Source organism: Corapipo altera, unplaced genomic scaffold, assembly GCF_003945725.1.
Source record: "Corapipo altera isolate COAL_440 unplaced genomic scaffold, ASM394572v1 1, whole genome shotgun sequence".
In the NCBI taxonomy this organism is placed as follows: Eukaryota; Metazoa; Chordata; class Aves; order Passeriformes; family Pipridae; genus Corapipo; species Corapipo altera.
Genome location: NW_020884873.1, coordinates 3,118,471 through 3,180,823, shown reverse-complemented (window position 1 = coordinate 3,180,823; position 62,353 = coordinate 3,118,471). Strand labels below are relative to the sequence as shown.

The following is a 62,353-nucleotide window of genomic DNA, read 5'->3' as shown; positions in this document are numbered from 1 at the left end:
CCCTAAGATTAAATTCATGAATCATTTACAGACGGAGAAACTCTTCTGCAATGTTTTGTTCATTAGCCCCTTTTGATGATTCATTTTAGAACAGATGCTGTGTTTTAACTCTGCTGGTGCATCAGAGGTTCAACCTGATCACAAGTTTTTGGAACATGTGTTTTTTAGTAATAGCAGAAAGCTATCAGGATCAGTTTCTCCTTTGTCATATTATTTCTCTGAAAAGGTCAACATGACCCTATCTTCTGGGCAGAATACACAAAATTATAAATAAGTTGGTCTAGGTTTTAAATCAAAACCTCCTTTGACAGAAAAAGCATGACCTTAACAATCACCTTGTTGGGATCTGAAAATGTGGCCTTATGTAAGTATGAATAATATGGACATTTCCTTTGAAAAATCCACATTTGGAAAACCTCTTTCAAGTTACAGATAATTTTTGCATTTGTTTTTATCAGTTTTGGAAAATATTCTTTAGTAAATACAGAATCCCTGTGAATTTGCTGGTGACAAAAACAAGAACTGAGCCAGGAATGTAAGTCAGCACAGTTCTTCTGGCTGCAAGCCACCTTAGTTTACAAAGTCAAGGAGCAAATTTCTTGTTTAAAATGATCTGCAATTTTTCTTTTTAAAGTACCTGACATAAAAGAAAAGTGTAAGAATGCTAAGTAGCACATCTTTTGCAGTCTGATTCTGACTGTTTACCTTGTTTAGTTAATGCCAGGTACCATAAAAAAAAGCAGTGAGAAATGGGAAAATGTCCCTTGGTCTTTCCTTATCCATAAACAAACCTTTCTCCTTAAAAGTATTTTTACAAATAAATATGCTATTTCATTTCTCCAGTATTTCCTGTTGGACATTTGCTATGTTGTCGCAGCAAACAGTGTCCTTTTCAGTGTAGAGAATAATAAGAGAACTGTGTGCTTTAGAGCAAGAGCAAGACACTTGTTGACTTTGTTGGACACCCTAAGGCCCTTGTTTAATAAACACATTTTTCTGAGAAAGAAGTATTGACATTTTGTAAAAGTTACCTCACATTATACTAATATGCTAAATCTAGGCCAGTTTAGAAATGTGACTTAGCACAGCATACGTTCATAGAAGTACTTTTAAAAGTGGTTTGTCTTAGGAAAAAAACCATATAGCCAGACAACATTACTCATAAATGAAATATATTGATATTATTTCTGAACATCTAAAAAGTGTTATCAAAATCATATAAATCCAATGATTATTTACTGCTGCCTGTATGGACTGGAGGGTTACAATTCCCTGCAGTGAAAAAAAGACTACTCAAAGATAACAGAAGATCAAACATCATAATAAATTACATTATCATGATAATAATACATTCAGCGATGAGAATTTATTTCTTACTGTCCTGCAGCCTGTTTGGCTGCATGAGTCCTGCTCCAAATCTCAGGCAAGAAAGAGTATTTCCAGCTGTAAGTGACAGTAGACTGTCAGAAAAACACTTTGAAGGAGCGCTGATGCATCATGTAGGTTTTTTTTCAGTTTTTTCAGGAGAAAAAGAGAAGGAACGCCTGCTAAAGTAGGAATGAGTCCAGAGGAGGCTACCAAGTTGGTCAGAGGGATGGAGTACCTCTCCTGTGAGGAAAGGCTGAGAGAACTGGGATTGTTCAGCCTGGAGAAGAGAAGGCTTTGGGCAGACCTAATTGTGGCCTTCCAGTACCTGAAAGGAACCTACAGGAAAGATGGAGAGAGACTATTTACAAGGAGTGACAGGACAAGGGGGAATGGCTTCAAACTGACAGAGAGTAGGTTTAGACTAGATACAGGAAAAAATTCTTTACTGTGAGTGTGGTGAGGCACTGACTCAGGTTGCCCAGAGAAGTCGTGGATGTCCCACCACTGGAAATGTTTAAGGCCAAGTTGGATGGGACCCTGAGCAACTCAGTTTATTAAAAAGCTAACTCTGCCTGCATCAGGGGGGTTGGAACTAGATGACCTCTGAGATCCCTTCCAATCCAAGGCATACTATGATTATATAAAGCAGAATTTACTGGGATTGGAAGGAAATGTTCAAGCAAAATATCCTTTATTTTCTTCATGATCTATTCTTGTGGACCAAAATAGTCCTCAGCCCTAATTTTTAAAGAAGTTCTATAAAGTTCATACTAACAACAATCACGTAGAGAGAAATCCATAGCAGGGATGTAGCTGGATCTGCTGATGTTTAAGTGAGGGCTTAATAAGAGGTCAGATACGTATTTGTGTTAATTGCTTAACTTATAACTGGAGAAAATTGATAAAATCTGAGTATAAACCTGACTACTGAAAGAATTCCTCAGGAATAATAGAGGGATAGAATCATTTAGGTTGGAAAAGACCTTTAAGAACATTGAGTCCAGCTGTTAACCTAGCACTGGAAAATCTACCAGTAAACCATGCCTTTAAGTGCCACATCTTTTAGTTACCTCCAGGATGATGACTCAACCACTTTCCTGGGCAGCCTGTTCCAATGCTTGATAACCCTTTCAGTGAAGAAAATTTTCCCAATATACAATCTAAACCTCTCCTGGTGCAACTTGCTGCCATTTCCTCTTGTCCTATCACTTGTTACTTTGGAGAACTGGTTTTAGGGCCAGCTAGTGCTGATGGTAATATTGCTAAATTTGTTTGGAGGTTGTATTAACTGTCACTGTATTGCTGTTCAGTTCTAGAATTTTGTTCTGTCTAGCATTTTCTTGTCTTTCCCAGCAAATTCAATCAGTTAAAGAGCCATAGAAATAGCTTTAGAAGTGTTCTCAATACTTACATGTCTATGTGTCCATATGCACGTGTGAGTATGGAGAAAGCAAGCATATTTAGACATGTGTTGCTTGAATGGAAGGTATTTTGTGTTAAAAACAAAGAGAAGAAAAGTCATTGATGTATAATCAAAACTACACTACTAGGTATCATGTGTCTCACCCCACATACAGGTGTTTCAAGCATTTGGTGCAATTTCTGGTCTCAGTAGCACTTAAGGAGATTCTTGATGGAATGAGTAGTTGTGTTCTCTTTTCTACCAGGTGACACAAAAGTTCGTTCAAGTTTGGAGTCATCCTGGGAGCAGGAGGGAAATTCCTGCCTTGTAATGAATTCTAGACTGGTTTAAAGAAAACCCTTCAGTAGTTTTAAACTGCCCCACTCTTTTCCATCCTGGAGTAGAGAGGAGCCTAGAGGATTTCAACATGATGCTGAAGGATTGTGCCATTATTCCAACCTCCCCCGGAAAGGCTGCAGTCTAGAAAGGGTATGGAAGATAAAAATTAACAGTTATTCTGAGCACTTTGTCTCTTACCTGGCTAAAAAGGAAAAGGTGGAATCACATGCAGAATTCAACAAGTGTGGGAGACGTTTGCAACGTGGAGGTGAGGAAGGACAGGGAGCATCACTGAGAACAGGGTTGTAGCTGAGCTGAACTGAATGCAAAGTGGAGAAATACAGACTTCTCATCAGCAAAGTGTGTATGAACAGGTTGATTTGGGTGCTTGGGTAATTGCATTTTGTTCAGCAGAGTTCTCGACAATTGCTTTGAATTCAATGATGATTAAAACATTTTATTTTTGGCAGTGCTTTTAAAGATGAACTAGTTCTTGTGTCCTGCTGAAGGGGAGTGGATTCAGGTTTTCTAATGTGATGTGCAGACTTTGAGAAATGATCCATTTTCAAGAGGCACTAAGAATTCACAGCTCCTGTGAATATCAGCTCTGACTTGCACAATTTTTCAGTTCAGTCTGTCTTTCTAGCAGGAAGCAAAGCCAATTAGTCTTTGCTGTTGTTCACTTTTTCATTGAGTGCTTCAAAAAGCTGTCAGGGATAGTAAATATTGCTGCCAAGTAATTAACCATAAAGTCTCAGTGTTCATATTTTGTGATAGGGGAAACTTAATTTAAAATTATTGGTCACAGTGACCATGGTCTGTTATTGTGTTTCATGGCAGGATCTAGAATATTTTCCATTTAGACAGAATATAACAGAAGTTCAGCTTGCACTATGAATGTGTGAAATTCATGTGCAACTGGAAAGCCAAAGATGCATTAAGCATTGAAGTAATCAGCTTTGAGAAAGTTTATTAATTGGCCACAGTTTAAATTATCTCCAAAATTAATTCCCAAATTATGCATCTAGTGCAATTAGTTGTAATTTCAAAGAGACCTTTACTTTTTGAAAGAGCTAGGAGTAGTAATACTAATAAATAGCAATTGTTCAGAGTGAAGTAAAAAGAGAATTGTATTACAAAGTCTTAAAATCAGTAGCTATTAGCATATACAACTTACTTTTACTAGCAATGAAAATTATCACTCAACATTGCTTCCATCTGCGACCTAAGAACACAGCATTATTGTGGAAGTGGCATTTCCATGCTACAGAGATGTAATGACAGCAGCTTACTCACCTATATTCTTGAATTTTACTGTTAAGATTGTAAGTCACCTCATTGCCAAGTAAGTGCTTTTAAAGAAAATTCATGGCATTAATTACAGATACACAAACAGGAATAAAATGGGCAGAATTTTCCCCTAAAGGACTTGCTGACCTAACTGAAATTCTGCAAAAGACCTCAGAGTGCAACAGATGCTATTTTTTAATCTGAGCAGAAGTACTAGGTGTTGGGAGGAAACCCTGAAGATTTTATCACTTTGTAAATGCCTCAGTTTGAAAAAGAGACTTTATCTCCCAAGACAATGAATTTAACAGATTCCATTATGGAAATGGAATATGTTAAATTCCATTTTTCCTTTTTCTACTGGGAAAAAGACTGCATAGTTTCAATTTTGTATTTCTTCTGGAAGTTAGTGTTACTCATTAAATTTCCATAGTGAACCAAATCAGTCCCTGAAACAACAACAACAAAAGGATGAAGCTATTTCTATCAAGCATAATTGACTAAATTTTCACTTAAATGGCCTGAGTCATAAGATAAAACTCTGCTGGTATTCTTGTAATGTAAATCTCCTTGAGCACAAATATATATCTCAACATGTGGGATTTTAGATGTAAGGAACAGCTTCATTCCCTTCCAGTTGCCTTGGGCACTTTAGTGGAGGAGAATTTGCCTTTTCTTAGGCTATTGGCTGGTTTCTTCTGTCACTTTTGCCAATACAAGAGATGTCATATTCAGAACTGTATTCCTGTTAACATAGAGCTCTTTAGTTCTTGTCATTACTATTTATATTTGCAGAGAAATATGTACACTGGGGCATGGTAAAAAATATTGCAGAACCCTGTCTGGATGGAGTGTTACTTGTCCCTTTTTTTTTTTTTTTTTTTGGTTTCCAGAGTTTAGTGTGAGTGGATTTTTTTTCTCTCTTAATTAATTGCTCGTTAGCTATCTGATTAACACTTTCTATATCCTTTGAAAGTCTCTTCCAGTTTAACTTTTCTTGTCTTTCCTGTGGGTATTTAGGATATAAACAGCCTCTGAGGTATCTTTCTGTTCTCCGCACCGTGTGTTGAAAAATTGTATTACTACTCTCAATTTCAACTTATTTTCCTTTTTTTCCCTCCCCCCACCTTAATTTCTCCTCTATCTAGCTCACCGACTTTTCATATGATTGTTTTCTTTTTATTAAGAGCTGTATGTGATTTCAATTAACATTTCACTGCCTAGTGCTTTTTTATTTCTCTTCAGCCCTTCCTACTGTTCAATTCCATTCACTGAGGCTTTTGTTTCTGTTTTGGTAGTGTTTTGCTACTTTTTAAATGTATTTTACAAAAAAAATAAAGGAGTGTCACTGAAGTGATTAGGTTACTCGATGGCTAAAGGCACTTTACAGCAGGAGCAATATTATTTCCTACATCCTCTCCCCCAACTCAGCCTTTCCACTTCCTGTGCTCATTCAAGTTCCTCTGAAACCTGTAGCCATCAGATATGAACATCTGTTGAGTTATTGTTTGCCCTCTGTTTAATACACCTTGGCCCTTTTTAATCAGTTATGTTGATTTTCATTGCTGATTTTTCATCTAAGGAGTCAGTTTGTTAATCTGTAGCAAATCTGTTATTAACCAGTTTCTTAGTTTTGTAATAAAACCTAACTTGATGATTCAGTCTGATTTAACAAAAATGGAGGGCTTGGGAGAGTATCTTCCAAACTGCTCTCCTGGCAGAAGGAAGGAAGCAAGGGAATGTGGGGAGCTTTGTACCCCGGCAAATGAACCACATTCATGCTTAGAATTAAAGCATGCTTTACTCTCTGCTTTATCACCTACCTGGAAGTTTTTTTCTGGCCAAAGTGTGAAGGTGTCCCTGTCTTTCACTCCCTTTATAGCCTACTATAATGCCATCAACTGAAATTTTCAAGGGAAGCAGTGGCTAATCAGGCTTCTCTGACTCCATTTTTCACACTTTGGGACTGACCTCAGGAAGAAAACATTTTTCCTGCTCTCCAAGTGTTTAGTCCCAGTACTTTCCATTTTCCAAAGGTTTAATTCTGTGGAAATGCCCTTCTGCTGACTTGCAGGAGTCACCCGTGGGCGTTATTGCAAATGCACACATATATGTGTGATTTAAGTTTCTGTTTCTCAAACTTACTTATTTTAAGCATTTTAAGCCTTTAGTTGTTGTAAGTCTGTTGCTTATAGAAGTTGCCACTATATTCTGAGGACATTTCTGGCACTAAGTAAAGGAACCATTTGACCCTTTTACACATTATGTTAGTGAGAGGGAACCTCAACCCATCAGTAAGGTGTTTCCTCCTTGGCAGTGTGTGTGCCCTTATGTTAAGGTTTCCTTTATTTGTGTATAAAGCACAAAAGAAATTTACCTGAGGACTGTGAAGGCGGTGTCTTGCTGCCCAACTTGTGGAGTTTTTGGCTTGTGCCTGGAGAAGATACTAGGGTGAATACATTTCCTTAGGAGTTCTCTGCTCATTTTGTCTTTCACTCTGTGTGACCACCTCCTTTCAAGGGCAAACAAACTTGGCTGTCTTCCTGACTCACAGCTGCTTTTATTCCTAAGTTTTCTTTGAGAGAGAGAGGAGCGGTTGGAACACTGGACTTGGATGTTGCTGCTCTGCTGGAGAGAGTGGACTCGGGTGTGGGAGGAGTGGAGAACTCTCTGGGCAGTGTGGGGCTGCAGCTCTTATTTGCTCAGCTCCAGCCCCTCTGTCAGGTGCAGCCCGGAGCAAGGGTGAGTGTGGGTGGCAATCAATACCCCATGGCTTGGCAGTGAGGAACTGGCTGTGTGCTGGTGATGTGGAGGTAGAAGGGAGGAAGGGGTTGGTTTTGGTAATGGGGATGTGATGAGGGCACTGAGATCCTTCTGCCTTGCCATCAGAAGTGACTTTCACGTTCTTGTCATACCGTGGGTTCAGAGTTACCATTACCAGTCCAGTTACGACAAAGTGTCATTTGTGGAAACTGATGCTGTTCTGTGCTTCACTAGAAAACTGGTATTTTTAGTTTCCTTTGGGGTATAACAGTTGTATTTTTGTATGGCTTCAGCTGTGTAATTGTATTCAAGCGCTCAGCCAGTCTGGCCATTTCTGTTTTCCCTTGATTCCTTGGGCAGCAGCAGCAGAATCCTATTCCAGGCAGCTCTGATTTATGTATTTCAAGTAACATATAGCAGGATAGCTGACATGAGTCTCTGGAGCAGCGTAGGGGCCAAGAGACTGGAGGGACAGGAGAGCAGGGGCCAAACCAGTACTGGGGAACCAAAGGGTTGGATGGATGTGGTGCCATGGAGATCTAGGCAGGCTGAGCAATGGCATCCATAAGAGACAGGAGGTGACAGGGGCTCAGGGCATGGGGAAGGGGTCTTTGTAGTAGACTTGAAGGAGGAATCTTGTAGCTGAAGATGTGGCCCCGAGACCAGGTTGGATTTCATTTGCTGTCTTTTCTATGAAGAGAGAGGAGTGAAAGCGCTGGTTAAAAGCAATTGAGCAGGGGAAACCAGGTTGCTGCAAACTCAGGATGTGGTGATCAAATCTCCTGAAAAGCAATGTTTAGGGGAAAAGCTGCGTGCAGCTGGGCAGGGGAATGCTGTCTTATTGCTGTTCATTGCATATTGGGGCAATATAAGTGCAAGGGGAGGGTTTTGTGGCTGCAACAAAAAATAACCTTTAGTGCATTGAAAAGTAAGAACATTGCATAGAAAATGGGGGAAAAGGACACAGGTTAAAAGAGTGCATATATGTGACTAACACTACTAGACGCAATAAGAGGTTAAACAGAGAATGGTAACGGGTGGTACTGAGTGATATATCCTTAGGAAAAATATTCATACTTTATCTTCTGCTTGTTCACTTGGGCTTCATTGGGACTTGCTTTGTATCTAAACATCACCTGATGTGTGACTTTGTTAATCAGTTTTGCTTTGAAAAGTTGATCTGACCAAATGGCATCTCTGAAGACTCACATGGATTTGGGTATCAAAGTTGCTGTTTTGCAGAGGAGAATTCCACAGTGCTCTGACAATCCAACCTGCTTGTGTTAGTAAAATGTGTCGCCCAAAGGAAATGTCTTTATCAACAGATTTTTTTTTTTCAAACAGGTATTTCAAAGAGAGATTGTGAGGCATAGGGTGACACCCAACATGTAGAATAGCAAGTTCACAGTCTGTGGCAACTTGTTTGATGGATATTTTGATTCCAGTTATAAGACACTATGCAAACTTTGAGTTGGAAAAAGAAATTCTATAGGATATGGAAAACACAATAAAAGCCAATGTAACAGTGATTTGTGCTAGTTCTCTAGTTATTTAATTATGCAGTAATACAACCCAACAAACTCAAAAATCTTGGTTTTGTCAGTGAATATGCATTGGATGCAGATGTCTGGATTATAAAAAAAGTTCAGATTGGTTTTGATTATAACTGCACTCATATTATTTGAATGTGATGGATGTGTTTGGACGAGGAGGAAGTTCACAATTGTGTTTAGTTTTCTTCTCTAGGCAATTTGTGACCTTAGCATTAGTCACCTACCCAATCTCCAGTCCCTTGCAGGATATATAAATAAATGTAGTGTAATACGTGAGCAGTGAAATTTATGACCATTGACTGATGTCACTCAAGTCTCTTGCTTGTGATTCTGAATAGAGAGTAAAGAAGAGAATTTCTTAAAACATGCTCAGTCTTGATTCTTTCTGTAGACATGTAGTGTCAATAAGCTAAATCCTGCAGTCTTTACTCAAACTTGTTAATTAATATGATTAAATGAAGAAACTGAGATTTTCACCTCTGGAATGAAACTAACTCCTGTGTAGAAGACCTTTCCAAGCTTGTGATCTTCTTTGAGTCCTGAGAGTCAGGCAAGGGTGTCAGTTTTTGTGCTAGTGTGAATCCTTGGGGCGCACTTTGGTCTCAAAAGATGCAAAAATTAGCTCTACCACCTATAGAGTTCCCTTTTCCTTAGCTTTTATTTCTTTTCACTTATGTCTCTCAGATTTTTTTCCAGGTTGCTGATTAGGTGCCTCCTGAGTTGCATCATGCATTTTTTCCTACTTTACCTGCAAGGCCAATGATCACAATATTAATAAATTATGCTTCTTAGCTCATTCTTCCCCATCTCCCAGACCAGGTAATAACATGTGTCCTGATTTAAAACTCTTTTGATATTCTTATCTTTTTGGCACCCATCAAAAAGAATTATGACAAAAAGCATTTGTCAGAAAGATACAAATTAATGCTGATATTAGTTCTGGCAATAGTATTGCAAACAATAAAAAGTTGGATTAATCAGTTTAAGCTCACCAGAAACTGGGCACTCCAGTGTGTTATCCCACAAATGAAAATCAAAGAGGAAGTTCCTGTTTAGTTAAAGCTGCAGAATTTTGTCCTGTGCTGTGTTTACACCTGTGCATGCACACACACATAGACAGAGTGTGAATGGAATGGTCTGAATGCCAATGCTCTTTGCTGCTGCCTCACTTCAGAACCCCCACAAAATGTCAACTTTGCTCTTGTTAGTGATGTAAGTGATGTGAAATGCCACTGTTTTGGGGTTTTGAAGTTTACTCAGAATTTATTTCCTAGTTTACTAATGTTATTTATTCTAGCCAGTTTTTGTAGAAAGAAGAGTTTGGACAAGGCTCTCAGGCCTATGGTGTGATTCTGGGGACTGCCCTTTGCAGGGCCAGGAGTTGGGCTTTGATGATCCTTGTGGATCCCTTCCAACTCAGGATATTCTATAATTCTGTGATTTGTCCTGCATGACTTGACAGTGGTCTTAACATAAATGTTACTTTTCTGAAAAATCACATCAGAAATTATAGGTGCCCTCTATATTTTTAAATGTATTGTGAAATAACTACCTGAATATGTGGTGCAATGTGTTTGAAGGAGAGTACAGATTTGTTAAGGTTGAACACTTTGATACAGATGTCTGAAAGTAGCTGTGACATTTTGGGGAAAAAAATAGCAACAAAAATGCATTCACCATTTTGTTGCAAAGTTTTCATTTCTGCATAGCTGCCTGAGTTGTACACCCAAGTCAGACTCTCCTTGTGACTGAGAGTCTGTTGTTTGTTTGAAGCTCTATCTGTCTACAGGTTTGGAAAACATTCCATTATCTTTTCCCTTGGCTCCTTGTGCTGACTATGTTGCACTGTTTTCAGAGCAATGGGTATTTATTCGTTGATATTTTTTCCCCCTTCAAACTTTCCCAAAACAAGAAGGAAAAAAAAAAAAAAGGAGCAAAAGCCAGGCTGGAGAGTAACAGTGCCTAAAAAAGGAGGGGGTTTGCCTGTTATAGGACTGCCAGTCTGAGTAGCACTTCCTTAAGAGTCTCAGCCTGTAACCTCCAGTTGTTAGGGGGAAGGCATTTGTAGTCCAGTTTCTCTTGTGCTGTGCTCTTGAGTGAGAGGGGAAACATCCCTCCTGGTGGCAGTGATCTTGCTGGACAAACTGTTGTGAAGTTCTGCAGCACAAACCCTAGTTATGATGATCTATCTTACGAGGCATATCTTTGCTGAGGATTCTGGGGGGCAAAATGGTGATGAAATTAAGGAATTGCAAGAAGATGAGAGCTGGTGTTCTGCACTTAGTTCAGCATCCCATAAGGGACAGGAAAAATATAGAATGAGACCTGAATTCATGTAGACCCTACTAGGGACAGAGTGATTTCTTTTTTGATTTTATGGAATTAGTTTTACAGCATACTGTTCTGGAAAAAACACTGTCTTAACTATCCTCCAGAGCATAGCTTCCTTTCAGACACTCAGGCTGATCCAGTTTAAAGTTATATGTCTGAAGCTGTGTAAGGAGAGGTTTAGGTTGGATATTGGGAAAAGGTTTTTCCCCCAGAAGGTGATTGAGCACTGAAACAGGTTCCTCAGGGAATTGGTCACAGCACCAAGCCTGACAGAGTTTGAGAAGCATTTGAACAACTCTCTTGGGCACATGGTGTGACTCTTGGGGATAGTCCTGTGCAGGGCCAGGAGTCAGACTCGATGATCCTTGTGAGTCCCTTCCAACTCAGGACATTCTATGATTCTTTGATACATAGAGCGAAGCTGATGGAAATCGTTCTGCAGAGTCATTTGTCCTTCTCCAGTGCCAGTTTAATGTAGAAAGTGTGGAAGGAATTGGGATTTGAATTACTTTCATTCACAGCTGTGAGTGGTGATTCACAGAAGTTATGTTTGCTAAGGTGTGGAATGAAGAGGGAGAATATTAGGATGAAGCAGATTTCTCCTGCAATTTTTCAATTCCAGATATCATGGTTTAGTAGTTCTGTGCTACATTAGGCTCAGTCAGTGTCTTTGTGTTTACAGAACTGGTACTGATGCCATCAAGGCTGTCCTTCGTTTGCCTGGATTTGAGCTGGGAAAACACCAGATGAGCAAAGAGAAAAACAACCTTTTTTTCTTCCAGATATAAATTGTATCACTAAGATAGGTTTCTTTACTGTTTACATTCTCTGGGTTCATCTAACAACACTTTGATTAGGTCTTTTCCAAACACGCTGACATCTGGTCTAGTTCTGTTCCCATTGTGTAAGCTGCATGTTAGCAGGTGGAGTGCATCCCACAGGCCCTGGGAAAGTCGTACTGTAACACTAGGGAAAAAATTGTAGGAAAAATTAGTGACAACATTTGCTCTTCAATTTGGGGAAAGGTCTCCTATTAAAAAAAAAAGTTAGTTGCAGCAAGTGACTATGGACTCAAGAATAATGTTTTTAGAAAATCCTCGCTCAGTAAGTCTCCCTCAAGAAGGAAGGAGACGCTGGGTTAACCTCAGAAAACCAAAGGAGAAGCTGGAAAAGTAAGGATGACTTGCACTGTGGCTTCCCCAGCATCTTGCAGTTGTGAACAGCATTCCTGCCTCCTCCTGGAAATTTGTAGTATGTCCATTTAACACAGACTGAGGGAAGTGCTGCACACAGACACTTGAAACATCAAATTCTGGGGGACCAGCCTGGTTTTTGAGATTGGTTGAGGGGTCATCAGCTCCCAAGAAGTACAGGAGACGGCCACTTACTCCAGCAGCATCTTTCAAGGCACTGTTTCCAGAACAGGATCAGAAAGTGCTGGTCCTGCTAACTTGCTCTGGGTCTGGAAATATAGAAATCTCCAGTACTGTTTAATATCTTCATCAGTGATCTGGATGAGGGGATCTATTGCACTTGCAGTATGTCTGCAGACAACACCAAGCAGGGCAGTAGTGTTGATGTGCTGGAGGGAAAGAAGGCTCTGAAGAGGGATCTGAACAGGCTGGATTGATGGGCTGAGGACAACTGAATGAGGTTACACAAGGCCAAGAGCCAGGAATCATCACTGACAATGAATCACATGCTGCTTAAATTTTTGCACAATTCCCTTAGTGCAGGCAAGCCTCACTGTAGCTCCTTCCAAAGGGACTGCTTAATGAAAAAGGACTGATTCTGTCTGAAAAAAAGTGATCTACCTCTGTTGAGAGTGTAAATGATAATAAATAGGTTCTGGTTTTAATCCTATTTTAATCATATTGAGTCGGATTTAATTTCAAATTATTCCAGCTATTTAAATTCACATATGTAGTGATCTATTTAACACAACTCAAATTATTTTAATACATCTCAGTATACTAATTCCTTTTAAAAAGCAAAATAACAAAGCCCCACCACATAGACGATGCACTAATCAAAACTTGGGATTAAAGAAATTCAATTCAGTTTCTATCACCCTTGGTGTCACCAGCTGTTCTGCAGCAGATCTCAGGCTACCTGTGCTGTGATAATTTATATTAAGGACATTGTAAAAGAACACATAAGAAACAGTTTCACTATCTCTAATGCAGGATCAGAAAGAACCTTTTTAAGGTGGAGGAGAAAAAAAGTTGTTATAGTAGGAGCAGGTCTAAGATTATGAATTTGAATAATTAAACTTATTTTTTGTTTCTAAATGCGTTTCTGGAAAATAGTGACTTTATAGCATGATTGTTACTCAGTTCTATTGTTAGGAATAAAGTGCATTTGAATTTGTTCTTTTTGTTCAGATGTTTTAGCATTCAAGGAGACAATTTCTTGCACAGTGAACAGCTATTTTAACTATTATCACCGTTGTCTCATTCTTTAGTGAGCTGATGTCATGATTTTCAGCTTTTGATAGCATATATGATTCCTAGTTCAAGATGTTTTTTAACATTTTATTTTCAAGATAGGTTTTAGTTAGAGAAACAATTCTGAACTGAATCTAATTAGTGATAAATAGTTTTCATAGCAATTGAAACTGGAAAACAATTTGTCAAAAGTTTTCAGGAAAACTGCAGAGAATCCAGATTTTGGGGGCTTTGTTCCTAAACTGAAGCTTAGTTTAAGTGGTGGATTTCAGGTCTGAGTTTGAGCCTGGTTATTCTGAGTCTCAAAATATTTGGGTTTTCAGTGTGGGATTTTTTCTGAGTGCAGAAAAATAGAGATAACAGTAACGTGGTTGGAATAGAAGTTGTCACATCCCGCAGAAAGATTCTATTTCATGTTACTTCAACCATTATTCTGTATCCAGCAAGGAGGGGTGTCACACCTAACCACAGTTTTTTGCTAGTTGCATTGCAAAAGCAATGTGGAGCAGTCCTTTTTCTATATAATAATGAGCCTAGACAACAAAATTACTTAACCTTGTAACTCTGAACAGAAAGTCTACCATACCTGTCAAACTGTATTTGTAAGTGAGCTAACTGAGTCAAACCCAGCATAATTGTAGAAAGTGAAGATGGCAGGTACTGAAGATGTGCAATAGTTCATTGCAGGAAAAGGATTTTATTCATAGTATCAATGTATTAACTTTCAAATAGTTTTAGAAAGCCATTCAGTAGAATCCAGACTTTATAATAATTTATCCCACTGAAAGTGAGTGGAAGCTTTGCCAACCCAGTTTTTAAAACTCTCACTAAGAAACTTACTTGTCTAAAAACTGGGTATATTGTCTTAACAGAAATGGAAATTATTCCTTCAGAATTTACTATTCAATAAGAATACATTTTATATTCCATGTATATTGTGTGCTTTCTTAGTTTTAGCACAAGCATTTACAGGTGAAATCAGTTTCTTACCTCAGCTCAATTCATCATGAAAAAATATAAATTCTGTCTTTTATGAAGCTGTCATAGTTCCTTAGAAATATTAGACCCTAGGGCCCACTACTCCATTTAAAACATTCTTCATGTTCATATCACCTTTTTTTTTTAACATTCCTTTTGCTTGTTTGATTTTTATTCTTCCCCTTCTTATTCAGTGAGATTCAATATTATGTCCCTATTCTTCCCTTTTTAAACACAACTTAATAGAACACACTAAAAAGCAGACATTTAGAATTTTTATTTTTTTAATGGGAATATAGCCACGTTTATCATGTTGTATGCATTCCTGATTTTCCTCTTTTGTATTTCTTCTTTTCTTGCATGTTCTCTGAAAGACATAGGGCATCCAGAAGAATTGAAAAGGAACACAATCAATGTAAGACTTGATTCTCAAAAAGTATTGATGTCCCTGAAGAGGCAGAAAAATACATATTGAGATTTTTAAAAAAGTATAGAGGCACTTAATTTTTGTTAGCTAAGCTTCACCTAGCAGTCTTCATGTTCTGAAATGTTTGAAGTTATGTTGTTTGGGGTTCTGATGAAGTGATGTGTAAATACTTTTTTGTAATGTGGGGTTTTTTGTTTGTTTGTTTGTTTTTGTTTTTGTTTTTGTTTTTTTTTGTGTGCGGTTTTATTTTTAAATTATCATTATTTTAATTTTTATTTTTAAATCTACTCTTTTCCTGGCCAATTCTCTCAGGATTGTGCTTGCATCCAAGCTTACCATGACTAAATCCTTCTTCTCTAAGGGGCCTAAGTGCAGTCAGGGGTAACTACACAGAAGGTGGAAGGGTAGCAAAGTTGTGCTCTCAGGGGCATATATGGGGAAACAAGTCTCAGTGTAGGCAGTTTCTCAAGATGCTCTAACTGATGAATTAACTAATGTACTTCAGAATATGAGTTGATTTGGAGTCTGATGTGTTGGTGTTGTGTTTTTTTACCAGATTTTTTTTTCTTTTTTTTTTTTTTTTTAAGTTTGAACAGTTCATACCAATTGCAGATGAGATTCCTGTCACCTAACTTCAGTTATCTTAAAGTTAAGTGCTCATTTTCAGCTAATTGTCTAGACACTCTCTATCTCCAAGGAAGAAATGGAGGCAGTTCAAGAATGATTCACCCCATCCCAAAATAGATGTCTAAGCTGGGATGAATTTGGAGTAGCTGTCTTTCTCCACCAAATTTCAGGAGAGCACTGACAACTGGTGAGACAAAGAGCAGCTGGAGATAAGTGAGATGGTCACCATCTGAGCTATTCATATCTCTCTTATCCCTCTCTGTGGTTTCACTGATTTAGATGAGTAATAATTTTCGGTATTTGCCAAATAGTACAACCGATATTAAACACATGTTAGTGTCAAATCCACCAGGTTCAGGAGTGCATAAGGCAGAAAATGATGGATCCAGTTCCACTGATCCTGTGCATAGGCAGCCTGTGCTTTCTTGTGATTTGCCAAATGGGAGGTGAAAGAGCAAAAGCTGGTGCATGAAGCATTGTAGGTATTTCAGGTCGGGATCAGCTTAGAAATCAGCATCCACCTACAGGGAAGGCTTCACTTGGTTACTCCTCTGTACAATGTCACAGTGACACTTCAAAGCTGTCCTGTCACTTTCTCGTTTATTTTCTGAAAAATAAATATTCTAGCTGGAAAAGAAATTAAGTACACAATGGTTGTGTAACATAACTCAAAAGCAACTTGAATGGAAAGGATTTCAAACTGGCAGAAATATTAGACAAATTTAATACCATATGAATGGTTTTCTCAATAAAAATCAGAATAAATATCCATTAGAACATTAATGAAGGTTGAAACTTTCCTCAATAAAGAGAGTAATCAGTAACAATCTGTAATCAGTAAACTTCTACAGCAGAAATTCTGTGCAATAATTTTAATTCCCATGTACTATTTGTGAAATGAAGAGAATATGCCATTTAACATTAAACTTAGCAAAAATTTATCTATTTTGAGGTATATTTTATAACAGAATCAACTGAAGGCAATTTTCAAGACTTAATTTGCTTCTCCAGAACTAAGCTTCTGCTGAATGTTTTTCATAATTGGACAATGATATTTTTCAGACGATAGTGAGGCCTTCAGTGAGAAAATTATAGACAAAACAACCATTGCTGTGATACAGGGTGTAATCTCTGTGGAAGTTTGCTTAGCAATTTAAAGGAACAAACACATTTTTTAAGCCTGCACAGATACTGGGCTGGGGTAGTAGAAAATAACACTGTCAAATTTTCATTCGGGTCTACCAATCTCTAAAATAGTTTTCTCAGATTTTGGTAGCAATATAAATATGCCAGTGGACAAATTTACCCTGTTCCTCTGATACGTTTTGATGCTATAACTACTCATGGGCTTTGTCTCTTCCCTTTGTGGCTCTAGTTCAAGGAAAGGAATACCCCAGGACAGGAGTTCCTGCTGGATTGTTAAATGAATTTTCTGGTGTTCATATTTAAAAGCTCATTATCCTCATTTTACTGATAACATCTCAAAGTAACAACTGCAAATTCTTAAAATGCCATGCTTGGTATGTACAGATGTCTGTGCTCTAGACCACTTCTACTTGCTCAATGCATTTTAGAGTGGTAAGAGACCAGTCAGAGAACTGCATAACCATATGATTATGGTGCACAATGTAGTCATCTTGTCTCATCTAATTGTTCCTTCAGTTGTGCATAACAAGACGCTGCAGATGTTTCAAACTCAGAAGATTCTTCTTCTGTTTTACTTTCATTAGGACATAACTTTTACTAGCATTCTGATATTCACTGTTCTTTAATTAAGATGATTTCTTTCTCTTACCAAACTGTGACTATAAAGACATACACATCATGGTTATCTTTTTCATCATTTTAATAATAATAATAATAAAAACCCCTGTTGCAATTACTTTTCCATTTATTATTGTGATAGATATATTTATTTTTTTACAGCAGAATTTGACAAGCAGGTTTCTGGAGTTGAAAGGATAGCCTATGCATGTCCTTGTGCATGCATAGTGAAATGGTGAACATAAATTACCCACACACACACTCACACACAGAAAACAAGGCACTGTTAAGACTGTACAAGTAATAAATAACCAAGAGGTTATTGACACATTAAAATCTGAGCTCCTAATGAAAACTGTATCGGTAGCCACCTTAACACCCTAAAGCTATGCATCATTTGGGGATTCTCTGCTTAATAGCCCTTCAGTGTCCCTCTTTCCATACGTGTTGGACCCCACATTCGTAGGTGAATAAATTGCTCCGATGCTGTTGCTGGAACGAACCAAAAAGTCGGCCAAGCGCTGTGTCACGCACGTAGCAGTGTTGCATTTCCGCTTCTCCAGGTGGTGACTACCCAAGGTGAGACAAAAAGAGCCAAGATTAAGTCAAATGATGAGCAATAGAGAGTGTGCCACTGCTAATAGTCATTTGAGCTGCGCTAATGTGGGAGTTCTTTTAAGATGTGCACAAATACAGGAACATCACAATCTTCCCACCACCTACTTTGTGCCTGAAAAAAAAATTCTTGCGCTGTATCTATTATCAGTTTTAATGGTGGGGGTTATTTAAATGCAGAGACCTCAACAGTCATATGTCTTTTTTTATTGATATTCTGCAGAGCAGTTTGTGACATCTGGAAAGCCTGTAATGATAGTATAGATTATACTCTAAGTGAAAGCAATGACTAAATGTTTAACTTCAAGCTGAACCTCTAAATCTATTTAGAGCTCTTGCTGATATCATGAGGATTACTAACACAATGACAGTCACTAACATTTATTTAGATCTCTCGTTACCACAGAGTCATATCCCATTCTCACTGAAGTGAATGGTAATATTCCAGTCCATATCAAGTGGAATGAGCCCAAAGACTCTTTCTCCCAATTGCACCACACATTATGAGAGGTAGCAGGCATTGCCAGTTCTGCCAGTACCACTTAAGATGGTCCTTAGCTCTGTCTCTCTACCTCTCAGCTCTGACTAAACAGAGATTTCATCATTACCAAAAAGCTGCCACATCTTTGTTGAAAACACCAGCGATTTGAAAGAGCTGTTAGTGGTAGGAGATAATGATTTGCTAGATGACACTTTAAAGAGTGTTTGTGGAAGGATCCACATCTACAAATAGGTGAACCAACAGGCCGTTTACAGAACCCCATGTAAAACTTATATAGCATGAGATGGTTTTTTTTGAATAAAACTACTAGCTTGAGAGAGCTTGGGTTTTCAGCTTTGTTTCTTTGACCACTATGTTGTTCCTTCAGACAGAAATACTTGCTTGCTGAGATTGCCTATTGAGTTATTGTTAATTTTCTTGAACTTCTTCATGCTGATGCAGAGGTAGACACCAACTTACAGCAAAAATTCACTGTGAAGAGTGACACTTTCCCAGTTTGAAACTCAGCAGTTAGCAATGAGCTCCTTTTCCTATTGAATATTACATGTTATCTAAAATGTTATACAGCCTTTTAAAATTATTTATATTGATCTAAGAATCCAAATGGAGTAGCAATTGTGAGAGAAATGTCTGTATGTTACTGGTTCTACATCGGTAGATAGGCAGCAATTTCTAAGCAATTAATATTTTAAATATGTAGTTGTACTAAACTGAAAGGGTTGGATAGGGCTTTATATAGCTTCTCTTAGATTTTCATGGGTACTTCTATTGATTTTAAGAGTTTAAGCAAGTCCTTTAACACAGGAGGTTCAAACGGCAACTGGTTCTCACAGAGATCCTGATTTGTTTGGGGAGGCAGAATTCACTTTTTCATTAAAGGTACAAAATCAGGTCCTGGTACTCCAAGTGTAAAACTCCAACCCTTACAGAAAGCTGCTAGGTTTCTTTCTCATGTGTAGCCTGATTGAACCTACTATACCTGTCAGCTCTCTGATCTGTAGCCCTTAAATGAGTAAGTGCTTTGATGAGACAGTTCACCCAGTGAGATACTGTCCAAGGCTCCAAAAAAGCAGATAAGGCATCCCAGGCTCAGAAAGGTGACGCCTTGTCTTTGAGTATTACAGTTATTTTTGTTGTTTTGTTCTTTTTTTTTTTTAATAATATATTTTTTTAAAGTGATAGCTGTAAAAATGTGAAAAATTAATCACCATTATAAAAATATTTTGGAAGATAACAGAGATGTCATATAATAATATTTTAAAATAGATATTCAAAGAGAAAGGCACAGGCAACTCTGTAGATATGTGTATTTACTGAAACTATCCTTAACAGAATTGTCATTGAAATAAATTCAATCAAAAGCCTGACAAAACTGGAGGAACTTGAAGGTCTGTTCCAACCTTGATGATTCTGTGAATAGTTGAGTGCTGCTTATCTTTAAGTATTAATTGCAAATATTTCTTGATTTTTTTTTTTATTCATTAAAAAGTTACCTGAAACTGGATTTATGAATTTATAGATATAAATGCATTTCAGACAAATGCTATCATATCAATTGCTTCTTTTCCTTCTTCCCATGAATAAATTGATATCTAAATCTGTAATGAAAAATTACTTCCAGGAGACAGTTATGTTATAAAACAATTCCATTCTAGCAGAGCATTATTATGAAGAAGGATGTATTTTCTTTTTTTCCCCCCTTCAGGCTTGGAAATGTGAAAGATTTTTAAGAAAAGGAGACACTTTCCAAATATACCTCTCTTCTCAAGGTACTGTAGTATTTGTAACCTTTGTAATTCATAAAAGAATTATAATTGTAAAGGGATTAAATGATCTGCAACTTTTGTCTCTGGATTTCACTTTCTCTCCTGATTCTCTAATCTTATGCCTACAGAAAAGCTGATCTTTATGCTTACAGAAAAGCTCTACTTACTAGAAGAAGGATATTTTAATCTCTTTTTGAGAATAAACAGCAGAGGCGAAGAGTCTCGAGTAATAGGATATCACTGGCACAAAGTTTACTTCATGATTTAATCCTGTCTGATATGACTAGAAGAAACAAGGAAAATCGATACCTTCTTGTCTTTGCTTCTGCTTGTTCTGGCATTTCCTCACTAAGTCCTGAGAGTGTATTCTGTGACATTACTGGCAATATCCATCCTTGTCTCTTAGAAGTACCATCAGACAGATCATCAGCCACAGACAGTAATCTTTAAACAACAACAAAATACCCAGTGAAATTGAATTGCTAAATTTTTGCTCATATTATTTGAGACATGAAAGCAAAAGCAGTTCATGCAATAACCTTTTTCCCTAAAAAAAAATAAATGTGATTAATTTATTACTCACTTCTCAATAGGTGTAGTTTCCAAACAGCTCAGAGTGACAGAAAGTGCAATGAAGAAAACGGACAGCTTTAGGTTGCACATCTTTCCTTCCAAACTTTCTGAAAAGAATAATGATTCAAAACTGAAAGCAAACCCAAATACCTTTCAGCACATCCTATTACTGATTCCTATTCTGTCCTAAATCAACGGCAGCTAGTCTTTTTTCACAGGCTAGAGTGAAAAAATGATCCCCCTAAGTTTAGTGACGCGATGCAGTTTAGGACAGATAGCTCTCAGCAGTAAATGCTCATTTTCCATCTAGTAGTTTCAATCTTATCCCTTTATCTCCAGTTTGCATTTCCTGACATATCCCAGTTTCAAATACTGATCCCAGGTGCAGTTTCCCTTGTAGTTGTCTTAGCCTTTTCCAGAAAAATGCTGTTGGTTAATAATGAGGGATATTTTGCTTTCCTGAAAGCACATCTGTTGCACTGCACCTAGAGAAAAAAGGGAAATTGTTTACCTTTTTGTGGTCACGGATCTAACTGGAGAAGCCCCTCTGTGTTAGCAAGAAGGGTGAATGCAACAATTCCACGCTTGCATCTAGCTCTGGAGTATCCTTTTCCCTCTTCCTTGCTGACAAGTAGTACAGCTCTTATATATCCTTCACACCTTTCTCAGCTCTGACATCAGGCAGAACAGAGAGACTGTCGTTAATTCCAATCCCTATAGACAGAAAGTGCCCCAGAGAGGAGCAGAGGCAGGTGGGTCATTATTTCGTTAGTACATCAGCAAATATTCACCTGGTATATGCAGGATGCCCTCGTGAAGGTGCTGTAATAGCATATTGCACATCTGAAATGTAGCCTCAGCTCTACGGTTCTGATAAGATGCTGAGGTAATATTCCCTGTGGGTGTTTTTGAGGGCTAAATAAGGTAACAAAAGTCACAAAGAAAGCCGGAGCAAACGAAACACCAGATCACTGGTAACTGAAATAGAAGAAAACAGATATCTGAGGAAAGATGGAGAAGTTAAAGTTGTGGAGGTTTGTTGTAGAAGTGCATAGATCAAACAGGAAAAGTGTCTGGAGGGATATAAGCTGTGTGAGGAGGAAGAAAAGAGTGAAAATTGTTTAAATTGACAGATAGGGTTATCATTCAGGGTAACACGGTAGAAATCACGCACAGTTTTCAGTCAAGTATAAATGTGAATGGAAATTCTGTCACTATTCATGTAAAATCTCACGTTTTACAAAGATGTCATGCATGCATGAAAATTGAGTCAATTAATATTTTTAAGAATGCAAGACTAGGATGAAAAAGCCAGGAAATGTCAGAATAAAGACTACCTGTGCAAATTTGTTTCTCTAGTGTGCACAGAGAAAAATGCACAGCTTTTAATAGACTAAATCCTGTATTAATAAATTACCTGATTGCAGATTTCCAAGGATACAGAATAGAACCATTTTCCCGGGATTTCAGTGGGGAATAGGCAAATTGTGGTGGTTTGGTTTCTTTTTTTTTCCTCTTCTCCTTAGTTTATGTTAGGTACCTCAGTGCCTTTGGAAAACAGGTTTTTAATTATCTGTGGTGGTCAAGATGCTGGCACAAAAGCTCAGACAGAGTTTTCTGGGATAAGAAGTTACCATATGCATCTCTTCTGTCCCAAAGAACACAAATTAGTTCAGAACTGCTTCAGTGCCAAGTCCATTGCCTTAACTGAGACTCCCCTTCTTTGTTGGTTTAGTCTGTAACACCAGATTTTCATTGAAATGTCTAGAGTTCCAGTGTTGGCTCACTTCAGGCATCAGTGCTACTTGAGTTGAATACAGAAGGAATATTTAGCTGGGATAGTAGTCTCTTAACTTGATTACAAGAGTTCCTCTGCAAATAAGACTCCAGAAAGTGACAAAATGTTTTGTTGGTCATTGTAGTTGTTTATTTGGGTTTTTGTGTGTGTGTGTGTGTTGTGAGTTCTGGTTTGGTTTTTTTTGTTTTTTTTTTTTCTTTTAAGGGATGTTACTTCTGGATATTTTGCTCTCTGTTTTTTAATGATATGATCCTATACTTCTTTTCACCAGGTTCCTGCTATCCCTCCTCTGGATGGAAAGTCCCAGTGCAAGCAAAGTAAGTACAGTGTTTTATCTTCACCATGACAGTAAGTTCTGTGCAACATCTGAAACAGGTTTATCTCTCCAAAGTCTCACTGTAGCATTTGACTACAATGAAATAATATTTTGGTGTTATTTTCAGTGTAGCAATGTCACTCCTATGAAATGAAGGCAGGATTAAGCCCATTTTGCAGAGAGAGAATCTTGCTGAGAAACAATTAGACAGATAATCTGGCTGGTGATTGACACCAGCCAATATTCACTGCTCGAATATTGAACTTGAAAATGCCTTGATGCACTTTTTCTGGGATGAAAAGAGATCCATGTCCCACTGACACTCAGTAGTGGTATGTGTGCTCAGCTCTTGTGAAAGATGTTGTTTGAAATCCTGAAAAGCAATGGATAGATCAGTATGCATTTAAGATTTTAAAAGTTTGAACTGAACATTCAGAATCTTTTATTTTTTAAGGCATCTGAGTAGTTGCTGTGTCAAGCTTGAATTAAGCTACGGGTTGACACAAGAAAAGTAAAACAGTCTTTTCAAAGAAATATTGGTCCCAAATTTTAATTCTAGCTGTCCTGCAAGTGGCCTTGGAGGGAACCACTAGTGCTTTGAGAGAAGAAGAGAAAGGCTGATTCTTGAGTGCACTGCAGAAACGAAACTAGGCTCATGGTGTCCCAGGATCATTGCCAGCCTCCTGGGCCACACAGCATCTTGGCAGAGAAAGCAAGAAGTCTATCCAGCAATTAGTCAGATGTACCATTAACAAACTTACACCTTCTGTTACAAGTTATCTTAAGCAGGAGTAGTGTTTTCCTACATAAACAGAAACTTAATATGAAATTGTGGAATCTCTTTGGCAGCAGAACAATTCATAACTCAAATTTCAAGATGTTAGTACTAATTAATGTGCAGTTAGTACCATTCAGCGAGTGGCTAGAAAACTATTTTTACCACTGACAAAGTTCTGTAACCTTGAGCTTAGAAAAACAACTACATTACTGTGCAAAACAATTGTTACCAGCCTAAGAAAAAAAATAAATCCAGTGTTCTCCTTAAAGAAACCACTGACCAATTCTACTCTGAGTAGTTACATAAGTCATTTTTATATTGGGGTTTAAGTGTGTATGAAAAGATTTGTCTAAAGTATTGTGCCTGTATGAGGGTTAGGGGACACCAGAGATGAGACTTAAAAAAGAATCCAGAAGATATGGTCTGCCAGTGCCCTGCTTTCTTCTGGAAACTACCCACATGAATGTCTGGAGTTGCAAAATGATGACCGAGCAGCAGGCACCCACCTATGTCTGCTGCTCTTGTATACCGGGGAGTGGGATTTATCTGACTAAATGTGAGATGAATAGAGAGACCATTCAAGTGCCTGTTTCCAATGCAGAACTCTAAAATAGCTTAGATGATTAGTGCCTGTTTCTTCTTTTTGCCTATAAAAACAACCCCGGGTGACTCGCTCGGGTATAGATGTTTACACTGTGGGTGTCTAAATCTGTGCAAAATGAATTCCATCAGGGGTGCTTTAACTCCCTTATGTGCTCAGTGCCTGAGATTTAAGGTTGTCTCCCTCTTTCTCATATTTACCTTTTTCTTAGGCTATTCTTGACACCTGCTGGACAGCTGGTTCCCACCTTTAATGGCTGCTTTTCAATTCCTGAGTTTTACATTTGCTTAATAACATTAATAACACACATTAAGACTTTTGGTAATGGATATATCTCTCCCGTTTTTGAGAGTGACAAAGAGCCATATTACCTGTTGCTTGCACTTTACAGCTGTGTAAGGCAGATGTCTCCAGTAAATTACATTGTTGCTCAGTTACCAGGAACTAGAAGTGTGTGACTATCTCGTGGTTTAGTTTGCCTGTTGTATCAAAAAAGAGAAGGAAAAGCTATAGACATTAACTTAAATGGGCTTATTTTGATTTTTTGAATAAACTAGAAAGCATAACAGCAGCATTAATATACATCAGTGTGAATATCACCAATAATGAAACAGAATGGTGTGTGCCTCACAGCCTGTAGCTGTTACATGAGTTCAGCACAATGTTTCATGTGCACTGACAAAATTTTTTCATGTTTATAGCAATTTTATTAGCCTTTATAAGCCTTTGATTCCTTCTAAATTAAGCTGCAAACCAAAAGTAAAGCATAAAAGTATAAAAAAGAGGTTTCATTGATAGCATCAGCACCTCTGAGATAGTCAAAATGCCTTGTGTTCGAATAGCCAAATCTGAAATTAGAGGAGTAAATCAACTCCCTAAACAGAGTTCTCTGCTATCATTTTATATGTCCTAGAATGTCCAGTATTGACATTCCTGAACCTGGCTAGCACTGTTGTAGCAACTACAAACTAAGTAGAACATCAGAGAGAGTTTAAAATTACACTAGACACTTATAATTAGGAACCTTGATTGTTCCCTAAATTTTTACATTTGGATGCCAAAGTCTGAAAATTTTGGCTATAATACCCTCTTTCTGGTATTTCTTGCTTGGTGCTATGTTGATGAAGACTACAATGTTTGTACTTTCTGGTCCATGGAGTTGTAATTGTATCTGCTTTGTTCAAACAGTGTTTTACCAAATAAGCTTTTGCTAGCACAACTTTCTTTGTCATTCCTATTCGGTGTGGGCCATTTCAGTGCTGACAAAAATACAAACAGCTCTCTTTGTTGATCCCAAAAATCGATGTTAAGCCTGTGGAAGAAATATGTAAGAAGCAGCAGAGAGGTAAGAGAAAGAAAGTTAAGAATTGCTTCTGCAGTGGAAAAAACAGGTGATTCAGAAATGAAGGGTGACCGTCCATGGAATTGACTAGGAAATGGAAAAAAGTAATTTGGATAGTTAGCAATATTTCAAAACTACTTTCGTGATGTATTATATTAGTCAGCTCACACCACTGACAGAACTATGATGTAGCCTCAAAGGACTATTGTTAATGATTGCTCTGAGAATGAGCTCAGCAGTCTGTGCTGAATCAGTTCCTATAGCTGGGAATCTCCCAAGCAAGAGAAATAAACTCCATGTTTAGATCAGCAAAGTCAGAATTGACAGATCAGTGACTGATGAGTTCTAGTTCCTAATGCCGCTCCTACTTACAGTTTACAGAGTTTTAATTGCATGACTTCCACTGGCTTGCATCCAACAACTTACCTTTGAATACAACAGAAGGTTTAACTTCTAGACTTTCTTTCCCCCTGTCTCTCTTCCAACTTGCTTCCAGAAGTATAAGAAAAAGCAGAACTCCCCTTTGGTTAGCAATATCCCTTTCAAGGGCTCTAGGCAGTGTTAATGGTAAATATATCATACGAAGTAGTAGCAGTGTTCTTCCTTTCTGGTAACCTAAGCCATCCATTGCTTCCTGCTATGATAATTTTCTAAAGTCACTTTGTATAGGAATTGATGTATAAAAAGGTATTCAGGTTTCAAAGATATTGCTGTAATTTATACATACCACTACTGCAGTAGTATATAGAGTCCTCTAACATGTGTGGTACTCATATGTGCACTTCAAAGAAGAACAAAGGATCTCACTAAAAGGAAGGTTTTGGGACTTCCTTGAGTGCCTCCCTGTGGAACCAGTGCATTGTAAATTTGCATCCCTGTTCACTGCATAGGTGTCTCCTTATGGAAGAGTCTGGAGTGACTATATTGAATCGTAGAATCATAGAATGGTTTGAGTAGGAGGGGATCTCAAAGACCACCTAGTTCCTACCCTGCTACCATGTGCAGGGACACCTTTCACTAGACCAGGTTGCTCAGAGCCCCATCCAGCCTGGCCTTGAACACTTCCAAGGGTGAGGCATCCACAGCATCTCTGGGCAACCTGTGCCAGTGCCTCACCACCCTCACAGTAAAGAGTTTCTTCCCGGTAACTAATTAAAACTCATTCTCTGTCAGCTTGAAGCCATCCCTCCTTGTCCTGTCACTCCATGCCTGTGTAGAAAGTCCCTCTCCATCTTCCTTTCAGGCTCCCTTCAGGTACTGCAAGGCCACAAGTAGGTCACCCCAAAGCTACTGAATGTGCAGAATTGACTCTCCCCCAATGCTCCTGTTAGGAGAAAAAATGATTAAGGGTTTAGGTATGTGTAGAAGTGCTGTTTCTGATTTACTGAGTGTAACTGTGAGAATTCTCCACCCCTTTTACCCCACCTCAGCATATTGTAAAGAGCACAGACATCTGTAGAAGGTACAGTGAGACCAGGAACCACCCTCCATGGTCCCCAGACTTATTTCACTGGAGGTGAATTCCTAGTAAACACGGGACAAATGGAACCATTCTCCTGCAAGAGAAACAGCTGGTTTTCAAAAGAATCCTATATTGAATCATGTCAACCCTTCCTATCTGATCCAGAGCATAAATTTTAACTAACTTTCCTTTTAAATTATCTCTTTAAATAATCAGACTTTTTTTTCTTCCCCCTCCTTTCTCCCCATCATCTTTGACAAAGTGCAGCAAGAGAATGACAATCTGGCTTTGTCTTGAAACACTCTGAGTCTTTCAGATGATGCTGTCTTGACAGTTCTGCTATTAATAGTGGCATTTTCTCTGCTGTTTAAAAAGGAGAGTTGTGCTGAACTGAGAATCAGTCATGTTCATAATTATTTTTCACTAAGGGCAAATGCAGTCTACTCGCTTACGTAGGAGAATCTACGTTGACAATACCATGAAATATAAATTATTTTTTTGCATGTCATCACATGTAGCTGCAAAATAAGATAGCTCTTCTTCAAAAAGAAGTGCAGTAGGTCTGAATTTACAGTATGCTTGAACTGTTGTACGTGTGAGTGCAAGACTTAACCTTTTCATCCGACTTAGAGTTGAGAAAAGACTTTGATAAGCACAAGGAACATGAATCAGTACATGAAATTGTCTCTCTGCTGTAAGAAGTCATTAAAAATTCAGTAGAAGTTCAGTATATGCATCTGAAAAAATATAGTGGATTTTTGGTCTGTTATGGCAGTGTTTTTTATGCCAAATATTGATGTTTCCATCCATTTAGCAACAAATCCACTCTGGTTGATCTTATCCTTGATAACAGAAATCAAGAATGGTGTGGAAAAGTCAGCATTTAAATGTGAGCTCTCACAAACATTTTAGGAGTTACAGGTGAGGTGGCTGGTTCAAAACATGGTGTTTTTTGCAATAAACTGTTATTGAATGAAATACCCAGTGGAAAATTGAAAGCACTGTATTATTGCAAGGGGAAAAAAAAAAGAGGCTCTGGAATGTGTTAGTCACTAACAGACTGAAATGATTTCATATTAACACATATTGTGCCAATGAATGGTAAAGTTTTAATGGGATAAAGCTGACAGTCATCTTATCAAAGCATTTGGTTTAGAAAAGAGCCTTGTGAAGAGCAGCAGACAAGCACATACTTGAGGACAAGTGTCTTTAAAATCCTTAGGTGTTAAATATGTACTGTTTATTTAAGATGGATCCTTGAAACTCTGCTTTTGATTTCAGAGTGTTTTCTGTTACATAAACTATTGTTTGCATAGGTGGTCTTTTTTTTTTTCTCTTTTTCTTGATTTACAGGATTCCTGCACATTTCCACTCTAGCTGCTGACTATGATTCTTGTGGATGTAGGCTTGATTTTGTTAGTTTTCACAGAGACCCTGTAACCCTTCCTGGTGCATTCCCATGGACGGGCTGCAAATGGCTGGTTTACTTTTAGAGAGCTATCATGTTGCCATACTTATTGGTATTGTGTTGTTCATACTTATTGGTATTGTGTTAAAAAATGGAGAATTTAAGCAATGTCATATATAATTTCGTATCAGAAGAACATTTCATATAATTCCATGTAAATGAGGTGTTAACACGCTCTAAAATTATTTTATAAGCTGCCATAACCTTCATGGTGTTATGGGTCACTACAGCCCACTGCTTTAAGTCATATACCATCCTGTTGCCTTTTATAATACTCATAATAGTTTGTAGAAGTTGAATAAGCAATTGTTGAAAGAACCATAAAAAATATCAGTGTAGAGGCAAGGTATTTTTTATCAGAAAGTCTTAAATATACACTGTTATTTAAAGTCAGTACTTTAATTTTCATTGTGAAAAGAGGATGTATATTTCATTCAACTTAAACCTTTCTGAGAAAGAGCATCAGTTTTGGAGGATTCTGTTAAAACTTCCTATTTTTTAGAAATGAGATGGTTGTATCCAGGAAGCCCCTTGCTCACAGGTACATGTGTAGGTATGTGCTTGATTCCCAAAAGATCCTCGAGATTCCACTCAGATGCTTCACCTTTTAGGACTGAGCTTTTTTAGGCAAGGTCACTACATAAAATGTGCCTAGAAAGGCCAGGTGTATCAGCTTCAGGCAGTTTCTAGTAACTGGTATCCAGCCTGATGGTACCTCTGCACACAAAGGGTATTTTCACACATCAAAAACCTTGGGGACTTGACGGATAGTGAAAGTGAAATGAGATCAGGTTACATAAACCACTGATTGATGAATCACAGTGAATGTCATTCTTCTAGAGTAAAAATCCCTGGAGAGACTTTGAAGCTTTGAACTGCCAGTCAACCTACAGTACATTCGTTGCTTTAACTTTTCTGAAAGTGTGTTCATGAGACAATGTGCCTCGTTAGTGGAAAGCTGACGACCTGATCTCACAACAAATCCCTTTGTACTTTAAAGAGGAGGTACTGCCCAAAAGTATATATTTAGGTTTTCAACCTTTTTTTTTTTTTTTATGTAGATAATTTGTTCTGAAAAGCTGTTTTGACAATTGGAACGTTTATGTTTTCTAACATTTAAAACCAGAAGTTTGTATAACAGAATGTCTTCCTGACTCATAGCAAATTTTGCGAAGAATAAAGGATTTTATGTCTTCATAAAGACATAAAGACATGAATGTTTTGCTAAAACAAAAGCAGAGCCCCCAAATCCATACAAGTGCAAATCAATGTGCTAAACTGCTTTCTTAAGGGAGAAACTGTTATGACAGTGTCACTGGTTTAAATAAATAAATTGTTATGAAAAGAGACAGCAATAATGTTTTGCACATAGACAGTATTATCTCCAAGGTATAGATCTGAATGTTTGCTACAAATGACTATCTACTGTGTTACAGGGGAAAGAGCTGAGATGAACAGGAGTTAACAGGGATGTGTAGAGTCAATGGCAAAGCTGAGGATGGGAGACAGATCTGAATTTTTATTTTGTAGCTGACATGTACTCTGTTCAGGTGAGAGGAAAGGAAATCTTACTGGAAAGTCAAACTACATCTGAATTCAGACTCAAAACAAGCAGAAAGTTTTGTACCTGTCTGTGTTTCTGCATATACAGAGGTAATCATCACCCTATTTTCTTTGTTAAGTGCAGATAGATGCTTCCCTACCTGGTTTGAGTAGATCAAGGTCTTACTTATTAATCTCTTCACTGGCCAATATAATGAGACCTTATAGTTCCCCATGATTTACCTTAGTCTGGTATAACCACTGCCAAAATAAATGCATTTTTGATTAAAGGAGGATCAGTTAAATTATTATATATTTCTTTATTTTGCATCCTTCTTCTCTTTCTTTTGAGAGAGTAGGTTCCCAAAATATCTTGAGAAGGTTTGTTTTGGTTTTTTTTTTAATTTATGTAGGTGCTGTGACCCCTGTGAGCAGGTGAAAGGAGAGAAAAATATTGTGAAAGAGCCTGTCTTGTGAGGTTTCTACACTCAGTTTTGCCAGTCTGTTTAAAAGTTGAAATTTGCAGTGAAGCTCTTGGAGTGTGTACCCAGATCAGGACACAACCCTGAGAAGAAAATTCTGTGTTGCCCTCACGAGAAATTCTCCCCGTTAGCCTCCATTTGACTGGAAGGTGCATGGCTGTTCAACTACCACAGCTGTGCCCTGCCAGAGAAGCAGATCTCAGGAGATACTACTGAGAAAAAAAAGTGGATTTAGACATTGCTTGGATTGTGGTCCAGCTCTAAACTGGTGGGGGAAATGGCAGTGAACTTCCTCTGTGTCATGACATCCTTATCTGGGTTGCTGTGCTACGTTCTATTAGATGTGTAACCCAAGACTGCTGCAGTGCTCAGTTCTGTGCAGATATAGTTCTTATTTCCAGCTTTTCATGAATTAAATGTGATTGTTTACAACTGGGAAAGAGCTACTTAGTCATTAGTGTTTTCCAAATAATGTGTGGCATTTACCGTGAGACCAGGAGTGCCTTCTGTGCTTGTGGTAGGTAACTCACCACGACGTATAACATTTGGACTGGGACCAATAATTGTACTTTACATTTTTCACAGAGAACTTTTACTGCTTTACATAAGAACACTGTTTATCCCTTTGAATTTCCTGTGAATTTGCATAAGCAACTGTAAGGGGGTCCTGACCTTAGGCTGGGAGCTGCTGGCTGACAGACTTTTTAGTTCCTTGGCTGGGATGAGTAGATCTAGAACAACATTAGGAGAGAGAACCAGGACAGGTGTCATTGACCTGATTTTTATCTGTCTAAAAATTAGTTATTTAGACTAAGCTAGCTCTCTAGAATTTCAAATCCAAGGGAAGGAATAAGCACCTCCAGAGACCATTTCCTCCTACTTATTTTAGACAGCTGTCTTAAAATGGGATAAATTGCTCTCTGGAAGTATATGACTCTAATGCCTATTGTGAGCATCTTCACTAAAACTACTTGCTAAGAATAGGGTATACCCTGATTCTGTACAAATACTTGATGCTCTCGAGGTATTTTCCTTATGTTGAAGCAGTAGAATGATTAGAGCTACCTCTCAAACAAAAGCTATCCAGACAGAAAAATATAGCTGTAGTCTCAGTTGCTCAAGCAGAGTGCTGATAGTGAACTTGGTGAAAATATGGCCTTGAGGAATCTCATGGAGAAGATGGGAATCCAATATGCTAAGACATCACAGACTCTCTATAAGCTTTGTTATCCATTAATTATTCACAACAGAGAACAATACTGAATACCATGTGTATTGGATTTTACATGAATTTACTGAATAGTTAGTTAGTGGTGCATTTGTTAACATATGTTAAGTTCATATATCTACTCCTCTTTTCTTCACAAGGTATTTAATTTGTATGTGTAGCCAATTATAAATCACTTAAACTGCATCTTAAAATAACCTCTGGGTTACTTTTTTCTGATATGGAGGTAAGTATTTAAAGCAAATTGTTAAGTGGTGTTTATTTGGCTGGAAATTTTGATTTCCATTTTTTGTAATTCCTTTGCTGGGTCTGAATCTTCAGACTCACTCACCCTAAGCTAAAATTATTGTTGAACAAAATAATGTTACAGAGACTGTAGAACTACACAGTCCTGCATGTGGAAACATATTTTCTATTTCTAATTAAACTGTAAAAACAAAATCCTAGTACAAGCAGCCATCAGGTGTGATTTGGAGATTTGTGATTTTCTCCATGAGGAGAAAATGAAAGCAGTGCTATAACTCTAACAAAAAGTATTTTTTTCTGAGGGAGTATGAGACTTTTCATATATTGGAAACATGTTAATAGCTTTTTACTTGAGAATTTTTCTAATGTGTGAGAATTGAGAAGATACTATATTAGAAATTTGAAATTATGAACTTTTATTATAAGATATGACAGGGGAAAACACCTCACTGCACGCTCTGGTGCAGCACTGAGCAGATCAGGATCCTCAGCCACCAATTGTCTGTAAGGCATCAGCAGAGTGCCTACAAAATGTTTCTCAGTACAGCAGTAGAGTTGTAAGTTTGTGAGGCAACACCACTGTGCAATAAAAATGCCAGATATCTTGCTGGTGTGTTGTTTTTCCCTCCCAGCAACATAACCATACAGGGGATGTGGGAGTCCAGAGGGGATTTTCAGCAAGGTTAGAGCTCCCTTGGAAAGCTGAGAAACACTGCCCTGGAAGTTATGCTCAAAAGTCAGGCTTTTGTCAATCCCAATCCCACCCTCACCACACATTTTAGACCTTGAATTTAGGTTATTCATGTGCATTAGTAGTTATTTCTGTGAGGGAGACAAACACAAGTGTCACCAAGAGACAAAGTCACAAATGAAACCTGTCTCAGCACCAATACCTGAAGGTGTATCTACTGATTCTTAGATGTGATATCTAATGGATTTAATCAAAGTCAAATTATCTCTTCTTGTCACATTAGATAGAACTATTTATGCTTGCTCAAAATTGTCTCCGATTTTGCAACATCCATTAATCACTAACACAAACTCATTCCCCTCTTCCCTTTTGACCTTGTGTCACCCTTTGACAGGACACCACCCAACCTGTAAATCTACACAATTATGTGGACTCTTAAAATTCCTTTCTTGCTTGTGAGTGCTTTTGGATGTCTTCAGTGGGCTGGAGTGTCAGCATTTCATACTCAGAGATCTGACACAGCTGTCAGATCTTGGCCATTTTTTTTATTTTGGCAGGGAAGAGAAAGAGATGGGCTCAATTTTCCTTCTAAGGGCTCAGTCCATGTCTGTCACATCTGAGTACTCTAAAGTTCACAGCTGAAAAAATTTGGCAAAGACACAAATTTGGCAGTAGGTGGACTTGGGTTAATTTTCAACAATGTAGATTAAAAGTCAAAGTTCAAGTTGTGATATCAGTCATTTCTTGGAGAAACTTTTTCAAAACTGTAAGTACCTAATTGTTTTGCCATGAGAATATTTTCCTTTGTCTCAGCCTAACATTAGTATAATTGCATTTGAGTAACAGTTTGAACTGTACCTACTGAAACAAGATTTCAGAAAGCTTTTTGCAACCAGAAAAATAAATTAGGTAAAAACTCTGCCACTGTAATTGTTCTCTGCAGGGTTACCTCATGTGATTTTTAATCCTGTTTGTAAATAAAACAAGGATTTAGCAGTTTATCCATATGACTAAGCTGAGCCAAATGGAAGATGAATTTTACATTCAAAGCAGGATGTCCCCTTGGGACTCAGACAAAGCAGCTCGCAGAACATTGCATCATAAACTTTTAAATCGAGATATTTGTGTGGTTTTGTCCTTTTTATTAGTTAGCTAAAGTGAAACGTGGTTTAAAACTATAAAAGGTATTTATGGGTTTGTGTGGGACAAATGGGCCCAAACTCCTGTCTCAGTGCTGACCTGCCTGCTGTTGTCAGCTGCCCCAAACAAGCCTGTTTTGATCCACACAGGAAGTGTCTGATTTGTTTTTAAGCCAACCTTGTTCAGCCCAAGTTACATGGGATGCTGTACATCACACAGCTGCTTTGTACCTCTGGCCTGTGCTGAACTGTCCACTCTGTGTGTGTCAGTTCTTTGTGCACTCAGCAAAGTGGGTGTCTTTTAGGACACAAGTCTTCTCATCACCTCTCTGCCTTTCTGGGTGCCTGTGGAGATTTAGTCCAGTAGTGGAGATGGTTGGAAGAGGCAGTTGTGGTGTCACTGCTGATTTCTTAGCCTGCCATAAATATGTCACCAACTCAGTGCAGAAGCAGAAGGAGGAATTTTACTGACCTCTCAAGTTTCAGTGAACTTTGAAGGCTTGTGAGTGGGATTCAAGAGCAGGTGTTTACATCATAGCTGGTAGGTCAGTCAGAACCTGAGGGCAAAGTTTTGTGGAACTATACAGTTTTACCTGGCCTGTTCATATTCCTCAAGTGATTTGTTACAAAGCTGTCACTCTGTGACTATCCTGGTAGCATAAGCTGTCTCTCCTCTTGCTGTTGGCTAAAAAGATATTGATGGGTGTGCACTGAAGGAGATAGTTTCCTTACAACTCTGCCGATCCTGGGAGTCCAGCTGTGTTCAGGGCTGGCCTGGGCAGCTCAGGTTAGGGCTTGAGACCACAAGTATTTGAGGTGACATAACACATGACTGGTGCTCAGATGGGCATGTTTTGCTCTCTGTCCTTTCCTACTCTGCTTTCACCCCCACTTTCTCCTCTCTTCTCATATTCTTTGCTCCACTTTCCTGCTCTTTTGCTTATGTGGGTCTGACATCTGTTGAACTGTTCAGTGGGTCAAATCAGCTCACTCCCTGAAAAATGATCTTTTTGCTGCATTAACTCTCTGCTGCATTAACTTTTTGCCTGTTTAATGAGTTAAAGAGGTTTGCAGATGAGTCTGAAGAGACCAGGAGTCTGAGCAAGGTGTGCAACAGGAGGGTATGTAGATGGGAGAAGGGAGTGGGAGCACTGTTGGTTCATCTTTAGGCACAGAAATGGTGGTTTAAGTTCTAACCTGGATTTAAAGTGTGGTGTAAATGCACCTGAGCTGAGTTATGCACCTACACCTCTCTGATAATCTAGGCTGTTAGTCTGTGCCGGTTTCAGTTCCATTTGACCAAGTGTGACTAAAAAAATATTATAAAGCTAGCAAAGACCATCTCAGGAACAAAGCTGGAAATAGTGATTCTGTCTATTTTGTTTTCCAATTCGTGATCTTAATAATTATCCCAGTAAAAAATGGATTGAGATGTACCTTTTTTTTTTTACCATAATTCATGCTTTGAGGGAAGGTGTGAATAAGGAAAGGCAAACATGGCCTTTTTGTCCTCTGTAATTATATAAGGAAGAGTTTCTGATTCACTTAGACAAATTTGGGCAGAGGTTGCTGGCTGGTATCTTGTAGCACCAGAAGAGAAAACCTGCAATTAGCCAGATGATGTTCCCTGTGTATGTTAGAGAAAAGCAGGGACTGGCATAGTAAGGGGAAAAATCCCATTTCAAGCTCCTAGGAGCAGAAGAGGACAGACATGGGGGACTGTTATGATGTTTTGGCATCACTGGTGGGCTCCACTCTGAGTAAGGCAGTATTTAGATAATGCATAAACGTTTCCCTGGGACATAAAATTTTATTCCAAGTTGCAAAGAAAGTGCAAAGCTGCATTAGCACAGTTTAGTCCTGTGATTGAACACAATTTGTGTAAGCAAAGCAGAAATAAAAACTATGTATATATCATAGCTAATTGTCTGAGATGCTGACCACCTACAATTAATTGTGAAGCGTTTCCAGGAATGCTGTAATAACGCATTACAGTTTTAGAGACTGAAAATAGAGAAGGTAGCTATAGAAGGAGTTAATGCCCGTGAACTTGCTAGGAATTGAGTTAGTTAGGAAACACATTTGAGAGGATTAACATTGTTGTAGAAATTAATGTTTGAAGAGATTGACCGGGAGGGTGCTGGGTTGAAGAATGTGAAAGGCAATTCAGTCCTCTTGGTGGGCTTGTCAAGTTTGCTTCCCAGCCATGGCTCCATGAAGCGGAAAACACAGCAAAGAGTTGCTGCAAGATCACACTTGGAAAGGGTGTCCAAGACAAAAAAAGAGGAAATTAACCTGTATGCATCTTGACTATAAGGTAGGGCTCTGACTTGCCCTGGTTTTGTTCAGCTTACTCTATCAGGGAGCAGGGAACTGTATTGAATAACTTGATTTAATGAAGTCTTTTTAGGAGTCCTTAGAATGAAATCTGTTTAACCCATTGTGCTAACCCTCAGAAAAAAAAGAAGAAACATACTAAATTACAACCCAGACTTAATTATGCTTAACTGTGCTTTTACAGGTAAGTATATCTAAGTCCCTGGAATATGTTACTCTTTGAACACATTTTTGGAATACATGTAAAATGTGTAAAAAAAGCAGGTGGCTTAGCATTACCAGAAGCTCTAACCATCAAATCGAGATGGACATCACTAAAAGGAGGCAGAAAAACAAAGAGGGATATTTTTGCAAGTCTTGGGAGGGGAAGCAGAATGGAGTCTGTTTTGTTTCCATTCAGAACTTAAGTTGGTCCCATGGTTTTGGTTTTATTTTGTTTCCCTCTAATTTTAATGCCAAGAGATTAATCTCCATTAGAGTTTCTATTAAAAATTAACAAATATACAGTGATACCAGTGGAAGAAGAGAGGGCTCAAAAGAACATGCAGAGCAGAACTAAACTTTTTATGGCTAGCCATAGCAGGGGTAGTAAATAAAGACCATGGAGACAGGTATACATCAGTCAAACATATAGGTCTTCGTAGTTCTGTCTGCCACAGTGATCAGTGCCAAATGCTTGTGCAGAGGACTGAAAGGCTGTGTTCAGGCTTGCCCTCAGAACATCTCTTTTCTCTGTTCTTTGCCCTCTGGTTGTACGCTGCTGACAGCTTTCAGTGTCTGATGAGACATAACTGGCTGTACATTGTTGACTTTCCCATATCAAATTATCTTGATGAGAATGAAGTGTATGGGCTCGTAGGTTTTGTTGGAATCCGGTTTGCAATTATTTAAGGAAGATGCTCAAATATCAAATCTCTTGGAAGGAATCTTATTTTTTTTGGCAAACATGGGACATAATTTTTTCTTCTTTTCTCTCGTCTTTTTCAACACTGTAATGGGATCATTGGACAGACTCAGAAACAGACATTGGGAAAAATTAAAAAAGGCAACATGAAAGAAGCTGAGAAGCCACGTGCAGAGGACAAATTCTGTTGCATTTCCAAGCTGAAGGTACAGAAACATTTTAGTGATTTTGTGGGAACACACACCTGTAATTCCTTGCACTTACAGTGGTTTGGTAGAAGTTACAACCCAGACTAAATGAATGAATAAGCTGTTTCTTTTCTACCCTTAATACCCTGATCAAGGTCAAACAAGTCTGTAAACAGCCATGTGTTGATTTTGCTGTCCCTGTACTTTACACTCTGTGCTGTTTTGGAGTTGTGGTCGATTGCTGCTTTGAAGCCCCACCTCTGACTTTGTGCAATCCTCCCAGTCTGACATGTTTACCATTCCTTCTAAAACTTGTTAAATGAGCCTTAATGGTTGTGACATGTCAGTAAATATGGGCTGTTAATGTACCTTAGATTATTCGAGTTGTAAAGAAATGGTATAAAAACCTTGTAAAATAGCTTGTTTTTCATAGCAACTCAAAGCCCAAATACGCTACTTAAGCTTTTTAGCGCTTGCAGGAGATGTATTTAAAGACACTATAGATTTAATTTTGTAAATACTGTTTATTAAGAGCCCTAAAATTAAAAGGATTTGAATAGTAGTGCATGTATTCATATTATTATTTTTTTTTTTACTGACAATTGCTACTAATTGTCTTGTAAAAAGATAATACCTTTAAACAAAAAGACACTGTTTACTCCTTCTGTTTAAAATGGGCTCACGACCTGTGCTGAGATGGGAGAGCAGATACTGGATCGAGTAATTCAACCAAAGGAAACAATCTTAATTCTGCAGGTGATTTGTCATTCAGATGAGCAGAGGATGGGAAGGTCTGTGCACCCTGGTCTTTCAGTCCTGCAGATGGCAATCTTGCAGCAGGCTCAGCCTGTCTTGGCTGGGGAAGTGGGGCTTGAGGTTTCTAAAGACGGTCTTGTCAATGGGAGCAGGTGAAGAACAAGGATGTACGATGTGGATGCAGGATAGACGATGGGATTTACACACAGAGGAACACTTTTTTTGTCTGGAAGCACGTTTTTGGTGGAAAAAATGGAATATTCATAAATGTATAATTTTGAGTTCTTTATGCATTCTGCTCTTTCCTTCCCAGGTATTTCTGCTGGCACTGTCACTTGCATTTCTTGGTAAAACCATGTCTGGTGCTTACATGAACAGCATGTACACACAGATAGAGAAACAGTTTAATATCCCAGCTTCTTTGGTGGGGATCATTAATGGAAGCTTTGAAATCGGTAATCTCTTATTTTAATATTTCTTATTATTTGAAAATATGATAATTTGTTTGAATATGTACTAGTGACTCATATCCTTCAAATTTCTCAATTGCTCTAAATGTCAATAGTGGTCAACTCTGTCCTTCCTGTTCAGCTAATACTTAACCAATTATTGTCTTGGAAACTAATAGGACAACTTAGATGAGGAAGTTTAGTATTAAAAAGTAGTTCAGCTAATTTCTGCACTGTCACACAATATAACAGAGCAACTAACAAAATAGAACTACTTTAAGAGCTTTGTATTGAATCTTCCTGAACAAAACAAAAAGATTTTATAAGCTTTGTTTGAATTTAAGGTCACATTTAGCATTTTACAGTTCTTTTAATCAAAGTTGGCTGGAATGGATTACGGATCCTTAAATTCAATAATATTTCAAGATTTTGTACCCCTACAACTGTAGCTGCACAGAAAGTTTCCAGTTCTATTTTCAGTACCCCTTACCTTGCCTATTAGTGAGTTTTTTGCCCAGTGACAAACTTATATCTTGCCATTGCCTAAAGAGCCAAACAAAAGGCTTGATAGCTTCAACTCCTCTAAATGGTGGTCCTTAGAGGGGGTGTTTTATACCTGGGAAGTCACAGTGTGAATCTTTAATATCCCCGGCTCTGCTGAGGAAATGGTCTGCACAGGCTCATGTGCACAATGGGAGGGGAAGCAAGGCTCCTTCTCCCCCTTTTCCTGGTCTCCTATATCTGCATGTTCAAGGGAAAGGAAGTGCTGACACCACTGAGCTGCAGCCTGCAAAGCAGTCTGGTGGGGCAGCTCAAAGTTATGATAGAGAGGGAGTACCCAGAATATATTTTTGCTTTTGGGGAGGATGAGACTTTAAGAAACATGAAATGGCCAAGATTAACAAAGTGGTACGTAAAAGACTTATTTTAAGTGAATTATCCACTCATATGAACTTGTTGAGCGATCATAATAATATTTGAAATTATTAAGAGACATAAGTGACTTATTAGAAGCGTGTAAATGTACATCTTGAAGTCTCATTCAAGGAACTGGTTAAATACAGTCTGTTTAGCAATCATACATAAAAAAGGTATTATCTTCTTTCTCAGAATGATGCTTATCACTCAGAGACATGATTTTGTTCTTTTGACAAAAAGATCACAAAATTAGTAGGTGCGCAATTACTAAATTGCTATTTTTATAGAGACTGATTCATAATATGAAGCTTGATTCTTTTCTTAGTTGCATAGCAAAAAATGAAGAAAGAGAAGATCAACTGATTCTGAAGTGAAAGTAGAGGAGAGGAGAACGAAGATTTTTAGCACATTTGTGTGTTTAATGTGGCTAGGTACAAAAATACCATTCTTTAAAAAAGTCTTCTCCACTACTCAAGTTAATATTAAATTATTATTCCTTTTTTTTCCCTGTAACTGTCATCATGTGTTTATTATTTTCAGTACAAAAGTACTTGGAGGTACATTACAAAATAGAGTATCTTGGGGAGAATTACTTCTCAAATCAACTGTTACTCTGCAGCCCTTGGGCCTGGTCTCTATGTAAAGTAGTGGGAAATTTCTTTTCTATGTAGGTGCAGTCAAAAATCTCTCTCACTGTGATCTCTTTTCCACTCTACCTTCTGTTCTCATGTTCTTTTCATGTGATGTAACTCGTCCAAAAAATGATCACACATAGCAGGGAATTACTGCATCATGTAGGCAGTTCCCTGTCTAGTTACAGTTTTTACAAGACAAGAAAAGAAACAGATGTTGAACTTACAAGGTATACTTAAATTTGTGTTGCACTTTAAAAGATCTGGGGGGTGCCTTGGTTTGTAAAAGTCAACCAGGTTCTTTTTGCAGGTAACTTGCTGCTGATAGCATTTGTGAGTTACTTTGGAGCAAAGCTTCACAGGCCCAGAATAATTGCTTTGGGCTGCACAATTCTGTCATTTGGATGTCTTTTGATATCACTTCCTCATTTCCTGTTTGGAAGGTGAGTATTTTGCTTAGCTCACAGCAGCTTCTGCGATCCTCACTTGTGTTAATCCATGACTCCTTCCACAGTGTTGCTTACTGAGAGGGACATTGCTGAGCATGGGTTCAGTATGATAATTACAGAGCAGCTTGGTTTGTTTTGCTTCTGAGATGGCTTCAAAAGTCAGTCATCACCTCCTGAGGAGAGTCTCCCCTCTGTTTGGCACCTTCCCTTTCCCTTGCCTTCATCCTCGTGCTACACCTTGAGCAGATTCTCTAAAGAAACAGTGGGCTGTGATACCAATTACATTACCAGCTCTTATCTACTTGGGTGGGGAATGCAAGATGATTTTTAAAAATGTATTTCGTCTGGAGCCTGGATGTGAGACCATAGCTATGTTGTCAAAGCCTTTACAGAGCATAATGATTCTTCAACTACTTTTTCATGATGTTTGATTGTCTTAACAAGATAATAATGTAGGCTTGTCTATCTTAATCAGTGAGATATTTTTTGAGAAAAGAAGATCCAATGTGGTATGGCTCTGACAGCCTTGGTGGTGCCCTCTGCTTAGGGTGTAAATTGGATTAAAATATAAGAAAAGTAGGAGAGAAGATGATATGGGAGATTTCATTAGTGTGGTTCATGACTCCTCCTGAAGCACCTGTTACAAGACTGTATTAGAGACCAGATAAGAGTCTGGGTAAAACATTTTCTTTGTTCCTGGCCTGTTTTGTTACTGAGTCTCAGTTAACTTTTGACATGGCTTTCCTCCTTCCTTATAGCTCCACACTCTTCTTATAGGTAGCTCCATTACAGACATGTGGGGTGGTTCTCCTGCATATCTTCTTAACCTGTACATGCTTTCCTTTGATTCAAACAGGTATCATATTGAAAGCAGCATTTCACAACGGGAAAACTTTTCAGTGATGCCCCTATGCCTTGTTAACCAAAGCTCGTTTTCTTTACCTACAGAGGAACCATCAACAGGTATGACTCTTCTTATGTCTGCTAATACATTTTCCTCAGTTTTTATAGTGTCTAAGTAAATAGATTTTTACTTTTATTAACAGTTATTTTAGGGTTCTGCTTTTGGTCAGTACTTTTTGCAAGCATGAAAACTAGAGGCTGGGAAATTTCCTTATCTTTGTGTTTCTTTGTTCTGTGACTCCAGAGCTGTAGCATTTTTTCATGCAGTTTTCACAGTATCCAAACAGCTCAGTTAACATATCTCAAAGTCACTTTGGGAGTCTATAACACCAGGTTATTTCACAAATATTCCTCTTTTTGACTTGAAATACTGTGATACTGTGAGGAGGTGGGAAACATATTTGTACAATATGTAAAAGGCATCAGGATTCTTTTTTGTTGTACCACACAGGAAATAAAAGAATGAGAAATAGAGGTGGAACTAAACATATATCTTGCTTCCTTTTAGAGGAAGATTTTTTAAACTAAGCTAAAACTTAATTGTGGGCCTGAGCACAACACTGATTCTGATTGTGCACTAGAAATGTGCATATAAACTGAAAACTACTGTGAAGTCAAAAGGCTCAGAGGCAACTACTGAATGATCACACACAAAATTCTTACAGTGAGGGTGGGATTAATCTCCTGAGTCCACAAAATTCTCACACTGAGCATGGGATTAATCTTCTGAATATACTGAGTATACTTGGGTAAGGTGGTTGTTTCCCTGTTAGTTTATGGACAAGCAAGACTATGATATTCATATATCTGAGTCCATCTTCTGTGTGAAGCAAAAACTGGACTGAATTCGACCACACCTGCATGTGAGTTGCTTCACGAATGTTTTCTGACAGCAACCTGACACTGACACAGGAGATCCAGGCTTGATCTCTGGTCAGTAATACTTTCACTTAGAAAGTCATCAGTTGCTGCTGACAAAGCTCATTTTTATTTGTTAATGAATTGGCACTGAGAAATCAAAGTATCACAAAGTGGGAGAGAACGGTGGAATCTGAAGCAGACTTGGTGAGAGTGCTTTCAATCCCATCATTCAGATTATTTATCAAGGAGTATCCTGGGCTGCATCAAAAGAAATGTTACCACCAGGTCAAGGGAGGAGATTCTCTCCCCTTTATCCCACTCTCATGAGACCCTACCTGGAGTACTGTGTCCAGCTCTGGGGCCTCCAACATAAGAAGAGCAAGGAATTGATGGAGCAAGTCCAGAGGAGGCCACAAAGATGCTCAGAGGGCTGGAACACCTCTGCTGTGAAGACAGGCTGAGAGTGTTGGAGTTCAATCAGGAGAAGAGAAGGCTCCAGAGAGACATTGCAGAATCCTGCCAGTACCTAAAGGGGGCCCATGAGAAAGCTGGAGAGGGACTTTTTTACGGCGGCAGGTACTGATAGAACAAGGGGGAATGGCTTTAAACTGAAAGAGGGCAGGTTTACATCAGATATAAGGAAGAAATTCTTCACTGTGAGAGTGGTGAGGCACTGGAACAGGCTGCCCAGAGAAGTTCAGCCAGGTTGGATGGGACTTCAAGCAAGTTGTTCTGATGCAAGTTGTCCCTGCCTATGAGAAGGGGATTGGAACTAGGTGGTCTTTAGGGTCCCTTGCAAACCAAACCCTTCTATAATTCTATGACTGCCAGAAGATTGGACAAGGTATGGTATGGAGAGGGAAGGGATTTAAACTCTGCTTCAGCAAGTTCATCAGCTTTCTCCAGTATCTGAGCCTTTCGAGTATTGTGACCAGGTATTTAACTTTTTTTATAGGGCAGGCCTACCCACCAAAGTTTAAGCTGTTAGTCAATTCCTTGTCTCTAGATTTTGATTAATAGTTAGAATTAAATCATTAATTATGACTTTTTATTTTATTTACAGAATGTGAAAAAGAGCCTGGGTCCTTGCTGTGGATATTTGTGATGGTTGGAAACATAGTGCGAGGAATGGGTGAAACTCCCATCATGCCTTTGGGCATTTCCTATTTGGAGGATTTTGCCAAAGCAGAGAATTCACCTTTCTACCTGGGTAAATCTGCCCTGTTGTGATAACTCCCCTCCCCCAAACAAACATACATATAAACAAAAGCAAAAGAAAGGATAGTTATGACTCCCTTCAGTCCAATAAAGGAAGAGAGAAGACAGTCATTATTAAGACAGCCTGATCAAAATAATACTGTGGAACTTTAACTAGAATATTGTAGAATTTAATTAGAGATTAACTTCTTGAAGTGGGCCCATTTTTAGGCACAAATGCCTTTCCAGTACAGCTGCCCAAGAGAAATTATTCCAAGAAAATAATTATGTCTGGGTTCTAATTTGGTATGTTTTCTCTTTTTCCTACTCTAGCATGTCTACACACAGCAACTGTAGTTGGCCCCTTCCTTGGTTTATTGTTGGCATCATTCTGTGCAGAACTGTTTGTTGATGTTGGATCAGTAGGTCCAGGTAATGGCTGAATACATAAAATCTCATATATAAATCTGTAGTCATGTTGGTGTATTTAACAGAGCTGAAAGCTGTTTCTTTGCTAATATGAGATGTCTCAATTTTATCTGAGTTTGTTGGTGTTTCTGGTAGAATGGAAGATCTGTGTATAATACTCAATTCACACACTGATCAATCTGCTTATAAATTATTTGATGAACAATTGTGTCATCTGGCTTAAGGTAGGAAAGGGTTAGAATTAATTTAATATAAAACACTGAAATTTGCGAGACTGGGGACTATTCTCCTCCATGAGCCTCAATCATTAACATACTTTTAATATATTCCATGTCAAAGATGACTAGGAAAACACATGATCAGAGCAAAGAATGTTTCTGAACCGATATAAGGCGTATGGTTTTGGTTTTTCTTATAGATGAGATAACTATAACGGCTACTGATGCCCGCTGGGTTGGAGCGTGGTGGCTGGGCATTTTGATTTGTGCATTGCTGAACCTTCTCGTGGGAATACCGTTCTGGTTTTTGCCCAAGTCACTTGTGAAGGAAGGTGAAACCAATGAACCTGAGGAGACAAGTGAAAAAAGTGTAGTACCACTGCAAGACAATGACAAAAATGAAACCAAACAGAACATGTATGAAATTGCTAAAGGCAAGTTATATTTTATTTCCTTCTTAATTTAATCCTTAAGATGTGAACTGTGTGTATTTGTGTAATTAAAGATGGGTACAAGGTATGAAATGCCTCTTCTGTTTTTCATGTCTCTGTAGTACCAAAGGCTTTGTGTAGGGATTTAGAATGGCTCCTTGCAGAGGAAGAAAGCTAATTTCATCTGGAGTCATTCCTTTCCCCCTCTTGCATTTCAGGTGTATGTAGATCTTTTCTTCCTGTGAGAGGGTTAAAGCACTGAAATCTGGTTAAGAATATTGCAACTCAGTCAGCTGTGGACGAGTTGTAGATGTTAGTTGATTGTACCCCACATTCATAGTACAGAAAAGCAGAAACCCAGCACAAGACTTGTGCATACCTTGAGCCCACCCTAAAGCCATAAAAGGGAATTGTCAGGTGCTAAAGTGTCTCATGAACATTTAATTGCTTTTGAATAAAGATCTATTTGACTCACATTCATGTTACCATTGGTAACTTTCACATCTGTGGTCTTTCAGATCCATATATTTCTAGGAAGCTTTTTTATTTCTTTCCATTATTTGTGCTAGTTGGAAATGTAAGTGAATAAAATATGTCAAAGGCGATGATCTTCAAGAAGTTTCCTGATTCTGTACACTCAGCTCAGGGTCCCTTGACAGGACCTTAATTTTCAGAAAGTAAGTGCCATGTGGCAGCTACCTGTCTGTGGTGTTTCAAGCTGAGTCCTGTAGATTCACCATACTCAGACTGAGCACTCAGATCTTGGCTAATATTGCAACTTCATTTTGATAAACATAGCATTTCTTCCTGCTGGTCATGTAGCCCTAAATGAGTCCATAAATAAAATACTGTTCTGGTGAAGAAGGATTCCTAGATCAGATGTGGGTCCTGGTGCTCCAGAGTCCCTTCAGAGCTTGTGTTTTCATGATCATTCCCTCCCTGTGTTGATGTGAGTGTCCACTGTGTCTGAATATCCTGAAGTTAGAATCTCTTAATTTCACAAAATAGTTGGAAGGGACTTCTGAAAGTCACCTGGTCCAACCCCCTGTTCAAGCAGGGCCACTCACAGACTATTGACCAGGATATATTCAGACAACTTTTTAATTGCCAAGGATTTCAAGTTGAAATTTGAAGTTTTTATAGTTAAAATTAATCTGAAATAAAATTAATTGAATAAAAATTAAATTTCCTCAGAAAGTTCTGATTATAAACTGTGTTGCATATGTAAATAATGCAGCCTATTTTATAGTGTTTTGAATATGTGACTCATTTTTGCAAGACTTGCATACAGATCCTCTTCTAGTAAGATACTTGCCTACCTCTGAAAATATACACCCATCCTAAGTGGTGCCCCCTTTCAATGAAGCACAGTCATTGTTTTACAGATGCTTATGCTTTTCTGCAGAGTTTCTTTACAATAGCTCAACACATTAATTAACAGGGAACATTAGACAAAGGGGAATTGTGGGGGTTTTTTTATGGTTCAGATCCTTATTTAATAGGCATTACACAGAGAAAAGAACTATGTAAATTAGTTTCTCAGATGCTTACTTGGCTGAAGACTGGCTGATGCAGACTTTGAGAGTATGGTGGGAATAACTTTGGTCACATCTCTCATCAGGCATCTTCTGCCCCAGAAAAAAAACAAAATTAGTTTGGGGGCAGGTTGTCACAGCTCTTAGTGCGTTTGTACCCCTTTCCCCTTGTACTCCCTTCATATGCCAGGTGCAGGAAAGGGGTTTTGGTGAACACTCTGGGCACATGAGATGAGAAAAAAGGAGTAAGAAAGATGGGAGAGAAGCTGCTGCTGCAGATCTGTAACCGCAAAGCTCAGTCACTGCACAGCTAAAAACTTTCAGGAAACTTTCATGAGAAGGTTGTTGCTGTGATTTATTTTTTTTAAGCAGCAGTATGCATTGGTGGGCATGTGTGTGTGTGTGTGAGGGTGTCTTTGGGTAGAGGAGACATGTTGGGGAAGCCTGGGCTAATCTGGTTTCCTTTGACCTGTGGTGTCTGGCAAAGCACAAGACCCAGCTCAATACAGTTGAGGACCTTTTCTGTTCCCCTCTTCCCTGCTCAGCCACACTGAGCAATGGTCATCCTTTTCATAAACCATCACACTAACCCAGGCCATTATTTCATTCCAGATTTCATCCCCTTCCTCAAGGCTCTGTTTCGCAACCCCGTGTACATGTTATTTATATGCATAACTGTGCTACAGTTCAGTGCCTTCGATGGCATGATATCCTTCATGCCCAAATATCTGGAACAGCAGTTTGGAAAATCTGCATCAGATGCCATCTTTTTAATTGGTATGTTTGCATTTTGCTTTGCTCTGTTCTACCAAGTAGTGATGTCTCTATGCAATTTATCTATATTTATATGTGTGTATATATGTATATGTTCATATTTATTTATATACACATACATACTGGGGTTAAATGCTTCTACAAGTGAGATATAATGCCCTATAAAGCATTTCTATATATTCACACATTTTCTGCTAAGTTTCCCCTAATTTTCTGTGCAGAATTTTATAATCTACTTCCCATCTTTTGAATTGGGCCAGAAAGTTCAGCTGATATGAAACCAAGCCATGTGATGTTTATGTAAAACCACTTCCAAAACCACTATCAGTCAGAATTTGCTTCATTAAAATATCAATCAGCAAAGAAACGTGAGAGGACATTCAGTAATCTCATATCAAAACTGAAAGTCTGTTCCTGTGATGCTCAGTGTGTATTGAGATGTACTCCAGTAGCTTGTCTTCCTGTTGAGTTTCTCTGTCTGGGGAGGCTGGATTGAAACAATATATTTTTTTCTTCTTCTTCTTTCTTTTTTTTTTTTTTTAAGGTGCACCTAGACTGCAACTCTAGATTGCTAATTAATCTTTTCAGTCCTACCCTCTATCTCACTTCTCAAGCATTTCTGACCTGCTGTTGACTTTGGCAGAGGTTTTGGGTGTGCAAGGAAATTAGTAGAGACTCGTTGCTGATAGTAGTTAAATTATTCAGCCACAGGCACTGCATGAGTCTTTGCCAAACACAATCTACCCTTTCAGTAGCTTTAGTATCTACTTCAGTAGCTACCTTAGAGTAGAGAAGCTTCAATGGTCACCTTTATTTTAACATGGAAGTTTCACTTGTTTAAATAGGTGTTTACAACTTACCAGTTCTATGCGTGGGGTATTTTTCTGGAGGCTTATTCATGAAGAAATTCAAGATAAATATCTATCAGGCTGCGAACATAGCATTTTGGGTATCTTTACTGGAATATCTTCTCTACTTTGCTGCCTATTGGACTGTCTGTGATACTGCACCAGTTGCTGGTCTAACAGTTTCCTATGAAGGGTATGTTCTTTAAGACAAAAGAGGACTTCAGTCTTAAGACACTGGGATGATTTTTCTTGTCAAGAATCAGTCAGGGGCTCCTTAGCTTTGCAATATTTTAGTTTCATTACCTAAATACTCAAGGCTTTTTACTTGCATGAGACAGTAGGCCTACCTTCTGCTATCACTGTTTCAAGCAAGAAAAGTGTACTGAAAAAGATATCCACACCAAGACTCCTACAACTGCATATCCATAATAATTCTTATACTAATATAATTAATAGGGTCATGTAATTGCAGGTGAAAATAAAAAAAATGTTGATCAAATTAGGCGTACATGAGTGCAATTTCAGAATAACAGAGGGACAAACACCCTTCTTAATCTTATGCTGGTATACTGGAATTTGATTTTTATCAAGTTATCAGAGGATATTTAATTTACAGAGTCTTGATTTGAATCCTGCCATTAATCATTGGGAATCGCTGTGTGTCTGTAAAGTGGACATGTAGGTTTACATGCAACACTTACAGGAATCAGGAGCATATGTACCATAGCTGAGAAAAATGCTGTGGGGTATGCATACCTCATTGATAATATTAATTTAATGTAATATCATACAATATGCTATATAAAGGCAGAAAGGCATGACTCCAGGATTGGAACATGCAGAACTGTGTCCTAAATAAACACTTGAGCTAGCATAGAAACTTAAGCATTGCAAAGGTTTACTGCAGATATTTCTTTACTGAAATATTTATCCATATTCTAAATGTATTTCAGAATAGAACAAGTTTCATATACAGAAAATACTCTACTTGCTGGCTGCAACAGGGATTGTGACTGTTCCCTTAAAACATGGGACCCTGTTTGTGGGAACAATGGAATCACTTATGTGTCACCTTGTCTTGCTGGGTGTAAATCCTCAAGAGGAACTGGAAGAAGTGTGGTAAAGCATACATTTTATTGTGCTTTATTAATTATGAAAGATAGTAGGGGAGAAATATCTGTATCACTATAGGGTGGGAAATACCCATACATGTACATTTATTGAATATACGAGGTGATAGATTTGGACAAATTCATTGAGTAGCACCAGAAATTTCAAACTGAATCTGAAAATTAGTGTAAGTTTAAATTAAAAATTATAGTGAAGAAGACCCCTCTTCTGAGAAACTCAGGGAACCTTAAATGCTCAAAATGGAGTGAGAAATTATTCTGAAGGTATTGCCAGTTGGAAACCTGACTGCACAAGAAGATTTCGGACAAAATGAAAGTTTATAGCATGGACTTAATAATCTCTTTGACCCTGTAGATTTAAACAAGTAGCCAGGCATTATGGGACTTTTATTATCTTATTTAATAACACATATTCCGTAAAACCCCCTGTAAATTCCAATTAGGTTGAAAAAAATAAAAAATAGTGAGTTCAAAAAAAGCCCCAATCATAGAGATTTTAGAAAGCCTCTGTACTTTACAAATATTTTAAAGAAGTATTAGATGATAATGAGGGTCAGACGCTGATGCCTTTGTTTACCATGGCTGATTTTTGAGAGTCCTTGTTCTGGCAATGATTTCAGTAGAAGCAAATGTTTGATAAGAATATTGCAACCCAGCCTCAATCAAATCTCTGGTTCCTTCTCTCCTGACATATGAAAGACCACACTCTAGGTTATGAGTCTGTTGGCAGTGGAAGGACCACACAGCCAGGCCATGCTGGGGAACTTGAAGGCTCTCTTGATCACAACCTCCTTGAGGGAGCACACTCCCAGCTGCATGAGAGCTCCCTAACCCCATACTCCACATGCAGGGAATGGTTGGACCTGTGCCTGGCCAACTGGGGTGGGAGAGAGGCCACAGTGCAGCGCTGCATGAGTGTAACAAGTGCAGGAGGCAGTGAACTGGGTGCCAACGGTGCGATTTTCAGACTCGGTGCAGGAGTTTGGACAACCTGTGTGATTAAAACACTCTTTTTGACAGGTATTTGAAAACTGCACCTGTGTCGCAGCCTCAGGGTTTTCCTCTCAAAATGTCTCTGCAATTCTGGGCCAGTGTGATGAAGATGAAAACTGTGACAAGATGCTTCATTATTTTTTGATATTGTCATTAGTCTGCAGCTTCATTTTTTCCTTAGCAGCCATGCCTGGATACATGGTCTTAATGAGGTATAGTAAAATGTCCTTATCTTCATAAATCTACTCAACTTTTTATTCTAAGGTCAAAGACTCCCAGGAATTAAAAGTTGGTTAGTTTATATATGGAAGGAGGAAGAGCAGAAAAATCTTATGTCATTTTGTGCAGTTGAGGTTTAGTGTCATGTCAACTTTATAGTCTGATGTTGCTTCTGGCTATCAGCTATATCCTGAATTAATGCAGGACCACCAAGTCAGGGGACTGAGCCACTGAGAGGTGTGTGATACCCATATGTTTATCGATCACATCAACATGATGTTGATTAAGGCACAACTATCTTGCACTCTGTGTTTGCCTCAGTTCAAAGGGATGGTACTGTGACAATAGCTCTGCCTTTCGTGATTTGGCAGTCCTAGTTAAGGAATTTTTTCAATAAACACCATCTAATGAGGATAATGAACCCTTTCAACCATCGCTGTAATTAGAATGGTTTGGACCTAAAGTGATGATGAGTTTGATTAAAAAAACCCCAGAGTTAGTGTCACTTCTACTAATAAGTGTACTATGTATTTATCATACAGGTCTCTAAAGCCTGAAGAAAAGTCGTTTGGAGTGGGTATTCATGGACTGGCTTCAAGAGTATTTGGTGAGAAAATATCTGACACACTTTAAAAGCACAGTTAGGTCCAATCTAGAGTTAAGAGAAGAATCCCATCAGGGCTGTGGGCATGGCACAGGAGTCTACTTCTATGGAGTGCCTTTGATCAGGAAGAATTTAGGATTTTTTTACAGATCTAGGCAGCATGGCAAATTAGAACAGCTTTCAGTTCGCATTTTTTTTTATACTGGGCAATAGGCTGATGTTGTGGTTTAACTTAGTCAGCCACTAAGTACCATGCAGCCACTTTACTCTCCCCTTGCAGTAGGATAAGGGAGGAGAGTTGGAAAAGAAGGTAGACAATACAGGTTGAGATTAGAAGAGTTAATAGTGGAAATAAAGTAAAATATAATGATGATGATGGTGGTGATGATGACGACAATGCTAATAATAATAGTAATAATAATAATAATAATAATAATAATAATGAGAGGAATAAAACTGAAGAAGGAAAAGTGATGCACAATAGAATTGTTTGCCACCTGCTGACCAATGCCCATCTCATCTCCAAGCAGCGATTGGCTCCTCCCAGCCAATTCCCTCCAGTTTATAAATTGAGCATGGTATTCTAGGGTATGGAATGGTTTGGCCAGCTCAGGTCAGCTGTCCTGGACATGCTCCCTCCCAGCTTCTTGTGCAGCTTCTCACTAGCAGAGCATGAAACACTGAAAACTTGACTTAGAATAAGCACTGCTTAGCAAAAAGTAAAACATCAGTGTGTTATCAACACTATTCTCATATTAAATCCAAAACACACCAGGAAGAAAATCAACCCCATACCAGCAGAAGCCAGGACACGATTACATCTGCTGCTTATCTGAAAGCAATTTTGCATTCCTTCACTCTTATTACATCTTTATTTAACACAACATTCCCTCTCACTGACAAGGAGAAATTTTGAGTTCTGAATAGGAATCACAGTTCATATTTTAACATGTCTACATTGGTAAACAGGCAGCAGGGAAGAAAACCTTTGTTTGAGGGTAGATGTATAAGGAAGAAGAGAGAACATAAGATATTCAGAGAATATGGTTCATGCTGCAAGAGGACAGGACAGATGCAGTACATGACAAACAGCACAGGTTCTGCAGTGTATCTGCTAATCAGGGGAAATGTTATTCACAGAAATGTTGTTAATATTCTTTGTAGCTGGAATTCCATCTCCCATTTATTTTGGAGCTTTGATAGATACCACTTGCCTGAAGTGGGGTACTATGACTTGTGGTGGAGAAGGAGCCTGTAGGATGTATGATATTGTCACGTACAGGTATATTTCCTGCTTTATTTTAATTTCTCCTTCTTGCTGTATTATTACATGCATAGAGATATGATTTTATGAACTTTGTCTTTTCCTAATAGACAAACTGCTCCTCTGTTAGAGATGTGACACAATATTTTTCTTTGGCATTGGCTTTATTTGTCAAATGCAACCTTTGATACAGATGTTGGATCAGCTTTTGGACAGAAATGTTCTGGTGCCATAAATACATTCACTAATAACCTTTTATGAGAACAGGCCTTAAAAACACTGAATTCTGATTAAAAAAAATGAAAAACAGTAAGCTCCTGAGGGAAAAAATGTATAATGACTGACTGTGCTATATCTTTGAAAAATTACATTGCATATCATTGAGAAAATGGTTGATATAGTACCTGAATTAAAATAAAGAAGAATTTTATAGGGAAGATATAGTTACTCAAGTTGGAAATTGGCCCAGAATACTACACTTCATGCTTTTGTAGTACTTCAAGGAGTGCTATGGGAATTTTGAAGAAAATGACCTCAGACTGATTCCTTTTAATGATGTGTTGGGGTGCATTTGGAAGAATATTTCTATCTTATGAATACCTAGAAGTTTTATTCAGGTGGACTGATCTGCCCTTTCAGGGCTCTCTCTTTTCCCTGTGGGGAAAGTTATAAGAGTACCAGGTGGCTGAGTTCACTGGCTCAATTGTTTGCTTGAAATTGGGTGATGTAAACAACCATTTTGCTGACACTGACATATTCTCTGTTCTCATATTGATTCGTCCTCTGTGAGATCCAAAAGGATCGGGGCACAAGTTTTAGAGCTGCTGTGTAATTTTTGCAATGCAATGTATGCTGAATAATTTTGCTATTTTTTCATGAATGCATGTATTTAATTAAGCTCATTATTTATTTCAGGTGGCTCTATCTTGGCCTGCCAGCAGTATTACGTGGAGTGTCCTATATCCCAAGTTCACTAATTCTCCTCATTTTAAGGAAGAAACAGAAATCTGAAAAGCTGGTCTTATTAAATGCACCAGTAGAAATGCAGGACAAAGAACAAGGAGCAGTGAAATAACATTTCAAAGCAGGACATGTTGTGAAAAATAACCGCAGTGTAAATATTGGATATATCCTAGTGAAAATTTTTTTACTTTAACTAATGAACACTTGGAGAGAGATTAATAGAATTACACATAGTTGTGTCTTAATTATGTCATTAAAGTATCAGTTTGTAAACAGAAGGCGCAGAAAAATGTGTTTGGTGCAAAAGAACAAAGAGTAGAAATTAGAAAATTTAAGAAATTCCAGGTCTGAGTTGTCTGGCCAAAGGACTGTGAAGCAGAAACATATATTTTCAGTCCTGATTTCACTAAAGATAGTGAGAATTTTGCAATTGACTCCAAGTGATGCCAAATTTCATCCTGGAATTCTCCAATGGCTTCTGTCAGAGCATCTCTCATTGACTGTAGACAGAATTTGTAGCTTCTTTGGCCCCCAGTTTTCCATAAATTTATTTAATGATACTTTTAGTCCTTTCAGGCAGGGACTATCTGTTATTCTGCATAGTATAGGTGGTCAGTATATTGTGAACCTGTTTTATGACATGTTCTGGGTGTTGTGGTAATAATAAACAATAAAAAAATTAAATTTTTAAAAAATGCTGTGTTATGGTGATGTTTTAAGGTTTTCATGGAGCATGAACAAGGAAAGGTTCTCAGGAGTTTTTTACTTCCCTCTAGATGGAAATAACTCACACTTTAAGCATAATAGAATGATACTTGTATTTTGCCCATCATGCTGTTTGCCAAATCCCAAATCTTTTCATGTCTTCTCAAGTTATTCTTTAAATGGCAGATACTACAGGCATTCATGTGCTCTTCCTGATCTTTGTCAGATTTTTATTTCTCTCAGATGTGATGCTACAATGAATGTAGCGTCCATTTGGTGTTCACTGACAGTGAGCTGCTGCCCTGGGATGTCTTTAATTATCTCAGAGAAAAAAACCTGAACATCTCAGGAAAAAAAAAGAAAAAGCCAACATAAAGAAAACCCAGCAGATATGAGATACACAAGGTGTGTCTTTTTGGTTTAGTGCACCCATGTTTAGCATCTAATTTGTAACTGCCTCACATTTGGCCCCAGTGCATTTGGCCCCTTAGGTCTGTCTGCAGGTGTCAAAGCAACAACTCCTCGATCTCTTTTCTTGCAGCTCCTGGTTATTTTATTCCTTACTGCATAAGGCATGGAGGGAGCTTCTGGAACTTTACCACAGACCAGTGCTCCTGCACCTGCATGAATTTCCTACTTGTTTATTCTGTGTGGCACAGACTTACTCCCACTTAATCCGCTAGGAACGTTTTGCAGCCAGAGAAAAACAGGAAGGCAATTTCTCCACAGTAGTTTGTTAGTTCAGTTAGAATCTGTTTACTTTAAGGTGTCTTATTAACACCATATGTGTATGTGCTTGGAATTGCCTCCTGTCCTTGTGGAATCAGTGACAAAAGATCCATTTCTTCCCGCAGAACAGGAAGTCAGCTCCAGAATTCAAAGTTTCTTCAAATATAAGAGGTCCTTACAACTAATTCTTTTGAAAAGATATGTCATGTACCCCCGTCTCCCTTTGCATTGGATGATAGAGCTGAGCTGGTACAACATAGAGAAGAGGAATGGAGGAAAAAACAAACATGATGCAGCCTGTAACAGAGCAGAACAGAGAATGCAGTTCCCTCTTAAACCACAGATCTTCCAGAAGCTTTGTGGACATTTGAATCTAATTTTGAGAATTGTTCTTGCTACCATGGGGCACTTACTGAAAGTCATCATTCTTCCTCGTGGTTATATTCCTTCAAATCTAGAGTTAAAAATCTTTTGCAGGCATTTAGTCACAACTTTGTGCCAGGGTTACCTGGGAAACATGAAAAGTTGCAGAGCACCAAAGTTTCACAGCTGTAGGAAACAAAAGGGCTTTTATAGGTAGGCAAATCTGTGCCATTTAAATGGACCACTGCCAGAGAGTCAGACCTAGTTAACTCACTGTGTTTTGAAATGGAAGGAAGCAGATAGGAATGCTTCCAAGTTTTAAATTTAGCATTTCAATAGATACATTAATTTTGTTTGTAATTGTTCCGGTTCATCTGCTCAGGAATGCAGCAGTGAAATAGGCCACCTTCACCAGACACTTTGCAGTCAATAGCCTGCTGCTCACACTGTGTGTTGATGTAGACAGTGCTGGCTGGGTGATGATTCAGTAGAGAGGCTTCTGGGCATAAGGCTGTGGTGGGAACGTTGCTTCCCCAGAGCAGAACCAGGAAACAGAGAGTGCAAACGGTTCCAAAGTGATAATCATAAATCCTGTGTGGTATGCTGTGTCCGGTACAACAAACATTCCTAGGATTAGGTTGGGAGGTTAGAAAAATACTCTTGGAGCTATTGCTTCAAATGTAAAGCCAAGCTTTAGGTTTGATTCTTTCCAGTTCTGAGCATTCTGACCTTGATTCAGCAAACCTAAGCATGTGCTTAAAAATGAGTGGCCTTATTGATGTTTATTGTTTAAGTAGGTGACATTGGACATTTCAAGACTGAACTCCAGACTGGCTCTGTGACCCTCATTTGAACAGAGGTTCTTGCTGTGGTTTAAGGTAGGTGCTCAGATGATATTCATTGTGCTTGAAAGTTTGGGCTACTCCTGGTCTGATATTTCAAGCACCAAGACTTGTGTCAGCGCTGTGGTGGTACAAGCCACAAATGGGAATAATGGCAAAGTCAACAGTGGTGTAAAGTTTTTTCGTAAAGCAAGAGCATATGAATATTTGAGTTGATGAAGTCCAATATTAAATTAATAAATGTGGGTGGTAGGTTTATTTTCCTAGTACCTGAGAACTGAGCAGATGACTTTCACAGTTCAATCAACAACATGTCTTTGCCTTTGAAATTTCAACTCTGTAAAGGGCGCCCATGAGTTGAATTTTGATCCTTAAGCCTACTAAGTGGAAGACTACATGCTGGTGCCTGGATCCAGATGGTGTCAAACAATGAGAACACTTGATTTTTTTTCAGGCAATGTGACCATGCAAACATCTTGGACGTTTTTTAAGGGCAGTGGTACACAAACAGTGCACCCATATATTTATCTAGTATTTTGATATGTATGTATCTAGCATTTTGTACCCAATGTCTTTTGTAATGATCCCTGACATTCCACTGGTGTTTTATTTTTTGACCATAATCAGGACATAAGCAGTTATTTTCAAAGAAATAATAAAAAAGTCTTCAGTGTCTTACTGAGAAATCGCAATGCTTTGTAAAAAGCACATCTCTCTGAGCAGGCTATGGTTTGGAGTTTTTCTACTTACATTATTTTCTCTATGTTTAAATTTCATCAGCTACCTAATTGCCAAGTCTCTCACTATTTTACAAATCATTACTAACAATCTTATCTGTATCCTAAAAAAACCTCTGGAATGAAGGGTCTGGGTCTGGAGCAAACTTCGTTGTCTCCCTGCTGCTTCCAACTCTTAAGAATTGAAACCTATTCTTGATGCACAATTAAACGTTTCTGATTATGCATACTGTTCAAGCTATGATTATGATTTTTCTTTAACAGGAAATTATTCATTTGGGGGGGAAATATGCTACCTGGCAAGCTGATTTTTATTAGTGGGCAAAAGGGAGGTGTGCTGACTAAAGCTGCATCCATACACAATAGTTTGGCTGAGGGCATGGTTGATTTATGATGCTGGTTTTATATTTGTGTAACAAACATATTTATGTTAACATGTATAGCTTCTGAACACATGAACATTACAGTTTTGGATAAGTGTTATTGGCACTTTATTTTCATTTTCAGTCATTTCATCTAAAGTGAACAGTGGGCTGTTTCTGTAACCTTTCTATCTCAAACTGAGTTTTAGCAGCTAACTCCTCCCTACAGATTCTTTTCATTCAAGCAAACCTCATAGTACCAGAAGTTAATTCAACCTGTGGATGTGGAGAGAGGAACACCCCGAGAATACCTGGGATAGGATTTGGCAGGCAAAGAAGCCAAGTCACTTTTCAGTTTTGTGTAAGTCTGGTCACATGGTGCAAACTGGATATATCCAGCAACAAGTTCTTGGCTACTGCTGTTTCTGGGGGTTTTTTTACAGAATTGTTAGTCTTTTCCGTTCTTAATAAGGCATAAAGTGTTCCCAGTTATACTGGTTGGGATTTTGAACTTTCATTGTTTAGGACCTTCTCTAAGAATGCAGAAAATTGCTTGGTAATTGCCCCTCTCTTGCTGTGTCCAGGGAGTCAAGGGCATAGATTTCTTAAATCACAGGATACTAAAATTGCAGGACAAAAAGTATATCTCTTTAGAAGGTGAAATCTTAGGTATAGCAATGCCTGAGGTCCCTTCTAGAAGAAATCATTCAGTAATTTCAGGCCAGAAGCGTGATTTATCCCAGTTAATTTCCAACAGAGGTGCTCAGGGGATACAAACACTGTTTGTTCAGGGCAGACATGCATGTGACTGTAGGTGGCAGCTTGCTGGATCCTTACAGCCCTGTCAGAGTAAGAAGAGGAGGTGGAAAGCCCCATTACAGGTGGGAAATGGTAGTGTAAAAAAAACCAGCCTTCATTACAAAGCTTTTGCTTTTTAAAAAGCCTCCACCCCCTGTGTTGGTCCAAAGGCTGCCTGGCTTTCAAATGTTATCATTTAAATAGTTCCAAAACAGGCTTTGAAAAAAACCAACCTTCTCATTTGAGGTTAATGAAACACAGAATGGTCCAGTTCATACTGTACCTTTGCTGTTACTATTGTTTCAAGGTAGCTCTCTGGAAGGCCATAGTGCAGGCAGCTGCAGGCTGTCTGGAACACGATGGTTTTTCTTTCTTCTGTAGGTAGTAAAACAATCTCAAGAAATCTTTGTGATGTAAAGACAGAATCATATATAAAACAAGCTTAAGTTTCTGCAGAAATTTTAAGAATTTTAAAAATTTGCAAGGCATTTTGTTTTGTTTTGTTTTGTTGTGTTTGTTTGGTTTTTTGTGGTTGTTACCTAGTTTTCTACCTCATATTGCATTTTAACTCTGAATATTCCTCCTCGTGAATCTGAGTAATAGGAGAGCACATTCACAATGTTGTTGCTGCTACTTTGTGACTTCCAGGACCAGGAGCTTGCAGGAATATTCCTTTCAAACAGATATATATATGCATGCAGACTTAGACAGACAACTCCTTTATGCACTCTTTCATTTCCCAGGCATTACAATTTAAAAGATGGAGTCTACTAAGGGACTTCCCTTTTCATTTCAATTTATTTTATGCCAAAGTCTGGTTTCTGAAATCCTATCCGTTGTGCTAGAGAAGTATTTATAAGTTCATATGTAGCAGAGACAAAACTGTTCATTGTTTCCAAATTTCTCTGTTAATTTATCTTGTTATGTTTTCAGGTCAGGTAAGGCCTGAGCAGCAGAGGCTGGATACAGTTATAAGCTTTCCTCACAGTCAGAGACCTTAAGGTTCAGTTTAGGTTTTCCTATATTAATTACTAAAGGCAGTGGTATTTAGAGAAGAGCAGAGTTTGTGTTTCTCCAAATCTTGTTACTGTATGAACGTTATGAACTTGATATTACACACACACATGTGGGGGCAGACAGCTGTATTGTTTAGGAAAGTGCTACAACTTCAGTAAATAACTGGAGGGAGGAAGAGTCTGGTAGGTGTGGGAGAGTTTTCCTTCAGTACTACCAGCTGATAAATTCCAAAGAAATCCATATCACACAGAAACCCTTCATATATCTAGATGGCTTTGATGCTGAAGACGAGCTGTTGCAATTGTTCAGTGTATCTGGTGTAATGGCATCTTTTTCACCCCCCGACTTTTCTGATATGTGTGTTTTCACAGTACATGTAATGCCAAGTAGAGAGAACCTTATACAGGGCTGTAGCTCAGTCTTCCAGATGCAAAGGTGACTAATGGGGAATTACTCTGTGAAATTCAAAAGCCTGAGTGCCCTAAATGACAGCTGAGCTGTCAATGCCCATTTCCATGTTTGTTATCACAAACTCACCAACAATAACAGCTTTAAATAAAGTGACAGAAAGAGAGAGCACCAATATCAAGGTTAGTATGGATTTGCCTTTAGTTTATAAAGTGAAACAAGCAGCAAAAGAGGTACCAAGAGCTTGTGTTTGCATGGAATGGGATCCAGATAACTCTCTGATGCACAGTGATCCTTACTCAGCATTTACATGTCGTAGGGTGACAGGCAGAAGATAACAGTTTCTGTGGGAATCAGACCTCAGGCAGTGAGCAACAGCCAAGCATTGATACCTTGAGCATAACCTTTAGCAAGTGCAATGTGGAATAATGCCATAACTCAAACAATTCTCTGTAAAGAAACGGTGCATCAGCCTAGACTATCACGTTAAATATAATAATAATGTACTTGGCAGCATTTTGCTTTTGAGTTTATAACAAAGTATGTGCCTCTGTCCATCACTAGAGGCTTTGCCAAATGCCAGTGCATCCTTCAGTGAGGTGTGTTGGCCTCAGTCCCCTGTGATTTGCAGCACCAGTGGAATCCTCCATCTCTCCAACGCTACCTGGGCTTTGCTTGAAAAGAAAAGCTACTTCCTGAGAATATTTGGCTGACAGGTAATTAATTCTCTGGGATAAAAGATGTTGGGTGTGGTGACTAGAAAGGGAGGGCAATAGGCAGAGGATGCTGTGGCTAACATTCCTGGCAGTGCCACTGCAGCAGGTAAAAAATATCTGGTGCATCTGCCTTGTAGCAATTGCACTGCAAGCTGGGAACTCCAGGGCTGTTAAAGGGGATTTAAACTACTCTTTAAACTTACAGTTTATGAAGTGCTCATGCTGGAGAATGGAGGCAGTGGTGGGAACAAACAGATGGGAACAATTTAGTGTCCCAGGCCTGTAATTCTAGTCCTGATCAAGCTGGTTTAACACTTCTGACTTTATAAATTGAGTGCAGTAAATAAATTGCATTCTTTACCACCAATAAAAGATTATTTCTTCGCACATGTTTATTGATGTTTGTCAAATCTAATTTTAAAATGGAGGTGGCATGACTTCTATTACTTCTCTGGAGATTTTGTTATACCCTGTTGATTTTACTCTCTTTGAACTTCTCCCAGTGTGTCACAGTCACCCTGTTGTGTTTAAGGTTTTATTTTAATATAGAGTTTCTCATACAATTTAGTATTAATTTTTTTCTCTTTGATATTTTTATATTCTTGAGATATTTACCTGTGTCAATCTCCCTAAAGCAAGTCTGTAACTTCCCGTATCTACTAGGAACCTTATGATTTGTCCCAAAATGCATGACATTTTTGTGATGATCATGTAATGAACATTCATTCTATTGTTCTGAAAACTGGTTCTGGATGGCACTTTGCTTTGCTTCCTTGAAAAAGGTCTTCCTGTACTGCTTTAACATTTTGATACAGTGTGATTTTTTTAACTTTGAGATTTTTCAATAATTTGTGACATTAGCAAAGCAAAAAGCAAAGAACCACTTTTTGTAAACTGAGTTGTCATTGGTCCTGTGTAGCTGAGTGTGAGAAACTTATTTCAGGGACTTCTGTTTTTGTCTTTACAGAACTTCTGTAACAAAGAAACATGGGTGACCACGCTGCTGCCTGGAGAGGAACACCAGAACAGTGAGTGTGCTGCCTTTTTAATGTTTACATTTCTATCACCACTGATACCTATGACTTTTCTTACAAATTGTAGGGGGAGATATCTTTACATTCCTTAGTAGAAGAAAGGAATTCCCATGCGGTGTTTGCCTGAGATAATGCTGCACAACAATGTTAATGACAGTTCAGAGTATGTTTGTTTTACATACTTCTCATGTAAAAACCCAGCTCCCTCAAAATCAATTACTGCAACTAATGCTTAAAAATCCTTAATGCATAGTTTTATAGAAAAACAAAACCCTATGTAAAATATATTTTTTTCAAAGAGTAGCTGTGAGAAAAGCAGCCTTCCTTGGAACTGCAAAGACATTTACTGATCTGGGGATAAATTAGGAAATGTTTTCCTTGGAATTTCTCACATCTAGCACTTTTTAAGTGAAAGCACAAAGCTTTAAGTACTCTTTAATGAGTTTTAAAACACCATTTAGTAGTAAAACACCTCTAAGTTGCATAAGTAGTAATAGTCTTGCATATAAAATTACTTTAGGATTACTTCATAGTTAAAAAAAAGCACAGGTGAGTTTATAACATCCTAATACACAAACAAATTAGTATTGAGATATTCCTCCTGCATTTCCCACCAAGGACAGAATGAAAACTATTTGAGAACTAGTTAACCAGACTGTGAGTTATTACTGTGCTTTTGAATACAAGAGCTAGCTAGCACTGAAACATCCACCTGTTTGATAAGCCAAGGCAGTGCAGACCCATCGTAATGCTCACAAGAGTTCTCCCTGTAACTTTGGTCAAATTTCCTGGAATCCAGGGGATTTGCACTTTTTTTTTTTTTTGCCAGCAGAGAATTTCTCCTGTGCTCTTGTCATCCACAGGGAGATAAGACTAAAAGTGTACTCCTTGCACAGGTGTGTTACTGGAAGTGCCCAGAGTTAACTATTTACTAGTGGAGGGTTTCTCTCCACTGTTGCTCTGCTCATGAAGGCACAACCACACCTTGTGACCCGGCTCCCTGGTGTGTGGAGGCTCTCTGTTCCTTGCCCCCTGGCTCAGGCACAGTTTGCATTCCCATGGAACTGGCACAGGCAGAGAGTAGCTTCCAGTCGGAGCTGGAGCTTAGAGACGTCATCAGAGATCTCGGCCTGAGAAAAGCATCAGTAATAACATACTCAAGGATGATTTCCTCTGGGTTGTATTTAACTATAGACTCACTTGTTTACTTTCTTTTAATACAAACTGTCTTTGGCAAAAAGGGCTGTGATTTTTAGAAGCTAAATTTCCCCATCAGTTTATTAGGTTCATGTTTAATTCAACTTGCACACAAGACACTTGTAAAAGGTGATTTCAAATGGCATGCATTGAATCTGGGTGCCCTTTTTCTGAAGGTTGTCAGTGCTATTTAGGCTTGTACCTTTTCAGCTTTGAAAGCATCCCCAGTACACATTTGGGCTATTCAAATCTCATGATGTTTTATTTGTAAGCATAGAATGTATTTAAATGACAGTTCCTTCATCCAGTTTAAAGCATTGAGCCAACCTGTACTAGAGATTTGGACTGGAAGTCATGCATTAATGCTGACAAAAACTTGATTTTTTTTTTTTTATACCCTTTTCTTTTTCAGAAGACTAATTAATTTAATTATATCTAAATTCAAAGGCACATGCAACCTGTTTTACTAGGAAGTGATATGAGTTGAAATAATTTTTATGTCTATTCCTCCAAGGTTAATAGTATTTTATCCCATATAAACACACACATAACATCTGCCTTACAGTTTGATCAGTAATACTCCTTATCTACTATTATTATTGTTTGAG

The 62,353-nt window shown here is 38.3% G+C and overlaps 2 protein-coding genes across 8 annotated transcripts; one reads left to right on the top strand and one right to left on the bottom strand.

Annotated features, from left to right (window-relative positions):
- The first annotated feature begins 6,996 nt into the window (after positions 1–6,996).
- On the top strand, positions 6,997–53,485 carry LOC113956264 (solute carrier organic anion transporter family member 1A2-like). 6 transcript variants are annotated; one of them, XM_027662585.1, is made up of 16 exons: positions 6,997–7,138; positions 22,812–22,857; positions 37,184–37,282; positions 38,334–38,475; positions 40,330–40,462; positions 41,325–41,431; positions 43,296–43,442; positions 43,763–43,861; positions 44,277–44,510; positions 46,655–46,819; positions 47,662–47,857; positions 48,618–48,783; positions 49,815–49,999; positions 50,549–50,613; positions 51,775–51,892; positions 52,790–53,485. In XM_027662585.1, exons 1-16 carry the CDS (start codon positions 7,011–7,013, stop codon positions 52,947–52,949), a joined length of 2,190 nt encoding a protein of 729 aa, XP_027518386.1. In that variant the 5' UTR covers positions 6,997–7,010; the 3' UTR covers positions 52,950–53,485. The 6 variants fall into 6 exon arrangements, with proteins under 6 accessions (XP_027518386.1, XP_027518394.1, XP_027518413.1 ...); XM_027662593.1 differs by lacking the exon at positions 43,296–43,442; XM_027662612.1 differs by lacking the exons at positions 6,997–7,138; positions 22,812–22,857 and adding an exon at positions 31,965–31,985.
- IAPP (islet amyloid polypeptide) lies at positions 17,396–22,413 on the bottom strand. Of its 2 annotated transcripts, XM_027662642.1 has the most exons (6): positions 22,160–22,413; positions 21,534–21,657; positions 21,254–21,413; positions 20,753–20,849; positions 20,479–20,613; positions 17,396–17,856 (listed from the first exon to the last, which is right to left on the bottom strand). In XM_027662642.1, the coding sequence occupies exons 4-6, from the start codon at positions 20,830–20,832 to the stop codon at positions 17,673–17,675; spliced, it is 399 nt and encodes a 132-aa protein (XP_027518443.1). In that variant the 5' UTR covers positions 20,833–20,849; positions 21,254–21,413; positions 21,534–21,657; positions 22,160–22,413; the 3' UTR covers positions 17,396–17,672. The 2 variants fall into 2 exon arrangements, with proteins under 2 accessions (XP_027518443.1, XP_027518453.1); XM_027662652.1 differs by lacking the exon at positions 21,534–21,657 and having other exon boundaries at positions 21,254–21,456.
- Positions 53,486–62,353: the final 8,868 nt, after the last annotated feature.

What these genes read in the sequence shown, in the direction of transcription:
- LOC113956264 (XM_027662585.1), top strand. Translation starts at nt 7,011, where the DNA reads ATGTTGCTGCTCTGCTGGAGAGAGTGGACTCGGGTGTGGGAGGAGTGG. An exon ending in TACAGAGGAACCATCAACAG is followed by an intron (nt 41,432 to 43,295) that starts GTATGACTCTTC and finishes TTTTATTTACAG; the next exon opens with AATGTGAAAAAGAGCCTGGG. An exon ending in TGTTGGATCAGTAGGTCCAG is followed by an intron (nt 43,862 to 44,276) that starts GTAATGGCTGAA and finishes TTTTTCTTATAG; the next exon opens with ATGAGATAACTATAACGGCT.
- IAPP (XM_027662642.1), bottom strand. Translation starts at nt 20,832, where the DNA reads ATGTGCAACCTAAAGCTGTCCGTTTTCTTCATTGCACTTTCTGTCACT. An exon ending in GAAACTACACCTATTGAGAA is followed by an intron (nt 20,614 to 20,752) that starts GTGAGTAATAAA and finishes TGTTGTTTAAAG; the next exon opens with ATTACTGTCTGTGGCTGATG. An exon ending in GCAGAAGCAAAGACAAGAAG is followed by an intron (nt 17,857 to 20,478) that starts GTATCGATTTTC and finishes CACCTTGGGTAG; the next exon opens with TCACCACCTGGAGAAGCGGA.